Source organism: Pelobates fuscus, chromosome 1, assembly GCF_036172605.1.
Source record: "Pelobates fuscus isolate aPelFus1 chromosome 1, aPelFus1.pri, whole genome shotgun sequence".
In the NCBI taxonomy this organism is placed as follows: Eukaryota; Metazoa; Chordata; class Amphibia; order Anura; family Pelobatidae; genus Pelobates; species Pelobates fuscus.
Window position 1 is genome coordinate 81182553 of NC_086317.1, and position 57688 is coordinate 81240240.

Below are 57688 nucleotides of genomic sequence, written 5' to 3' on the forward strand. Positions count from 1 at the left end.
CCAGGAGCTAAAGAATAAGTACTATACCTTGATTATAGAACAAGAAACAGGGTTTTCCAATATGGAAGGAGCAGATGGTTGGTGCTATTGTAGAATGGCAACCAGGATTTTTTAAGGCGAAGAACCCCAGTTTTGCAATTATTTGACGAAATATATGACAAAAGTATAATCTGTGGAGATCAAAGGAACATGTTTTAACAGGACTGAGATTGACTTGTACGTAAAGGCATGGTATAATATTGTGCTAGTAGCTGCTGCTGTAGTTTAGTGCAGGGAAGCTACATTTTTTACAGAATAGGACAGAGAATACCATAAACAACCACTAGGTGGTGATAACAGGCCAAAACTAGGTATGTGAACAGATACAGGAAAATGCAATGAAAAGTATGAATGAAAGTTTTCCCAATCTATAAATGTCTTGCATTATAGTAAACTTTACTGGCATCATCCCTTTCCCACATATTTATATAATTTATAGCTTTATAACCGGAAGAGAAAATCCCCAAATGTATGTATGTATGTATATTTAATTTTTACAGATTAAAGTTTGTACCGAAGTTTTAAGTTTGTGAGGGGGTGAGGGGGGGGGGTAGGACCCCCCAGACGGGTGGCCGCATAGATGCTGACATGAGGGGACCGTGGGTGGTCCCTGGTAAGATTTCCGACATGGGGGGGGGGGGTGTAGGACCCCCGAGACGGGTGGCCGCATGGATGCTGACATGAGGGGACCGTGGGTGGTCCCTGGTAAGATTTCCGACATGTGCGTTCCGGCCCCCCGGTGAGACCACAGTGCGGTGTGGTGGGGACCGGAATGTAATGCATTATTAAACTCACGGTTAGCTAAAAAGCCGGAACGCCGAAACCGGAGGAGTTTTAGCCATGCAGCCAACACACCAGACGCCCGAACCGGAAGTGACGCGAACCAGGAAACCCGCGAACCGGAAGTAGATCAAGGAACACTTGAACTCGAACGTCAGAGGTGAGTAGGGGCTAGTGGTTTAAGTAGGGGACTTACTCCTCCCACAAATTCAGGCCTAATGGCCTTTCTACATATATATTTTATTTCCTGTCTCATCATGGCATCATATACAATTTGGTTAACTCCGCCCCATACAGCCGATAGGACAGGAAAAACACAGAAGGTTTTAAAAGGAGGCTCCATTCCTAAGGTCCTCAGTCTTTTTCCTGTCCTACAGCCCTTAGGATGTGAGCATTTTGTTCCTTTTACTTATGGTCATGTATGATTTATTTTTATTTTTTCTTCTCTATATCACTTTCGCTGTATTTGCTATTTTATGGTGCCTTTACAGGTGATACTCGAAAAATGAGAATATCGTTAATTTATTTCAGTAATGCAACGTAAAAGGGGAAACTAATATATGAGATAGACGCATTAGATGCAAAGGAACATGGTTCAAGCCGTGATTTGTCAGAAGTGCGATGATTATGGCTTACAGCTCATGAAAACCCCAAATCCACAATTTCAGTAAATTAGAATATTACATGCAATCAATAAAACAAAGAGTGTACATAGAACAATATCGGACCTCTGAAAAGTATAAGCATGCATATGGACTCAGTACTTGGTTTGGGCCCCTTTTGCAGCAATTACTGCCTCAATGCGGCGTGGCATGGAAGCCATCAGCCTGTGGCACTGCAGAGGTGTTATGGAAGACCAGGATGCTTCAATAGCGGCCTTCAGCTCTTCTGCATTGTTCGGTCTCATCTTTCTCTTGGCAATGCCCCATAGATTCTCTATGGGGTTCAGGTAAGGCGAGTTTGCTGGCCAATCAAGCACAGTAATCCCATGGTCATTGAACCAGGCTTTGGTGCTTTTGGCAGTGTGGGCAGGTGCCAAGTCCTGCTGGAAAACGAAGTCAGCATCCCCATAAAGCTCGTCTGCGGAAGGAAGCATGAAGTGCTCCAAAATCTCCTGGTAGATGGCTGCGTTGACCCTGGACTTAATGAAGCACAGTGAACCAACACCAGCAGATGACATGGCTCCCCGAATCAACACAGACTGTGGAAACTTTACACTGGACTTCAAGCATCTTGCAGTGCTTGGCTCTCTATTCTTCCTCCAGATTCTTGGTCCTTGGTTTCCAAATGAGATGCAAAAGTTGCTCTCATCAGAAGACTTTGGACCACTGAGCAACAGACCAGGTCTGTTTTTCTTTAGCCCAGGTAAGATGCTTCTGACGTTGTTTGTTGTTCAGGAGTGGCTTAACAACAGGAATACGATATCTGAAGCCCATGTCCAGGAACCATCTGTGTGTGGTGGCTCTTGATGCACTGACTTCAGCCTCAATCCACTGAGAAAAGCCTTGTGAAAGTCCCAAACACTTTTGAATGGCCTTTTCATGACAATCCTCTCCAGGCTGCGGTCATCCCTGCTGCTTGTGCGCCTTTTTCTTCCACATAAACTTTCTATTATTGTGCTTTGATACAGCTCTTTGGGAACATCCAACTTCCTTCGCAATTACCTTTTGAAGCTTTCCCTCCTTATGGAGGGTGTCAATGATGGTTTTCTGCACAACTGTCAGGTCAGCAGTCTTCCCCATGATTGTGATTCCTACTGAACCAGACTGAGAGACCATTTACAGTCTCAGAAACCCTTTGCAGGTGTTATGGCTTACTTAGCTGATTAAAGTGGGACACTGTGAGCCTAGAATATTGCACCTTTTCACAATATTCTAATTTACTGAGATTGTGGATTTGGGGTTTTCATGAGCTGTAAGCCATAATCATCGCACTTATGACAAATCACGGCTTGAACTATCTTGCTTTGCATCTAATGCGTCTATTTCATATATTAGTTTCCCCTTTTACGTTGCATTACTGAAATAAAATGAACTTTCGCACGATATTCTAATTTTTCGAGTATCACCTGTATTTTGTGGTGTTTTAATACTGTGGTGCATTATGCTGTGATGCCTTTATACTGTAAAGTGTCTTTAACCAAATAATTCAACCAAAAAAAAAATAACCACATTTACCCCCCCCCCCCCCCTTTTAACTTTGCAGGGGGAGAGGGAGCATTCAGATACCTGGTGGTCCAGTGAGAGGGGCCACACCACACACCAATACCTGGTGGTACAGCTGGCAGGTAATTTAGTCTGTACCCCACAGGCTACAGACCATGTCTCTCTCTCTCTGTCCCTCTTGCGAGCGCCGCTGCGGGTTACCATGGCAATGCTCTGATAATCACAGAGCTCGCGAGAGGGAGAGAAGGAAGCTGCTCGGCATGCACCGAGGGTGACCGGCTCACTGCCCGATCTCCCCTCTGCCTCATGATGGGACAGAACCGGTGCTGCCCTGCAGGAGAGATCTCGCAAGCATTTGCCCGGTTTGCCCAATGGCCAGTCCGGGCCTGGCTGTAGGTCAAGACAGTGGAGATTTTTGCGAGATTGATGATCTGCGGGTGGTGTAATATGATACTTATGTAACTATAGGGTGTTCTAACATCTCCATCATGCACCCATCAGCCATGCCTTGGCTTTAGGTATATAGTTACATAAAACAGTGAGCAGCTAGACAAGTCTTATGAGAGATGAGACATGCCTGCCAAAGCACTCTGGTTGAATGGCCTGGACACCAACTAATCAGAACTTTCTGAATCACAATTCAAAGTGTAAAATGTGGTAAAACCCTTATAAATGCTTTTCAGACCTTGAATTATCAGTCAGTGTGGATCCCACAATGGGCAAAAATGTGTTTAATTTGTAATATTTATTTTTAATAGAAGCCCATGGTTGTTGGGTGCTGGACTATTTATGAGCCCCAGCTGGCATTGGCATGTACATTCCCCCCACCCACTGATGGTGACAGTAGTGGTGGTGGGAGAAATGAGAAACCAGGCAAGTCACCCCAGATTTGAGTTGGGCGGCACTCTCAAGGGGGTGGCGCCAAAAATTAATTAAAAAAAGTAAATGAAAAGGCCGCCCCTCCGATACCTTGTCAGTCTCTTGTCCTGCTGGGCCCAAGAGCTGGCTGACTAAGCCGCTGCCAGCCTCAGGGTGGCCAGTTTGTAGGTGGGCAGCGAGGGAGCGCTTTCCTCTGAGCTATTTCTGCTCAGCTACCTCGCGTGCACCTCACTGATGCCAGAATATGACGTTACTCTGGCCTCAGCATCACCAAGTATATCGCGAGGGAGCTGAGCGGGAAGAATTCAAAGCTCCCTAGCCGCCTGTAGTGACCGGCCGCCCAGGCACCACAGGAGTCAGCCCAGCAGTCCCACTGGACTCCAGGGAAATAAGGTAGGGAGGCTGGGTGCAGTGAAATTAAAAATAAATAGTGTGTATGTGTATATATATATATATATATATATATATATATATATATATATATATATATATATATATATATCTCTCTCTATCTCTGTGTGTCAGTGAGTGTGAATGTATGTGTGTGCGTCAGTGATTGTATGCATCAGTGTCGACATGCCTAGGGCAGCACAAAACCAAAATACACCACTGGCTGGGGGGTAAGCGGAGGGTTTAAACAGGCATAACCTCCCCCACCCCCCCCTTCCATATTTATAATATTGCTTCAACAGGCTACCCATACCTTTATTATTTTTTTAAAACATTGGCCACTACCCATTGCCTATCCAGAGGAGGGAAAAAACAAAACAAAAAACAACCACACGCACAGACAGACAGCTCTCCTTAAAGGAATCCTATAGTGCCAGAAAAACAAAGCCGTTTTCCTGGAACTATAGTTTTCTAAGGAGTCCCCTTCCCTTGCACCCTCCTCCTGAGGTTAAAAGACAGGTCTCATTTATAAATATTAATGATTAGATTGACAAAAGTAAATTAATAAGTTTGAATTTTCAATATTTATTTCTGGTGTTTCAATACCACATATCAATATACTAGAAATTATATAAAATTTTATATATATTACAACAAATACATCTGTATAAATATTCAGCATACATTAACTTATTAAAAAAAAAAAAAAATTTATATATCTATATATCTATATATAATCACTTTCCATTATAAAAAGGATAGCGATCACATAAAAATAGGTTAGAAAAATATATTTTCATTCTCTCGAGGAGTAATTAGATGTACATTTTCACAGACTGCGGTACAAGACTTCATAATGTATCCACTCACTGTGGAGAGGAAAATTATTATATATATTATATACAATATATTTATTATGAAGTACTTTGCAAGATTAGATTTAATCAAATTCAGTGGCAGATAAAATCTCAGCACCAGGAAACAAAACATTGCAAGTTATTCTGGCACTGTGCTGGTCATAATCTGCAACATTCCATCAGCGCATCATAAAGTTCAATCATTTTCAGAATTGGTTCCCCCTTTCTCTACCAATTTAAGTTCCTTCCGGTTAATAATTTCCCATGTTCCTGCATCTGTTGAGGGTCTTCTGTACCACATGCCAAATCTAGAAGATAAAAAGTGAAGAAAAAAAAACCCACAAATGAAAAGGCTTATTCTACAAGACACAGAAGTCAACAACTTGAAGTTACCCAACACTTTTAGACAGCATGACCACCAAGTTCAGCCATCATTGACTAGAAAACCATGGGAAATGGAGTCCATACAAATATGCAGTACCAAGGCCCACACACCTACAGAAAAGCAAAATCTTTATTGTAACCAGGACTCAAAATGTCGAGTCATCCACCAATTACAACTGCAAATCTGAAAAGGTCTAGGACACAGGAAAGATTGAGCCCAGTTGTAAGTATAGATTGGCTAATTAATGCCTTGACCAATGAAAGGATGCAGTGATTGTCCCATTGCAGTTAAAAGACAGAGGTTCGGATTGACTACACTGTGTTTCGATGTTTCTAAGTGGTTAGCAATAATTACTTTATATCAGTCATATTACAGTTGAAGAATGGGCTTCAATGTTAAATTTTCAAATATGTAAGTGTTTCGCCAGCCAATGCAATGTACATATGACGAGTCCCAGATCAGTTTATTAAATTAACTCAATGATAAACTTACAGGCTCTTTATTTTAGAGTCTGGTGGCTTTGAGTCAACACAGTCAGTGTCTGCTGGCTGTGTCCATGAATTATCTTCATCATCACTGCAAAGAGAGATAACAGAAACATGTAATAGTACATACAGAGTGAGGAGATAACCGTAAGCATTTCTGAGCAGAAACAAAAGTGTTGAAAAGGCAAGCGCATGCATGAAATTTAAGAGGACAATCCAGGTACATCCCTGGGATCTAATTCTTCTTTCGGAACATGTCAACATGGAGTTCTTTCTATCAAGCCTGTCCCTCTCAGAAGTTTTAATTGGACTTGCAGGAGCGGTTTTCATTCATTCATTCATTTATTCGTGGAATGAGGCCCTGCTAGAAACACTACAGAAGTCTTGAAAAGCTGCATTTTTTGCATATGAGCTGTGGCACATTTCATAGAACCAGTTACTTTAATGAAAAAACTTTGAGAAATGTACAGTTGCATTTTTCATAGTGACAAGTCTTTAAAGTGGAAAATAGGATGGAGCTTTACTGGAAAATTAAATAGACCATGGACTGGACTATGCCTTCTGGGCACACAGGCCCCAATTTAAAAAAAAAAAAAAAAAAAAAAAAAAAAAAATTATATATATTTCATACAAAATACACAATCCAGCACACTCTTATTCACTAAACAGCGATTTCAAATCTCACAAATTGTAATAGTTTTATTTAAAAAACACCTCGCCTAGGCAAAAAAAATAATGGGGGTTTAGTTACATTATAGGATTATATATTGCATAAGCCTGCTACAGCGTCAATGTACCCCATTCTTGGCAGGTCCTATCCTATCCCAGCTGGAATCTTAAAGGACCACTATAGTCACCCAGACCACTTCAGCTCAATGAAATGGTCTGGGTGCCATGTCCCCCAGGTTTTAACCCTTCAGATGTAAAACATAGTTTCAGAGAAACTGCTATGTTTATATTGCAGGGTTAATCCAGCCTCTAGTGGCTGTCCTCCTGACAGCCACTAGAGGCGCTTCTGCGACGCTCAATGTGAATATCGCATTGAGCACGTAGAAGGTCCATAGGAAATCATTGAGAAATGCTTTCCTATGGGTGTTTTTTTATTTATTTTTTTTAAATAATTCTTTATTTTTGTAAGACATGTGCAAATGCATAAGAATATCACCGCAATGTGTTTACATGACATTCAGTTATTTGCATGCATACCCAAACAAGTCGAATATTTTTTGCATATTAATTTATTATATTGCCAAGGAACAATAAAGTATAACATTTTATGCACCATATAATAAATAATATATATATATATATACACACACACACATTTTTTTTTAAGTTTGTGTATAATATAACAAGCAAACAGCATGACAAACAGGACATTTTAAAAAAAAGTTATATACTAGCACACTTATTAACCTGCTTATTGGAGACTCTACAATTCCAAGCATCTTCGCTTTTATCTTCTTTCGTTGCTTCCGTATTGCAGACTTCATACCACATAACAGGAGGCTTGGGATTCTATCATCAGACAGAAGTTCCCTGAAGAAGACAAAAAGCAGATTGAAAAGCCGAGACCGGATAAAAAAAAAAAAAAACCAAAAAAAAATTAAAAAATATATAAATAAAATTGTCTGAAATGACATCAATGATAAAATATGAAATTCTTAGGGATTTGGGAAAGCGACAATATTATGGTGACCCAGACAGGTTTACTGAGAGATTGCTTTGCGTATTGGGACTCTTATCACCTAAACACCCAATGGGAATGGGGAATCCGTTCTATAATATTCTGCATTACTCATTGAATTTCCTGTGGATATTGTGACAGCATAGATTTGATCCAAAGGATTTGCACCTTTTGTGATCACCCATAGTACCTTTTGCCCTTGAAGTGTTGACCAATAGATGAAGCTGTAGAGAGTGAGGGCTGTTTATACAGAATGGAGACCGTTACTGGGGTCTGTTACAAGATCAAGATCTTAAGACTTTGATTTTGTTTGCACGTTATTTGAAATCTATATAGGTTTCCTGCCAAGCTTACACGGGTCATTATGTATTGCGACATTACCATCAGCTGCAATACTTGAACTTGATTACCTCTGATAATACTGCAGCTCTTCATTTACAAGAAATAGGTTTGTCTTCAGCTCATTCCTCTCTAGCACAATCTGCTTCAAATATTCCATGGTGAAACCGGGATGGCTTGATGAGGCTTCTTCCGCTGTGTTCTGTAATGCAACGTCTGCGGTGTTCTGTATTGTTTACAAGAGAAAAACCACTGAAAACAGGTAAAGAGAAATTAATATGACAACAAGCAATACATACAGCCTGTGGTTGCCCAATACCAATTTTTCCCCAAACATGTGCAGATCATGGCTAGAAGTGAACTGGTCTGTGCATACATGGATAGCAGCTGCCGCCAGTTTCATTGCTCATACAAGATGAGTGGAACTGCAGTCGCAGGAAAAAAAAACAAAAAAAAAACTATTCAATAAATACCTGCTGTACAGGAGCTTATGGTTAAAGAAATAGATTCCTCCCATACAAAGGAGACGTTCCAATCCAATCAAGGGCATCTCATTGTGGTCTAATGGGTTTGATGTAAGGGCAGGCAGATCAACTAGACTGCATCTGCATTGAATATTAAATTTCTTTAGTTGACCCTCTACCCCAATGTTTAATGCATGGGCTATATAATGCAATCAATCATAGGGGGTCATTTTCCCCTTTAGTTTCCCTTCAACGAAGCATAAAAAGGATTTATTTACGAAAGTGAGAATTAAGAGTGAATTTCAAATGTAAGTCCACAGTAGCCAAACTGGAAGCATAGCAGAGTTAGAGAATTTTTCCAGTTCAGCTATTTTGATCTTAAGATTGAAATTCACTTTGAATGATCATTTTAGTAAATAAACTATAAACACTTTTTTTCTATCCAGCAGTGGTCACTAGAGAGCAATTCCTTTTAGTACAGCGCTTACGAACATTTCTGGAGTATCTGGCCCAAATGTACATCAAGTTTATTAACCCCATGGGCTTATTTAGTCCCCTGGAATTTTAACTTCAACCCACGTCATTTACCTTAGTCTTCACAGTACCCTTGCCTTAACATTTAGGCCAGAAAAGATCAAGGGACTGTGCAGACGGGGACAACACAATAAATAATCCCACACACCCTATGATTATACGTTGAGGTAACGGTTGTACTAATTTTTGCTTATAAATGGCTATAAAACAAAAGAAGTGAATGGCGCTTACACAGAAAAAATCAAAACACAGTACTGGAGTGAGAAAGGTGTTCCCCAACACCCTAAAGTCAAAATGCACAGAAGGTATTAAAAGCAACAAGTGCCAAAATACACACAGCACTCCCTGTGTATAGAGATATAAAACAATACTTATGCGTATGCAGGTATATGTAAGGGATGTCCCATGTAGTCAGTACCTACAATAATAGAAAAGGTACATAGTATAGACTGTACATACAATGAACGGAATACAGAGGTAATTAGATACACTCACGGATTCCAGAGCCGTGCCAGGCTCTGTATTTAGTGCCCAAGGGTGCCTCAGAAGGCTTTACTGGAGAGTCCTGAAAGGTATCCCCCAGGGGTAGAAGGAACAGCAGCAGAGTGATGGTACAAAAGTAGATTTATTGTAAATATAAATTAAAATAATAACTGTGCAGGTCCCATATGGTGACTCACGAAATCACAGTCATGCAGACGCGTTTCAACTCAGTCCGAGTTTTCATCAGTGCATAAAGTCATCTGGTTGCTGTTCCGTTTTAAATACACCGCTATTTTTGATTGTCGGTCACATGGGCGGAAGTTCGGGTGGCCGGCGTCTGACATCACTTCCGGTATTTCGGCGCTCATTTTCCAGCTTGATTGTGTTTAGTGTGGTTGCCCATTTGAGGCCGGAGACCTCCATTTTGTGAAAGGGCATCTCTTATAGTTCTTAGCATACTCACATAGGAAAAAACTTGCGATATTGGAAGTGGCACAGTAACATACAAAATAGCGGTACCAATGCAATGTTGTACATGAAAGGACATTATGAATACATAATGTGAATACACAAAGTGCAATATCAGTATGAGATTAGTTAATACATTTGTTCCGCTAGAAACATATCCTATTAAGGATGGACATCTATCATATCCTAAGAAAAGTATCTATATAGACAATGATTGCTGAAATACAATAAAATAGAAAATGTTAAAGCAACAGCAGTAGTATGGTAGTATATATACAAAAAGAAAATATGTATATACATTAAGCAGCATATGGGTATATGATACAGAATAATCCCATCTAGGTGGTATGAATATAGCCCATATAGAATAGGATTGGTGGGTGGAAAAAGGAGACTACAAGAAGAGTCTTTTTAGAAAACTTAAAAATATACGTATAAAAATATGAATATATGCATATGAAAAATAGAACATATGAAAAATAAAACAAGTAAAAATGTTTTATAAAAAATGTACCAACTCAAAATCTAAATTTAGACCGTAGGGGGATAGAGTATTCAATTCAAAAATCCACCTACTTTTAATTTTACAGAGTTCTTTAAAATTATCTTCACCCCTCCAATCTTTTTTCTTTTGGGCAATAGCAGTGAAATTGACACATGAAGGGTCACTGTTGTGACATTGTGCGAAATGTGCAGAGACACTGTGTTTGATATACCCCCTCTGTATATTGCCCAAGTGTTCCAGCATGCGGGTTTTTAAAGTCCTCGTGGTCATTCCCACATACTGGAGTCCACAGGGGCACCAGAGGAGGTATATCACATTACTAGAATGACAAGTGAGAATAGAATTGATCTTATACTCCTTTTTGGATGTATTGGAGATAAATTTGGTTTGTGTGTCTTTCTTAAATTTAGTTCTTTTACAGGCTGTGCACATTTTGCATGGGTAAAAACCATGTTTTTGGTTAAAAATGTTGGTATTAGCAGTATATGTTTTTATATGGTTTCTAACCAGCAACGTTTGTAGATTTTTAGTCCCCCTATATATAATTTTTGGTTTTTCACCAATGATGTTATTGAGGCCCTCATCAGTTCTCAGAATGTGCCAGTACTTCTGGATAATAGATTTTATGTGTTTAGCGTCACCGCTATAGTCTAAGATTAGAAGAGGCTCCTCTGTTTGTTTAATTATTTGTTTATCCTTATATTCCAACAGGGACTCTCTATTTAACTGTCCGGTTTCTTGAATTTGTTGGTCCAAAATACTTGGATCATATTTCTTTTCAATGAAGAAATTTTTCAAACGTCCCGCCTGTTCTTCATATTCTTTGATGTCACTACAATTTTTAAAAATACGGTTAAATTGGCTCTTGGGTACATTGCGCAACCACGGATCATGGTGACAACTCGTGGTGTCAATGTACCCATTGACATCCACTGGTTTGAAATAAGTTCTGGTGGAAATATGATTGTGTGAGACATAGATGTCCAAATCCAAGAACTGGACTGATGTTTGGCTGATTTGACTAGTCAGAATGATATTGTTCTGATTGTCATTAAGACCCTCCAGGAAGAGATCCAAGGACACTCTGGACCCCTTCCATATAAAGAAGATGTCGTCGATATATCTGCGATAGAGGACCAGACCCGCTCCCATAATGTCTCGAGCTGGGAGGAAGGTCCCCTCCCAGTGAGACATAAAGAGATTAGCATAGCTGGGAGCGAATCTGGTCCCCATCGCAGTACCGACTAACTGTAAAAAAAAGGAACCATCGAACCAAAAAAAATTGTTGGTCAGAATCAAGTAGATGCTATCTATGATGAAATTGATCTGACTCTCAGCGAACTTATTGCTATGTGTCAAAAAATGCTTGACAGCCGTACAACCCAACTCGTGGGAAATGATGGTATATAAACTGGTCACATCACATGTGACCAGATAATAGTCCTCCTCCCATTGGATATTCTGTAAGGTCTTTATTAGTTGTGTAGAGTCCCTGAGATAGGATGGTTGGGATATCACCAAAGGTTGAAGTAGTTTATCTACATATTCAGATAGCCTACTTAGTAGGGAGCCTATCCCGGATACTATGGGCCTTCCAGGGGGGTTTTTTGTATCCTTGTGGATTTTTGGGAGGATGTAGAGAACTGGTATACGGCATACCGAGACATTTAGGTATTTATATTCCTGCTTATTGAGGATTCCATCTTCCATACCCTTACTTAGCAATGATGTATATTTCTTTCTTATTTCTGGGGTAGGGTCCACTTTAAGTTTGGTATAGGTGGAGGCATCGTTGAGCTGTCTGTATACCTCCTCCATGTAGTCCGCAACGTTCAGCACAACGATGCCTCCACCCTTGTCTGCTGGCTTAATAACAATATTGTGATCTTGTTGGAGATCTCTCAGTGCTTTGGTTTGGGAATAGTTTAAGTTATTTCTTTTCTTTTTGGATATCCGTCTCACATCATTAGTGACCAATTTCTCAAAAACCTTCATTTCACCGCTAATGTGGTTCTTGGGAAAAAACTGAGATTTATCTTTCAAATTTGTGTGTATAAAATTGTCACTGTTGGTCTCTCTTGATTCGTTAATGGGGAATTTTTTAAAGTGTTTCTTTAAACAAAGTTTCCGAATGAACTTGTGGATGTCTATGAAAGTATTAAATGGTTTATTGGAGTTAGTTGGTGCGAATTTTAGGCCCTTATCGAGGACTTCTAATTCTTTATTCGTTAATACTTTATTGGAAAGGTTGAAGATACCTAGTGGTGGTTTTTCCCTCTTTTTTTCAATGTCCAAATGTCTTCCTGCTCGGCATCCCCTTCTCCCTGATCCCACGGTCTTTTGGACCTTTGTGGGCGGGGGGGTTGGTCTTGGACTAAAAAAGAATGGGATGACTGGTGGGCATGGGGTTTACTTCTAGTGGGATAATCGTTAGTAGTCTCATCTGTTAAGGATCTGTATCTACTTCCATAATTAGGGGTATATTGTTGGTTTCGCTTAGGGGGTTGGATCCTATTTGTACCGCTAGTCTTGGGAGAATCTCTAAGGGTTGGTTTGTTACCTTCCTTATAGTAGGGTTTTTTATATGTATTTACATTTGTTTTATGGTTGTCTACATTGGGATTCCTATTATACCCATTGGATTTAAATCTAGGGTTGGACTGATTTCTTTTATGCCTAGCGAATGAGCGAACTCTGTTGTAAGCATAATCATGCTTATCCCTAATATATTTACTTTTTTTGATGGCAACCACCTCTTCTTCTTGTTTGTCTATATTTTCTTGGACTTTTTTAAGGGAGGTATTAACCTCTTCGGTGCCTAGTATTGGTTGGAGTTTTTCTTTAATCTCATTGATTTCCCTATCCAATTTGACAAGATTACGTTTTCTTTGTTGGACGATGATGGACATCATACGAGCGGAGAATGATTCCAATGCTGAATTCCAAATCTCCATGAATTCATCATCGTCCTGATCAAAAGGTAGGTTTCTTAAAAAACCTTAAACCCCTTGGTGTGATGTTCTCTGTTAGGTATTTTTCCATGGTGAAAATTTCCCATTTGATTTTTGTTTCTTTAATTAGTAATTTTTGCAATGAATCACAAGTATAATCAAAATCATATTCACGAAACTTGATTGGTTCCGATTCACAGTGAAATTTCCTGGCCAATTTATCCTGCCAATTATTTCTCTTTTCAAATAATTCCATCTTTTGATGGGCTGGAGCAGCCTACACTTTGTGGGGAATAGTAAGTAAACACAATAAAACAAAAGAAGTGAATGGCGCTTACACAGAAAAAATCAAAACACAGTACTGGAGTGAGAAAGGTGTTCCCCAACACCCTAAAGTCAAAATGTACAGAAGGTATTAAAAGCAACAAGTGCCAAAATACACACAGCACTCCCTGTGTATAGAGATATAAAACAATACTTATGCGTATGCAGGTATATGTAAGGGATGTCCCATGTAGTCAGTACCTACAATAATAGAAAAGGTACATAGTATAGACTGTACATACAATGAACGTGAGTGTATCTAATTACCTCTGTATTCCGTTCATTGTATGTACAGTCTATACTATGTACCTTTTCTATTATTGTAGGTACTGACTACATGGGACATCCCTTACATATACCTGCATACGCATAAGTATTGTTTTATATCTCTATACACAGGGAGTGCTGTGTGTATTTTGGCACTTGTTGCTTTTAATACCTTCTGTGCATTTTGACTTTAGGGTGTTGGGGAACACCTTTCTCACTCCAGTACTGTGTTTTGATTTTTTCTGTGTAAGCGCCATTCACTTCTTTTGTTTTATTGTGTTTACTTACTATTCCCCACAAAGTGTAGGCTGCTCCAGCCCATCAAAAGATGGAATTATTTGAAAAGAGAAATAATTGGCAGGATAAATTGGCCAGGAAATTTCACTGTGAATCAGAACCAATCAAGTTTCGTGAATATGATTTTGATTATACTTGTGATTCATTGCAAAAATTACTAATTAAAGAAACAAAAATCAAATGGGAAATTTTCACCATGGAAAAATACCTAACAGAGAACATCACACCAAGGGGTTTAAGGTTTTTTAAGAAACCTACCTTTTGATCAGGACGATGATGAATTCATGGAGATTTGGAATTCAGCATTGGAATCATTCTCCGCTCGTATGATGTCCATCATCGTCCAACAAAGAAAACGTAATCTTGTCAAATTGGATAGGGAAATCAATGAGATTAAAGAAAAACTCCAACCAATACTAGGCACCGAAGAGGTTAATACCTCCCTTAAAAAAGTCCAAGAAAATATAGACAAACAAGAAGAAGAGGTGGTTGCCATCAAAAAAAGTAAATATATTCGGGATAAGCATGATTATGCTTACAACAGAGTTCGCTCATTCGCTAGGCATAAAAGAAATCAGTCCAACCCTAGATTTAAATCCAATGGGTATAATAGGAATCCCAATGTAGACAACCATAAAACAAATGTAAATACATATAAAAAACCCTACTATAAGGAAGGTAACAAACCAACCCTTAGAGATTCTCCCAAGACTAGCGGTACAAATAGGATCCAACCCCCTAAGCGAAACCAACAATATACCCCTAATTATGGAAGTAGATACAGATCCTTAACAGATGAGACTACTAACGATTATCCCACTAGAAGTAAACCCCATGCCCACCAGTCATCCCATTCTTTTTTAGTCCAAGACCAACCCCCCCGCTCACAAAGGTCCAAAAGACCGTGGGATCAGGGAGAAGGGGATGCCGAGCAGGAAGACATTTGGACATTGAAAAAAAGAGGGAAAAACCACCACTAGGTATCTTCAACCTTTCCAATAAAGTATTAACGAATAAAGAATTAGAAGTCCTCGATAAGGGCCTAAAATTCGCACCAACTAACTCCAATAAACCATTTAATACTTTCATAGACATCCACAAGTTCATTCGGAAACTTTGTTTAAAGAAACACTTTAAAAAATTCCCCATTAACGAATCAAGAGAGACCAACAGTGACAATTTTATACACACAAATTTGAAAGATAAATCTCAGTTTTTTCCCAAGAACCACATTAGCGGTGAAATGAAGGTTTTTGAGAAATTGGTCACTAATGATGTGAGACGGATATCCAAAAAGAAAAGAAATAACTTAAACTATTCCCAAACCAAAGCACTGAGAGATCTCCAACAAGATCACAATATTGTTATTAAGCCAGCAGACAAGGGTGGAGGCATCGTTGTGCTGAACGTTGCGGACTACATGGAGGAGGTATACAGACAGCTCAACGATGCCTCCACCTATACCAAACTTAAAGTGGACCCTACCCCAGAAATAAGAAAGAAATATACATCATTGCTAAGTAAGGGTATGGAAGATGGAATCCTCAATAAGCAGGAATATAAATACCTAAATGTCTCGGTATGCCGTATACCAGTTCTCTACATCCTCCCAAAAATCCACAAGGATACAAAAAAAAAAACCCTGGAAGGCCCATAGTATCCGGGATAGGCTCCCTACTAAGTAGGCTATCTGAATATGTAGATAAACTACTTCAACCTTTGGTGATATCCCAACCATCCTATCTCAGGGACTCTACACAACTAATAAAGACCTTACAGAATATCCAATGGGAGGAGGACTATTATCTGGTCACATGTGATGTGACCAGTTTATATACCATCATTTCCCACGAGTTGGGTTGTACGGCTGTCAAGCATTTTTTGACACATAGCAATAAGTTCGCTGAGAGTCAGATCAATTTCATCATAGATAGCATCTACTTCATTCTGACCAACAATTTTTTTTGGTTCGATGGTTCCTTTTTTTACAGTTAGTCGGTACTGCGATGGGGACCAGATTCGCTCCCAGCTATGCTAATCTCTTTATGTCTCACTGGGAGGGGACCTTCCTCCCAGCTCGAGACATTATGGGAGCGGGTCTGGTCCTCTATCGCAGATATATCGACGACATCTTCTTTATATGGAAGGGGTCCAGAGTGTCCTTGGATCTCTTCCTGGAGGGTCTTAATGACAATCAGAACAATATCATTCTGACTAGTCAAATCAGCCAAACATCAGTCCAGTTCTTGGATTTGGACATCTATGTCTCACACAATCATATTTCCACCAGAACTTATTTCAAACCAGTGGATGTCAATGGGTACATTGACACCACGAGTTGTCACCATGATCCGTGGTTGCGCAATGTACCCAAGAGCCAATTTAACCGTATTTTTAAAAATTGTAGTGACATCAAAGAATATGAAGAACAGGCGGGACGTTTGAAAAATTTCTTCATTGAAAAGAAATATGATCCAAGTATTTTGGACCAACAAATTCAAGAAACCGGACAGTTAAATAGAGAGTCCCTGTTGGAATATAAGGATAAACAAATAATTAAACAAACAGAGGAGCCTCTTCTAATCTTAGACTATAGCGGTGACGCTAAACACATAAAATCTATTATCCAGAAGTACTGGCACATTCTGAGAACTGATGAGGGCCTCAATAACATCATTGGTGAAAAACCAAAAATTATATATAGGGGGACTAAAAATCTACAAACGTTGCTGGTTAGAAACCATATAAAAACATATACTGCTAATACCAACATTTTTAACCAAAAACATGGTTTTTACCCATGCAAAATGTGCACAGCCTGTAAAAGAACTAAATTTAAGAAAGACACACAAACCAAATTTATCTCCAATACATCCAAAAAGGAGTATAAGATCAATTCTATTCTCACTTGTCATTCTAGTAATGTGATATACCTCCTCTGGTGCCCCTGTGGACTCCAGTATGTGGGAATGACCACGAGGACTTTAAAAACCCGCATGCTGGAACACTTGGGCAATATACAGAGGGGGTATATCAAACACAGTGTCTCTGCACATTTCGCACAATGTCACAACAGTGACCCTTCATGTGTCAATTTCACTGCTATTGCCCAAAAGAAAAAAGATTGGAGGGGTGAAGATAATTTTAAAGAACTCTGTAAAATTAAAAGTAGGTGGATTTTTGAATTGAATACTCTATCCCCCTACGGTCTAAATTTAGATTTTGAGTTGGTACATTTTTTATAAAACATTTTTACTTGTTTTATTTTTCATATGTTCTATTTTTCATATGCATATATTCATATTTTTATACGTATATTTTTAAGTTTTCTAAAAAGACTCTTCTTGTAGTCTCCTTTTTCCACCCACCAATCCTATTCTATATGGGCTATATTCATACCACCTAGATGGGATTATTCTGTATCATATACCCATATGCTGCTTAATGTATATACATATTTTCTTTTTGTATATATACTACCATACTACTGCTGTTGCTTTAACATTTTCTATTTTATTGTATTTCAGCAAAAAATTTTTATAATTTTTTATTGTATCTCAGCAATCATTGTCTATATAGATACTTTTCTTAGGATATGATAGATGTCCATCCTTAATAGGATATGTTTCTAGCGGAACAAATGTATTAACTAATCTCATACTGATATTGCACTTTGTGTATTCACATTATGTATTCATAATGTCCTTTCATGTACAACATTGCATTGGTACCGCTATTTTGTATGTTACTGTGCCACTTCCAATATCGCAAGTTTTTTCCTATGTGAGTATGCTAAGAACTATAAGAGATGCCCTTTCACAAAATGGAGGTCTCCGGCCTCAAATGGGCAACCACACTAAACACAATCAAGCTGGAAAATGAGCGCCGAAATACCGGAAGTGATGTCAGACGCCGGCCACCCGAACTTCCGCCCATGTGACCGACAATCAAAAATAGCGGTGTATTTAAAACGGAACAGCAACCAGATGACTTTATGCACTGATGAAAACTCGGACTGAGTTGAAACGCGTCTGCATGACTGATTTCGTGAGTCACCATATGGGACCTGCACAGTTATTATTTTAATTTATATTTACAATAAATCTACTTTTGTACCATCACTCTGCTGCTGTTCCTTCTACCCCTGGGGGATACCTTTCAGGACTCTCCAGTAAAGCCTTCTGAGGCACCCTTGGGCACTAAATACAGAGCCTGGCACGGCTCTGGAATCCGTGAGTGTATCTAATTACCTCTGTATTCCGTTCATTGTATGTACAGTCTATACTATGTACCTTTTCTATTATTGTAGGTACTGACTACATGGGACATCCCTTACATATACCTGCATACGCATAAGTATTGTTTTATATCTCTATACACAGGGAGTGCTGTGTGTATTTTGGCACTTGTTGCTTTTAATACCTTCTGTACATTATAAATGGCTATACTCTGTATTATATGTTGCTTATGTAAACATTTCACATTTAATTTTTGATATGTAAAGATGGAACCCTCCTCCCCCCCCCCCCCCCCCTTTAAAGGGACACTATAGGCACCCAGACCACTTCAGCCCACAGTCCCCGATCCCCTAACCCTGGAAAGCCATTTATTGCAGAAAAGAGAAGGAGGTGCACTGGAGGGGAAAGCTACAGTGCCAGGAAAACAGCTTTGTTTTCCAAGCACTATAGTGGCCCTTTAAGATTGTGTTGAAATTATTTTAAAAAGTTTTTTTGAGAGGAAAATAATGAGCTGATGGTATCCACAGAATATATGGCAATAATGTCCAAGACTTAGGAGTGAAACAATACAAAGGAGAGTTTTGGTTGGAAAGTCAGGATGCTTTTAGGCTGTGTGTATATATATATATATATATATATATATATATATATATATATATATATATATATATATATATCACACACAGTTCTCCATTGTGGCTTTCTCTGCAGATCTGACCCCCATACTCTTTGCCCTTTCGACCAGTCCTTGGTGCAACCTATTCTATTTTAATAACCTCTCTCCATTCTCTATTTTTTTTCCTGTTGCATTCCTCTCTTTCATGCATTCAGCAATACTTCCAGATCGTTCTGCTTCATGTTATTAACAGTTCTATTCCTTTTCTAATGCTTTTCCATATTTTTCTTCATTTCACCACATTTCCAATATTCTCTGCATTCCTCACAGACTTATTTCCCATCAATGTAATACCCTGGCTTTCCAACAAACCCTCACCTTTACTTTTTAAAATTGTATTTTGTTGTATCCCATCTACTTTTTTTGCATTATTGCCATATATTCTATGGAAGTCATCAACCTCTAGACTGCAAGCTCGTTTGAGCAGGGTCCTCAACTACCTATTGTTCCTGTTCCATTTTGTTATGGTCTCATTTGGTAAATTCACCTCTTATTGTAAAGCGCTGCGGAATAAGATGGCGCTATATTAATAAGAACAAAAAAATAAAAAAATTCTTAGTGCTATGGGGTTGTATAGGATCTCATTATCGGAGCTTGTTTAACAGATATGGCCCAGCAGAGGTCACTGCAGAGTAATTCCTTATAGTACAGAGTTGAATCTTTTAGTATTTGGCCCACGTTTAAATCTCAGAAAGTTAATTGAAGCATGTGCATATGTCTGGTATATTAACCCCAATATTTACACACAAAATATACCAGGGAGGACGGATTTTGTTCATTTTCTGTAGAATTTCATACATTGTATAGTCTTTGGTACACTGAACAGGATACATAGAGAACAAAAACAATTCATACATTTTCTACAGAAGAAAGTAGAAATGTTGTTTATTTGAAGCAGTTTCTCTGAAACTGCTATGTTTATATATATATATTAAAAAAAAAAAAAAAAAAAAAAAAAGTTAATCCTAGAGGGACCTGGCACCCAGACCACCTCATTAGGCTGAAGTGGCCTAGAGTGGTCCTTTAAGGAGTTAAATCACTTTTGTTTCAGTTTATGCAGCCCTGAGCACAACTCCCCTGGCTGTGACTCACTTTGACTAGGGCTGCATAAACAAAGTGTTTTAACTCCTAAATGGCAGAGAATTGAGTTTTTTGGAAGGGGGTGGGGGTCTTTAAGCCAAAAGAAACCAATCCCTACTTTAAATTTAATTTATATTTCTAATTGCAGTGGAATTTAAATATACATTTGTTTTAAATTAAAAACTACAAAGTGGTAGATTAAAAAAAAAAAAAAAAAAAAAGCTACATCTCACAACAGTTGCATACCATACTTTCCATATTTTTGTCAGGGATTTCAGGAGGTACTGCACTCATATGTGAGAATTTCTCAATTTCTTTCAGTTTTTCCTGCAGTACATTTTCCAAATCTGTTTTTGTTCGTAGAGAGCTCTTAAGCTGAACCTGGAGGACAGACATTTTGTGTCGCAGGTCTTCATTCATTTTCATGAAACGGTTCAATTGTTCCTGCAGCTGATATGAAGAGACAAAAAGGAAAAATATATAACCAGTTTTCTACAGCTATATGTAGCGATCATAAGAGCTGTAACTTAAAAGTAGTACACAAATCTGTTTTAGTGTGCTGAAACAAACTTATAAGCAGGCCTGAAAATAAAGATGGCAAAAAGTTTAAATGCAAATACACAATTTATTATGGAAAAAAAAAAAAATAAAAAATATATATATATATATATATATATATATATATATATATATATATATATATATATATATATATAAAAATAAAAGAAAATATACAATAATACTTCGTAGTCTTCAGCCAGTAAAACAAACCCTAACCTAGGACGTAAGAGTCGAAGCGTGCCTCTTATTAAATATAGAGGCACTTTAGTGAAATTTAATCTGGTGTAACAAGACGTAGAGACTGAGGCTTAATACAAGGGGAAATATGTCAACAAAAGCCTAAGTAGAGGTGCATATGCAATAGGTTTAAAAAAAAAAAAAAAAAGGAAAAGGACCTAATCTGGTATATAACCTTTGCCAGTAAATAGCAGTCTTAAACATAACAGAAGAGGTTTCAATAAGGAAACACAATGTAGCAGCTGGAGAGGAGGAGAGTCCGGTAAATAGCCATAGTAGTCCCTCACACAACTACATAAATACCATACGGAGGTAGGGTCCCTTCAGATTTTTAGTAGTCATACACTTTTCCTACCAAAAGAGAAACATAGAAATGTAAGGCCATATTAGCCATACTGGAAGCACAGACTACTTGAAGATTTTTACAAGTTTTGGCTACTTTGACATTAAATTTTAAATGCTGAATTTCAGACCTTGTGAGATTTCCCCTGGAGTAGAATAAGTGAAGAGGAAAAAAAAATACAAAAAAACAAAACGAAGATGCCATGGCAGCATTGCTTGATAAACTCTCTTAACAGAATGAGGATCACACATGGCTGATTGTATGGAACCGTGCAATACCTCGAACTGGTATATCATCACTGCTTATTTCTTTAAATCTGTGTATCTTGCTAATGAATATTTTAAAAAAATAAATACAATAAAAAAAAACAAAAAAACAGCATAAAGATCAACATGATGTGATACAAGTGACACCTGCTGCTTTGTTTTAGGAGCATGGACTAGAAATCGGAGATTCTAAAAGGTGCTGGAAAGTCTCTGCTTTTGTTCTCACAGCAGACAATCTGATTGGTGTATAGTAAAATGCAAATACAGAACAGTAAAAGTGACAAAGATTTCAGGCTCCATATAGAAAGGTCAAACTCCAACAATAAAATCCATGTTAACCAGGGAGACTACCAACCCCTTGGAGAAGAATATCCAATGTAGAGAAAAGATATCCGGGCACACACAGGTTATGTCCAACAAACAGACTTTGATTGGAGTGAAATGGCTCACACACAAGCCTCTCTCAAGACGCCTCAAACAACAAGGCTTCTAATTATAAGGCGACCTGTTTCCAGCCATTGAGAGGTGGCTCATAGATGGGCTCCCAGGCTTGGAAGAGTTGGGACCACAGGAATGGAAAGGTCAAGCCTCCAAAAAAGGACCCACAGTGTGACAATTTTTAATTAGAAACAGAAAACATGGAAGGATAGCAGCAAAGAGGAAGAGGAGTCTGAATAAAATGTAGAAAATTCTTAGTGCTGCAACCTGCGGAACTATTCATTTAGACTAGTTAGACAGAACTATGGGTTACTATAGAAGAAGCAAAGAAGTGGCAGAATAAAAAAATAAAAAAAAGTTGATGAATGTGTCCACATTAATATTTGTTAAAAATAGTAATAAAATAAAAATTATATTGCCCAAGCATGCCTTGCTCAATTTTCAGAAAAAAAAAACAAAACACACTTATACCTCCTTTATTGTTGAGGTTACCAGTCTAGATTTAAAACATATACACCACATTTCTGAGCCAAAGTCTTTCTGCTACAATTATCAAAAATCTGCCATAAAGCTACCAGCCTATATGAACGTAAAAAATAAAAAAAACACACACACACACACACACACGCACCGAACACGCACTAAACTTATTTTTGTGGGGGATATTTTTCATTGTGCTCAACATCTCCTTGTCACTCATCATCCCAGTGAAAGTGCTTTATGAGTGAACATAGAGCAAGGAATGGTACTCCCTGCCCCATAGCTTTAACATGTATATAGCAACAGCAATTTATATATAAACCTTGGAATGTAAATCGTCACAAGGTTTTCAAAAGGAAGGAAGTACTTTAAATAAAAAAAATCCAAAAGTAAGGAAATCATTTTAGCAGCAGGAGTCCTTTCTTTTTCTCAGGGAATGTCCAGCTTTGCAAGTCTGGTAAATACCTCATCAACCAGTAGACACACAAATAGCAGAAACAAACAAGAGAAGTATGGTAAAAAGAAAAGAGAACTGCGATTGGCTGTGGTGAGATCAGTGGTTTGAATTCTACATGTACTTTTTGTACTCCTTAAAGAGACACTTATCAAACCAATGCTTGCATGAAAATAGGATTTAATTCCACATTCATGTTTTTACAGTGCAGGCATCCCCTGACAAGCAGACATCCTCATTGGGTAGTATTTAATCCAATAGACACCTAGAGAAAGAAGACAATACTTTGTCACTGGTCCAAGCAATGAACGGTTTTTTGATCACGGACCTTTTGATATTTAGCATCATGGCTGCAGACAGGAGCTGCCTTGCAAAAAAAAAAAAAAAAAAAAAAGTGTAGTTTGAGACAGATAGCCACTTAGGGCTCTCGACTGAAAACGGGTTCATTCAGTGAATCGATTTAGATTTTGCTTTTAAATTACACAGATGCTAGATGTGTGTCCAATGCACACGGACTGACAGATTGCAATGATTCCTGTGCATACTCTGTGTCCACAATTCTCCTCCAACAACATATCACATTAGAATATCCATACAAGTGCATCTTTGATGTTTTGTATAATCACATTTTCAATGTTTGGTTGACAGGCCTGCTTTACATACATTTGTGTCTCTCATTACTGGAGACTATGTAAACCAGGGGTAGTCAACCCTTTTCTACCTACCGCCCACTAATGCCTCTTTCTTGATGGAAAATTTCCTTACGCCCACTAGCTTTCGCGCAAGTGCAGAATATTTTTTTAGAAAGGAGGGTGTTTTTAAAAAATAAATGTACGTACATTTATCTTTTTATTTCTACTTTATCCATGTTTATAATGTTTTTAACTTTATAAAGTTTAATGAGAAAACAATAAAGTAAATAGAAATTACCTTTACTAGTGATTAATGAGGTCCTTGAGGTTGATGCTGCAAGACTAAATATTATCTGGTTAGATTTTTTGTAAGGTGGATGGGGGGGCTGTGAGGTGGGGCTCTATGAGCTGGGTAGGGGGGCTGTATAGTGGAGTGGGTAGGGGGGGCAGTATAGGAGTGGGTAGGGGGGGCAGTATAGGAGTGGGTAGGGGGGGCAGTATAGGAGTGGGTAGGGGGGGCAGTATAGGAGTGGGTAGGGGGGGCAGTATAGGAGTGGGTAGGGGGGGCAGTATAGGAGTGGGTAGGGGGGGCAGTATAGGAGTGGGTAGGGGGGGCAGTATAGGAGTGGGTAGGGGGGGCAGTATAGGAGTGGGTAGGGGGGGCAGTATAGGAGTGGGTAGGGGGGGCAGTATAGGAGTGGGTAGGGGGGGCAGTATAGGAGTGGGTAGGGGGGGCAGTATAGGAGTGGGTAGGGGGGGCAGTATAGGAGTGGGTAGGGGGGGCAGTATAGGAGTGGGTAGGGGGGGCAGTATAGGAGTGGGTAGGGGGGGCAGTATAGGAGTGGGTAGGGGGGGCAGTATAGGAGTGGGTAGGGGGGGCAGTATAGGAGTGGGTAGGGGGGGCAGTATAGGAGTGGGTAGGGGGGGCAGTATAGGAGTGGGTAGGGGGGGCAGTATAGGAGTGGGTAGGGGGGGCAGTATAGGAGTGGGTAGGGGGGGCAGTATAGGAGTGGGTAGGGGGGGCAGTATAGGAGTGGGTAGGGGGGGCAGTATAGGAGTGGGTAGGGGGGGCAGTATAGGAGTGGGTAGGGGGGGCAGTATAGGAGTGGGTAGGGGGGGCAGTATAGGAGTGGGTAGGGGGGGCAGTATAGGAGTGGGTAGGGGGGGCAGTATAGGAGTGGGTAGGGGGGGCAGTATAGGAGTGGGTAGGGGGGGCAGTATAGGAGTGGGTAGGGGGGGCAGTATAGGAGTGGGTAGGGGGGGCAGTATAGGAGTGGGTAGGGGGGGCAGTATAGGAGTGGGTAGGGGGGGCAGTATAGGAGTGGGTAGGGGGGGCAGTATAGGAGTGGGTAGGGGGGGCAGTATAGGAGTGGGTAGGGGGGGCAGTATAGGAGTGGGTAGGGGGGGCAGTATAGGAGTGGGTAGGGGGGGCAGTATAGGAGTGGGTAGGGGGGGCAGTATAGGAGTGGGTAGGGGGGGCAGTATAGGAGTGGGTAGGGGGGGCAGTATAGGAGTGGGTAGGGGGGGCAGTATAGGAGTGGGTAGGGGGGGCAGTATAGGAGTGGGTAGGGGGGGCAGTATAGGAGTGGGTAGGGGGGGCAGTATAGGAGTGGGTAGGGGGGGCAGTATAGGAGTGGGTAGGGGGGGCAGTATAGGAGTGGGTAGGGGGGGCAGTATAGGAGTGGGTAGGGGGGGCAGTATAGGAGTGGGTAGGGGGGGCAGTATAGGAGTGGGTAGGGGGGGCAGTATAGGAGTGGGTAGGGGGGGCAGTATAGGAGTGGGTAGGGGGGGCAGTATAGGAGTGGGTAGGGGGGGCAGTATAGGAGTGGGTAGGGGGGGCAGTATAGGAGTGGGTAGGGGGGGCAGTATAGGAGTGGGTAGGGGGGGCAGTATAGGAGTGGGTAGGGGGGGCAGTATAGGAGTGGGTAGGGGGGGCAGTATAGGAGTGGGTAGGGGGGGCAGTATAGGAGTGGGTAGGGGGGGCAGTATAGGAGTGGGTAGGGGGGGCAGTATAGGAGTGGGTAGGGGGGGCAGTATAGGAGTGGGTAGGGGGGGCAGTATAGGAGTGGGTAGGGGGGGCAGTATAGGAGTGGGTAGGGGGGGCAGTATAGGAGTGGGTAGGGGGGGCAGTATAGGAGTGGGTAGGGGGGGCAGTATAGGAGTGGGTAGGGGGGGCAGTATAGGAGTGGGTAGGGGGGGCAGTATAGGAGTGGGTAGGGGGGGCAGTATAGGAGTGGGTAGGGGGGGCAGTATAGGAGTGGGTAGGGGGGGCAGTATAGGAGTGGGTAGGGGGGGCAGTATAGGAGTGGGTAGGGGGGGCAGTATAGGAGTGGGTAGGGGGGGCAGTATAGGAGTGGGTAGGGGGGGCAGTATAGGAGTGGGTAGGGGGGGCAGTATAGGAGTGGGTAGGGGGGGCAGTATAGGAGTGGGTAGGGGGGGCAGTATAGGAGTGGGTAGGGGGGGCAGTATAGGAGTGGGTAGGGGGGCAGTATAGGAGTGGGTAGGGGGGACAGTATAGGAGTGGGTAGGGGGGACAGTATAGGAGTGGGTAGGGGGGACAGTATAGGAGTGGGTAGGGGGACAGTATAGGAGTGGGTAGAGGGACAGTATAGGAGTGGGTAGAGGGACAGTATAGGAGTGGGTAGAGGGACAGTATAGGAGTGGGTAGAGGGACAGTATAGGAGTGGGTAGAGGGACAGTATAGGAGTGGGTAGAGGGACAGTATAGGAGTGGGTAGAGGGACAGTATAGGAGTGGGTAGAGGGACAGTATAGGAGTGGGTAGAGGGACAGTATAGGAGTGGGTAGAGGGACAGTATAGGAGTGGGTAGAGGGACAGTATAGGAGTGGGTAGAGGGACAGTATAGGAGTGGGTAGAGGGACAGTATAGGAGTGGGTAGAGGGACAGTATAGGAGTGGGTAGAGGGACAGTATAGGAGTGGGTAGAGGGACAGTATAGGAGTGGGTAGAGGGACAGTATAGGAGTGGGTAGAGGGACAGTATAGGAGTGGGTAGAGGGACAGTATAGGAGTGGGTAGAGGGACAGTATAGTGGGTAGAGGGACAGTATAGTGGGTAGAGGGACAGTATAGTGGGTAGAGGGACAGTATAGTGGGTAGAGGGACAGTATACTGGGTAGAGGGACAGTATAGTGGGTAGAGGGACAGTATACTGGGTAGAGGGACAGTATACTGGGTAGAGGGACAGTATACTGGGTAGAGGGACAGTATACTGGGTAGAGGGACAGTATACTGGGTAGAGGGACAGTATACTGGGTGGCATTTGAATGGTGGGTAGGGGGTTGAAAAAGGTTAATACCTTTCAGTGTCCTCTTGGTCCAGTGGCAGCTCTCCAAAAACGTGCGTGGGGCGGAGCTTGTGGGCAGGAGGCGGAGCTTCCATTTGGGGGCAGGGCATGCGGCCGGAATGATTTTAGAGTGTGCAGGAGCCACACCAGCCCCCAGTTCCTCCCTCTGCCCGCCCCTCGGACAGACAGGCTGGCACAGTCCGAGGGGAGAATTTATCAGAACGATTAGGGCGGTCAGCCCAGCCACACCAGCCCAGCCACCCACTCTCTCAAACAGAGGATTTAGCTGCCGAAATCCCTACCGCCCACCTGGAATCCTGAAACACCCACTAGTGGGCGGTAGGGACCAGGTTGACGACCCACGATGTAAACAGAGTGGATTCCTTCCTTTAACGTGTAAAGAGATTCAATTTGTACAAAGATTCTTATTAAAGGTTTGCGTTTGTAATTAAGGGGAAGTGCAGAATCTTAAGCAAACAATGTATGTGTGCTGGCAACAAAAATAAATGAAGCTTGTTTGAGCAACATTGAAAGTGAATGTAATTTACCGCTTCAGTGTCCTTGTTCTTCTGACAATTGTCATGGGTCAAAGCTCGGATCTCATCTCTCTGTGTATCTACCACCTTCTTCAGTTTCAGCATTAAGTCACGCTCCTCTCTTGCGGCACATTCTGAGCAAAAAAGACAGTCTGGGCATTAGTGACCACTTTTAAACCATGGCTAAATCACACACAGCAAAATAACGTGATAGCCAATCAATGATAACCTACAGGGGTAAGGGGACACAAAGGTAACTGGTTCTTTGGCATTGTAGCTCAGAGATCATATTTTGAGACCCAATCCAAGTTACTATAGCATATACACAAACACAGAGGAAAATTTTATAAAAAATGTGACACAAATGTCATAGCATGGCTGTTAATTTTGTTTGAATCAAGAAGGGATAGTCCATTTTGGAAAGAAAAATAATAAATCTTAAATTTGTAGCCAAGACAAACACACCAACTACTTATTCAAATCGTTTTGCTAATAGGTTACGGCTTACCAACCATTTTTTCTTGAAAGAAGAAGCAAAATCTCTTATGAACACAGCCATCTACAAAATAGTTTGTACAGAAACACAACGGCATTATGTATTTCCTGCCTCTACCACACGCCTCATGAAGACCAGTATCAAAACTGGACACTTAGGCCTAAATGTAAGTCAGGGAATAGGGCTGAGCACGTTTTAGTCCATAGCTCAATAAATCTTGATGCTGTAAGATCTTAAATATTGACTCCTGGTAGCATGGGGATACTCTGCAAACAAGGAAATTCCACTCCTGCATTGCCAGATTCTCCCCCACCCCCAAATGACTGCATGCCTAGGGTGTATGATTGTATCCACTATTCCTCTATTCACAAGAATTTTGGGGATATGTAGCTGGGTGCTTGTTGTAGTCCCACACTCCTAACAAGACCTACACAAATGAAATTGCTGCCATCAGCCTCTTGATAATTATGTGCTCAAACGACAGGTTTATGGACAGCTATGGCTCGTGAGTTGTTCAAAAGCAGGAGGAGAGGTAGGGACTTTGCTAGCATACAAACAAGTTGGACAGCAAAGGTGGAAAAAAAAAAAAAAGTCTAAAAGAAACAATATGGCACATTACAAAAGTAGACAGCCAACATTCTAAAAGATAAATAATAAAAAAAAAAATAAAAAATAAATATATATATATATATATATATATAAAAAATTTTTTATTAAAAACCACCACACACTAAATCCTGTGTTATTTATACAGTGCCAACAAATTCCGCAGCGCTTTACAGTGGGTGGAACATGTAGTTGTAACCAGACACTTTGGACACACAGGAACAGAGGGGTTGAGGGCCCTGCTCAATGAGCTTACATGCTAGAGGGAGTGGGGTAAAAGGGACACAACAGCAATGTAAGGATAGTATTTAGTCTAATGACAGTTGCAAGAGAGGAATCAGTCGGGAGCTATTAACAGTTTGATATGTTTTTATGAAGAAGTGGGTTTTTAAAGGATCACTATAGTGTCAGGAAAACAAAGCGGTTTTCCTGACACTATAGTGCCCTGATGGTGCCCCCACCCTCAGGGTCCCCCTCCAGTGGCGCTGAAAAAAAAAAAACCTTCAGCAGCTTACCTTAATCCAGCACCGGGCTCCCTCTGCGCTGGTGACCTCTCCTCCCCGTCGTCACTGGAGCTGAATGCGCATGTGCGGCGAGTGACGCACCTGCATTAAAAAAGTGTCCATAGGAAACCATTTCTCAATGCTTTCCTATGGTCACTCTGCACAATGGAGGAGAAATTCCTCCAGCATCGCAGATGCGCCTCTAGTGGCTGTCCGGAAGACGGCCACTAGAGGCTGGATTACCCCAAATGTAAACCTAGCAGTTTCTCTGAAACTGCTAGGTTTACATATGAAGGGTTAAAACCTGAGGGACCTGGCACCCAGACCACTTCATTGAGCTGAAGTGGTCTGGGTGACTATAGTGTCCCTTTAATGATTTTTTTGGAGTGGAGACTGGGTGAGCAACTAATGAAGGAGGGAACGGAGTTCCACAGAAACGGTGCAGCCCTCAAGAAGTCTTGAAGGCGAGAATCAGAGGTGGGAGTACAGACAGAAAATAGACGCAAGTCTTCAGCAGAGCTTAAGGGCCTAGACGGGACATACAAGTACATGGCTTTAACTTTGTTTATATTTGACTAGACCAACAGCAAGCACCCATAACCCAAACCCAAACCCAAACCAGGAACTCGGGAATAGGCAATAATGCACCTTAAATTGGCTTTTCACTGCCTTTTAATATGGCTACATCTAAAAACCATCTTGCAAAAGCTGCAGATCTCTCCTAATCCATCCCAGACTATGTGGCTCTCCAATCACAGACTTCCCAATGCAGCTCAACGAGGAGTTAAAACAAACCAGGAAGTAACAGGACCAGTTATCCAATTGACAACCAGGGGGTGTAACATGGTTAATTTTTAAAAAGTTCCAATTTCAATTGAAATCTGCCCTTTTTTGTGAAATGAAAAAAAAGAGGACACATTCTTCACACATAAACCATTTCAGCAAGTTAAAGTGCTTTACGTGTGAGGAGTGGTAAATGAAGGAGAGAAATCTACATGAAGAAACACTGATTACACTCCCTCTTTTGAAACACGTGAGATGATAGATTATAGATGCACTTTGAAAACAAGCAGCCATATATTAAGATGCAACACTGATACCAATGTCACGCTTTCCAAAGCAGAGCTTACCTTCCTGGGACTTGGACTCTGCCAATTGTCCCAATAATTTCTGATTCTCCTCTGTGAGCTGGGAGAGTTGGTTCTGCAAATCATGCTCCTTCCTCTGGGCTTCAAGCAGCTTCTGCTCCAGGTCCTACATAGAACATATAGAACTACAGATTAGAAAGGCGGCTATATTTTGCCTGAACTGAATGTTTCTCAGAATGGATAGCTTTTAGCATGTTGTGATTGATACAGATGTAATAGTGTCCATTCATCAGTACTGAAGGGAAAGCATTTTTTTCTCCCTACTCAGCAACTCTTATTGTACAATTATTTGTCTTACACTAAAATACATATTATTATTATTATTATTATGTGCTGCTTGGAGACCTCTACACATTCTCACTGTTCCTGCCCTCTTACTTATTTAGGCTTCACAAAGTGCGTTTTATGTTGGGTATTTTTACTTTTAAGTTGATTTAAAAAAATAAAAAAAAATAAAAAAAAAATAAGTTTAATAAGTACGTATGGTATAAAAATAAAGATTGAATTCTTGAAGCAATCTCCTTTTTGGTGTTCCCCTGATGGGTGATGCACTTTATGCTGGGAGAGCAAAAAAAAAAAAAACAAGTCGCAAGAGAGTGCTGAGGACGGACAACAGCTCAATTAACCTGCCCTTCGGTAGATCCCCGCTCAGTTCTCAAGCTGGTTTTAGCTCATCTTGTGCCGTTACAAAGAAAACCAGACCATGCATCTTAGACTGATTCCACCCAACAGGCTGAAACGATCGTCTGGGGTTGCTGTGTCTCTCGTGCAGAGGGAACTTGCTGGCATTTCGGATCTGGACTGCCCGTATGGGTGGGACCAGTCTGATATGTTTCAGAGAAGTTCTCTCTGTAATGGCACAAGATGAGCAAAAAACAGCTTGAGAACTGAGCGGGGACCGACCGAAGGGCAGGCCATTTCAGCTGCTGCCCGTTCTCAGTATTCTCTTGCGACCCATTTTTTGCTGGGACGTCTCTGCACATGCGAGAGATACACACACACACACACACACACACTCAAATGCCAACACCTGTATTCAAACATGTATACAAACACACCCCTGCATCCAAATACAGACACTACACACAAGTGGGGAAGAAAGACAATTCAGCACAGATATACTGGTTAAAAAAAAAAATAAAAAAAAATATATATATCTTAATCTTATGATGGCAGAACTGCGGGTCGGGTCTAGAGGAATGACCCATCATATGTGGGGGCTCTGTCCAGGTTTACAGCCATTTTGGTCCTGTATCAGGAACATAGCTAGTCAAAACAGACTCCTGTCACTGGATGTTCATTCTTTCCTACCCTGTTGACACTAGACAGACCAGAAAACGATAGCCAATAATGGCATTCACCCCCTTTTGAATTTCTGATCTATAAAACAAGATAGCATGCGAATGGATGAGCTGTGCACCACAGCTAATCTCTCTCTCCTATTTTTCCATAAATCCTGGGACCCCTAGATTACATTCTATCACTCTGGTTGCCAAGATACCTCCTGGTGAGAACACCTCCACAAATTGCCCTCCCCACCCATTTCCCTCCACCCTCACATGTTCTTGGTTCTCTGACTCTCCCTACTCTCTCTTTTTCTTAACGCTTTATTTACTTGATATACAATTGTAGGTGACTATTTACAATGTATTTACAATTTACAAGGTGACTATTTACAATGCTTGTGTATTCCTGTCAGTGTACTTTCATGTATATTTTTCCGCTATTCGCAGACAAAAGAAAAAATAAAGTATTCTGTTTGTGTTGGGTAGTGGACTTCTCATGTTTCAACTACAATGACGAGATTTAAATAGAGAGTTTGTTATAATTTATAACAGCGTACCAGAGAGATTAAATGTCACAACAACATGGAACAACTCCGATTCCTGAAGCAGGCTCTACCTTCTAATGCTATATAGTTTAACTGAGCAGTCATTGGTTTACTTTAAAATTCCCTAGATTTGGAATATGCAATACATGTAGCGGTTTTGTAGTGTGAAATCTTGTCACAATCATTAGGCTCAAACAATATAAGATAGCACAAAGAATTCTATATTATATATATATATATATATATATATATATCTATCCCACATCTGGATACTGTAGAACACCAATTACAAACATGTTGGCACGGTGAGGATGCAAAATAGATGGGTGTGTTACAAGAAGATACACAGTGGTCACTGAGCAAAAGAGAACTTCTAAAGCAGTAATGTCCAAATTGCGGCCCGCGTTTCTGTTTAATACGGCCCCACAGGTAATTTGTAAAATCTATATGTTGTGACCCCCAGTGAATCCCTGAGCGCTGCGGCGTTGGAACGACGCAGGACTGCATGTCCTCAGTCTACGTTCTCGCGATCTCTTGGTCTCGCGGGATCTCATTGATGTTGCAGGATTTGGCACGTTCTTTCTCCCCGTTGGGACAGAGAGAGAAGAGAAAGAATAAAGAGAAAAGAGATCTCTAGCGAATTCTTGTTGGGCAGTGTATTAGTGCTCAGGCGAACACACAGAACAAAACCTCTGGCACTGCGCTTCCCTTCCCCTTCTGGTCAATTTCTAAAATGGCGACTGTAAATAAGAGAAGGAAAGTGGACAGTGAGTGCTGCTGCTCACAGGACAGGTGGAAAGTGGAATATTTGTTCACTGAAATACGGAATAACAGTTTGTCTGATATGACAAGAGACTGTGGCTGTTTATGAGGAGTTTAAGGTCAAGAGACACTACCAGTCGAGACATCGCACATACGACAAGCTAACAGGGCACGACTGCAGTGAAAAGTGTAAGCAACTTGAAGCTGTTTTAATGTCACAACAGCAATTTTTCACAAGAGCCCGTGAGTCAAATGAGGTGGCAATGTTAATATATATATATAAATATATTATATATATATATATATATATAAAAAAGCAAATCTTTTGCCGACTGAACTTATCAAAGAATGCATTATGAAAATGGTTGAGAATATCTGTCCCAAGAATAAGCAAGAGTTTGCCAACATTTGCCTGGCTCGTAACAATATAGCATGGAGAATTGAAGCCATTGCATTAGATATTAAGAGACAGTTGACGTCCAAGAGTAGATCTTGACTTCAATAGCCTGTGATGAAAGCACGAACCTATCTGACACAGCTCAGTTGCTGATTTTTATGAGGGGTGGACGATGAAATGAATTTGACGGAAGAATTACTTGACCTCCAGAGCCTTACGGAGCAAATCAAGAGGAAGAGAGTTATTCGCTTCTGTTAGTTCTGCCATAGATGCCTTGGAAGAAAGTTACTGGGATTATTACTGATGAGGAACCTGCCATGGCTGGTGAACGAAGTGGATTATCAACCCTAATCTGTAAAAAGGTGATCGAAGAAGAAGACAAAGCTATTAAACTCCATTGTATCATTCATCAACAAGTTCTCTGTGCTAAACATCTCAAATATGATCATGTTATGAAACCGGTGCAAAAGATTATTAATTTTATTCGCTCTAAAGCCCTGTGCCACCGACAGTTTAAACATGGATATCCAGGCTGAATATGAAGAGGTTTTATATCACAACAATGTAAGATGGCAGCTGAGCACTGCAGCGCTTCTACTCTCTCAGAAAGGAAATCGGAGAATTCGTGGAAACAAAAGGTACAACCGATGTGAGAACTATCGGATCCTATTTCAACCTAAATCTGGCTGATTTGGTGTTTTTAGTTGACATAAAGCATCTGAATGTTGTGAACACAAGTCTTCAGGAGAAAGATACAGCGGTGAACCAGCTTTATTCACACCTCAAAAGCCTTTGGAACAAAGCTGCAACTTTTCCAGAGGCAATTGTCACAAACACAGCCCAATACCATACATTTTTCAGCGTTGCAGGAAATAATGAAACGTTTTCCACCGGACAATATCAGTGCACAAACGAGCAGGTATGCAGCAGACATCGCATCTCTGGCTGGGGAGTTTAAACGGCACTTTCGGGATTTTGCCGCTACTGAAAAGGAGATCAGCCTTTTCTCCTCTCCATTCTCTGTTGACCCCAGTGATGCTCCAGCTCATTGAGCTGCATTGTGACAGCGAGTTACGCAGTCGTCACCAACAGCTCTCTCTTGTGAACTTTTACCGCCAACTGGATAATAGCCGTTTTCAAGAGATTTGAACATTGGCTAAGAAAATGCTGAGCTTGTTTGGCTCATTTGTGTGAGAAGACATTCTCTGCTATGAACGTTAACAAGAACCGCGTGAGGACAAGACCAAGTGACTCTCACCTGTGTGACATTTTGCGAATTAAAACTACTGCCTTTGAACCAGACCTAGCCTATGTGCTGCAGTCCAGAGCTCAGTTTCACCCTTCACATTAGTGCAGGCAAGTTTGTTTTTCTTCAATTGAGATGAAAACATTGTAAACTCTCAGGTACTATCAGTTGGTCTAAATCAGGTATAAATATATTTAGACACAACATGTATACATGGTGTTCTGTTCCTGTTCATAATTTTTTTCACTTGAACGTTGTAAACTACACTACATATTATTGGTAACAAAGGTTCTCTCAACTTTTCAGGTTTTTTTTTTTTCCCCCCCAATCTGGCCTTCAGATATGAAAGGCAGAGTGATTTAACACCGGTTTAGATTTGCCATCCATGCAGTAAACTTTGCATAAAATAGTTAATTTGCATTTAATTTTAATGGTTCAAAGAATGTCAGGCAAAATGGTTGGCCCTCAAGCATGTTCACTTCATCAAATCAGGCCCTCTGAAAAAAAAAGCTTGGACACCCCTGTTTTAACCCCTTAAGGACACATGACATGTGTGGCATGTCACGATTCCCTTTTATTCCAGAAGTTTGGTCCTTAAGGGGTTAAAGGAAAGTAATATCTGATTGAAAAATGAAACTATTTATTTCATGCAGGCTGTGAGAGGCACTGAAGCCAGCAAACTGTCAGAAGGGTGTGCCATGCATGACTCATGGCAGCAGTGGAACAGTTTGAGAGGAGGAAACTATCATTTTAAAATAAACTACAGGTTCCCTTTAACATTGAGGTAAGGTAGCATACAATTTTTAATGTATTTATTATCAGTGGTTTTATAGCAAATTAATTTCATGCTGATCAAGTTTGTTATATTCACCTTGTGACGACTTACCGTACTTAACTTGTTACTATGTGTCTTGGATTGTCTGCTTGCCAATAAAAAAAAAAAAAAAAAAAAAAAAAAAAAATTTAGACACACACACACCTCTCTTTCTCCCAGTCTGGTGCTAAAGGACATGTATTTGTATCTGAAGGACACCAACCAACATTTAAGTTCCGGTGAATGTTGCATACAGCACGCACAAACTCACTTCTTGTATGGAACTCATTGATAACCGGGGAGATCTTCGCTTCCTACTTTAAATTTGTGGGAAAGCTGGTTTTCAACATAGGAGTATCTGTACAAGGAGTAACAGCAAAATGTTTACACATTAGTTTTAGTGGTTGCTGCAATAGAAGCTTGGACTATGCCAAATGATGAATAGACAGGCTTCCTGACAGCAAAGAGTACCAGTATCAATAATTGCATTACTTTACTTAAAGGGAAATTCCACAACCAGATGAAGAAAAAAATAAAAAAACCCTAGTGAGGCAAACCAGTCATATGAACGATTGACCTTGACAGTCGAACACAAGATTTTAGAAGGAAGTTGAACATGTTACATGCTCTTGTTGTCCCAAGGAACGGCTGAAATGCCAAGTGTTACAGAGCACAATAAAGGGAAATTGCAACATGGTAAGCCTAAACCCAGGGTTACATAGTGCTATTGGGACAAGCTGCTGAAATTCCCTGGAGTCCTTTATTTAGTGACATAGTGACCACAAAAAAATAAAAAATAAATAAAAATAAACTGCTAGTAGGAATGACAATAGCAGAGCTTAGCAGGAGCTGAGTATAGAACCGAAGGAATCAAGTAGATTTAGCAAAAAACACCCACATGCAAGAGTACTTCCCCAGTCCTACAATAGCAATTTCACTTTATTAAAGAGGAACATTCCAAATGCCACATCCATGCGCTCCAGGAGTTCTTTCTGCGTTCAGGGCTAGCCTATTGGCCGAGAGCATCAGATGATCTCAGACAACTTTGCTCAGGCAGAGAGTTTCTGCCTGGAGACTAATCATTATGGAAGTAGGCAGCGGTACCTGTTGGATCCCAATTAAGAAGTCAAACTACTATAAAAACAGTTGACAACTCTTTGGGGGAAGGGTGGAAAGGCACTCCTGGCTCCAAATTTACTACAGCACACTGTGCTGGTAAGGGGGGGGGGGGGCCTGGGGACGCACACTGTGCTGATAAGGGGGGGGGGGGGCCTGGGGACGCACACTGTGCTGATAAGGGGGGGGGGGGCCTGGGGACGCACACCTAAGTAATAAATGCTACAGCAGTACCTGCAGTTGTAGAACGTGCAGCAGAAGAGAACGCACACACAAACAAATAAGTCACCATACCTGCATTATTTTATTTACTGGTCAGTAATGTCACAGCAAACATGGGAAAATGAGCCAAAGGAATTAGTTTAATAGGAAATGAATAATGTGTTTTATGTGACTTTAAATATACGTTAGTGTGAAGTAGCGAAGTTTTTATATGTATGGTTGTCACTTTTATCATTTGTAAAAACGTGATTGATCATAAGTAAGTACTACTAGAAAAGGAGACAGAGAGGGATGGAAAATAAATAATTACACAATCAAAATCATAAAAACATATTGCCCCTTCATTGGCTTCCTGTGGGCAAGTCATGAATCTGTAGATACAGGCTGAAAGAAGAAGAGGCAGGGAGGAGGATCATACACAGATACAATTAGCATGGGGAACACAACACGATTAAAGTGAAGTACTCTCCGGCATTATAAAGACACATATTTAGAATGCGGAGAGTTGGAGAGTCTCCTGGACCTTCTTGCTAGATTAAATTAACTTGCCTTGCCAGTAATCAAATGGTGAGACAGATGCTTTGCCCGGGGAGAGGGCGGAGGGGAATGTCTCATAGGGAAGCATTAGGATGCAGAATCTGCCAAATTTACAATGCTTCCCATTTTCCTTTAATAATCAGGAATATACTTAGTATTTGCTCAATATTCAGGCACTCCCATATTGTTCTCCTCTGTCCCCCTGATGTCAAGTTTGACCTTCTAGGGGACTCATAACTGATGCATTGGGGGTAAATAAGCTTAGCAACTGAAATGCTTAAAGGCATACTAAAGGCATCAAAATAACTTTAATAGCTTAATGAAGCAGTTTTGGTATATAGAGCATGCCCCTGCAGACTCACTGCTCAATTCTCTGCCATTTAGGAGTTCACTTTGTTTCTGTTTATGCAGCCATAGCCACACCACTTCTGGCTTTGACCAACACAGCCTGCATAAAAAAAAAATTAAAAATAAAAAGTTTCAATCATATGTTAACTTGCTTTATAAGTTTTTAATCCACTGCACTGTAATTTGTACTTTAAGTACACACAGGGGGCTCCTGCAGGGTTTAGAAGTCCATTAACAAAGCATTAGATCTCGCTTTACATGAAGTATTTAGGAAAGCTGTGTAAGTTACATGCAGGGAGGTGTGATTTAACTCCTTAATGGCAGAGAATTGAGCAGTGAGACTGCAGGGGCATAATCAACACATCAAAACTGCTTCAATTAAGCAAAAGCTGTTTTGGTGCCTATAGTATTCTTTAAGCGCCACCCTCTGCAACAAAAAAAAAAGTAAATAAATCTCAGTAAATAAATCTGCAAAGTGACTGTGCGGCTTGAAGAATTACATATGGTCTTTGAATTATTTATTCAGTGATCAAAACAAACCCCTTTCTGTAGTTTAATGCATTAAGAAAGGGTTACAATGTCAAGATCATAATCAGGCCATTACCACCAATGATCAAATTTCACTTTCGTTTCTTGTGCAGTGACTAAACCTGCATTGGAAAAGGAAAGGGAACCATTTAAGTACCAGGGTGGTTATATGATGCATTAAATTCTTAAACTGTTTAACACATGAATCTTAAAGTGGAAAAACATTCTCTGAATCAAGAAGCAGCGCTGTATGATGTCAGACACTTTGTTCTGGCTGGCAGAAGCGATATTTGGATGCGATTTCAAAATTTTGTGTTGCCATAATTTGCTAGGCCCTAGAGTCTAGGGCCTAGCAAATTATGGCAACACAAAATCTTGAAATAGCACCCACATATTGCTTCTGCCAGCCAGAACAAAGTGTCTCCCATGATAGACACAAACTCAGTTGAACCATTGTTCCTCTGCCAGGAGTAGACAAACCATTCTACACTAGCGGGGATTGCTGCAGGCCCGTGCCAATTACATTGCAGTGCAGCCCCCTTGTCAATTCAAGTCATGTGATCGTGGTGATCACAAAACTAATTTTATAATTAACATTAAAGTTATTATAACTGTTGTACTCGTGAAACACAACTGCAAATGAGAGTTTTAGTGCAGTAAAACATACTGTAACGATATCAGTAAAAGCAGTTTGTGTGTGAAAAAAAAAAAAAAAAAAACCCAAAGCAAATACGAACACTAACTTTTCTGACTAAGTGGCTACTAAAGACTGGACATACCCCATTTTAATTACCCTGGATTGTCTAATTTTGCAAATGGTATGCCATAATGTCTCAAAGTCAACATAGGCCCAGCAAACCAATCCGTGAAATATCAATGTGTCAAAACTGAAATGGGCAAGCCCTAAATCTGACCCTGTAACCTTCCAAAACACCATGTACCTGTACACGAGGGGGGCATCGTTACACTAGTGGTTCATCACAGCTTACAAATCTGTATGTATTTTAATGCAGTAAGAGCCAACTGTATGATGACAATTAGAATTAAAAATTCTTAAAGGAGCATAGCAGGCACCATAACAACTTCATCTACACAAAGTTGTTATAATGCCCAGAGGCCCCAGAGCGCACTCGTACCACAAGGTATTAAAGGATCACTACAGTGTCAGGAAAACAAGCCCGTTTTCCTGACACTATAGTGCCCTAAGAGTGCACCCACCCTCAGGGTTGCCCTCCCGTGGCGCTGAAGGGGTAAAAACACCTTTAGCTACTTTAATCCAGCGCCGGGCTCCCTCGGTGCTGGTGATCTCTGCTCCCCCGCCGACGCCAGCTTCCGAGTGGAGCGGAATGTGCATGCGCGGCAAGAGCCGTGCGCGCATTCAAACAGTCCATAGGAAAGCATTTTTCAATGCTTTTCTATGGGCGCTGGATACGAGAAAATAAATAAATAAATAAAAATCGCACCCAGCGCCACAGAAGCGCCTCTAGCGGCTGTCAGGAAGACAGCCACTAGAGGTTGGATTAACCCTGCAATGTAAACATAGCACTTTCTCTGAAACTGCTATGTTTACAGGTGTAGGGTTAAAACCTGAGGGACCTGGCACCCAGACCACTTCATTGAGCTGAAGTGGTCTGGGTGACTATAGTGTCCCTTTAAATAGTTCGAGCAGTGCAGAACCTCAGGTCCATCTGGCAGCATCCACCGTCTGAATCTCAGTAGCAGAAAGTGAGGGTGCTGCTGATTGGCTGAGAGCGGTCAACTGATGTTTATTAAAAACATGTCATAAATATACATAGTTGATATGAGGTCAACGCCCTATTTATCCTGAACAATAATATACAGTAAATTTGGGTGCACTCAATATCAGAAGTAAATTAAGGTTGAACCGAGACATATAGCTGATTAGGTTTATTTTTGATTTAGAACTTGGACAATTGCCTCTGTCCTTAAGGGGTTAAGGAAGAAACTTCAAGTGTGGAAAGGTGTGTGGATATTTAAAAACTGTTGAGCGCGTGCGTTAATGTTATATTTAAAGGTTTATTGGCTTGTTATGTGTATCCGTTTACATCAGTAAGTATATTTTACTTATTTACTGTGTATGAGAATGTGGGTTAGCCTGAGGAGTGTGACATTTACAGCTGTGAAGATTGTGAGTGTGGTTAATTAGGAGTGTGTGAATAAGCGTGGCTTAAAGCAGCTCTGTCACCCTATACTTACCTTACATCAATCTGCTCCACTTCTCTTCATTAATCAAACTGTTCTTTTACAATCAATTTCTCCTCAAATGCACAAAGCTATATAGGGACTACTTTGCCATATGTATTTATCCTCAGCTTGACACAATGTAAAAGCAAAGCTACTTTAGTCACTTCCCTCATCCACCATGAGAGACTCTCTACGTACAGTACAGTATTGATGTTGGATAGTGGTAGAGGAAGGGCCAGCAACTGAAGAGGACCCACCGGATGCCATTCCAGCAGTCACAAGGGACAGGTCTAAGGGAGTAAAATCCCCTTCCACTGCACCAACATGACACAAGTGGTGAAGTCACCATCAGGGGTCTTTGCAAATACCTCACAAGTGACAAAGAAGTTTTAAAGCACGTTTGACTATGAGCACTGACAATTATGCCAGCAAAAAAAAAAAAATAAAAAAAAAAAAGAAACATTTTTTACCATGGTGTAAGTTCCTGAGACACACATAAACCACTTTATGTCATCTATAGAACTCCTCTGTGGTGTTCTGTAAAATATTTTTATGTTACTTAAAATATTCAGATATTATCGACAGTTGGCTTTTATTTAATATTCTGTTTTTTTTTTTCCTTCTTCTTCCTCCCCAGAGCAACTTATTATGCTTGTTTGCTGTTAAAGTTAACAGTAGACTCCCTGGGTAATAGCGATCCTTTCATTTATTAATGCCCCTTCTCTACTTCTGTGTGTGCATGGCATTTAAGTCGAAGTTCTTTCTATTATTAGTTCACCAAGTCCTTTCACTGCCGCCAAGTTACAGTTAAATGTCATAGGTGAACAGAAGTGAGACTTTTCATTCTGAATGTGCATTGGGTGATCTGCAAGTCATGACAAGCACTCGATTATATAATGCATTTACAGCAGGTGCTTAATACTGTGTTTTCAATCTACGGGAGAAATTAGTCTCTTTCTCTAATGTTTGACATGTAAACAACGTTCAGCTTGCGAGCACCACTGAGTTTGGTCTGTCAATCTGGAATATATACAATGTATAGCCATCATTACACAAACTTGCCATGTACACATTTAAATAAATACATAAAATAGATTTTTATTTTATGTAGCTCCATTAGAATAATCCTGAGAGATTTCTCTTCCATAGCTTATACTGGTTAAATGCTGTATTCATATACATCTACAGCATAAAGTAATAGACTGTATAGAAGACATATTTTAGCACACACTTTGAAACTAGCACACGTTAATTGGATCTCAAAGAATGCCAGCAAAGGATTACAAGTTGACCTTGAATCTTCGTGCTATGTTATTCAGCATGATTATTTAAAATAAAAGCACCATAATGTAACATTGATTTGGTTATAATGGTTTGAGTTACCTGGCACTGTCCCTCCATTCAGTGTTCATTCTCAAGCAGCTTAACACTGAATGAGGGTCCCTAGCTTTTCATAGCCCAGCCACCACTGGAGGTGTGGCTAAGACAGAGACTACACACCATTTTAGCTGTACCAATTCATACCGGCAATAGCACGGTTCTACGTGGAACTCTCTTCCAATGACCGCTGTGCATTGCTACTCAGGTTAATGCTTCCTCATTGGGTTGAGCAGCATAGAGTATGGGTTGCTGTGCACTCGTGTTTAGCAGTAAAATAAAAAACTTAACTGCTGTATAGAACAACAGCACTGGGTGACTTTAGTCACTAATCACTTCAATTAGCTGAAGTAGGCACCATAACTGCTTCATCTCGTTGAAGTAGTCTGGGTGCTGTGACCCTTTTGCACTCACTATTCCAACATGTAAAATCTGAAACTGAAGTCATTCTCAAAATCAGTTAAATGTCTGAGTTGGTTATTTTGTCTCAAATGTACATTGCAGCTCTAAGTCTGCCCCAGTGGTTGTCTGCCAGGCAGCCACCAGGGGCGATTCCGGAATCCTAATGGACTTTTGGTCCGTTATCTGACGCTGGACGTCCAGCGTCAGATTTTCCCCATAGGAAAGCATTGAATAATGCTTTCCTATGGGGAAGTCTAGCGCGCATTTGGTGTCCCCCGCCGGCTGATGGCAGGAAGGAGCCTGATCCAGCACCGAGTGACATCGGTGCTAGATTCAGGTAAGTGACTGAAGGGGGGGGACCTCTTATCCAAACAGTGCCAAGAAAACTGCTCTCTTTTCCTGGCACTATAGGATTCCTTTAAGGTAAATGCTCATGTGCTCCATATTCAGCTATTGGAAGATTCTGCAGCCTTTCATTGATGTACTGTGTGTTACAGGATGCTACTCTAACATTTCCAAATAATTCAGGAGCCAAGGTCACAAATTAAGTGGCTGGCATAATTGTCAGTGCTCATGGTCAAATGTGCTTTTAAATGTCTTTGTCACTTGTGAGGTTTTTGCAAAGACCCCTGATGGTGATTTCACCACTTGTGTCAGGTCTCACTTGAACCTGTCCCTTGTGACTGCTGTCATCGGCATCCGGTGGGTCCTCTTCAATTGCTGGCCCTTCCTCTACCACTATCCAACATCGATGCTGTACTCTACATAGAGAATGTCTCATGGTGGATGAGGGAAGTGACAAAATGTGACTAAAGTTGCTTTGCCTTTTACACTGTATGATGTCGGTTGTTTTTTTTTAATCTTATAATTAAGGCTAGGATTTCTTTAATCTTATACTGGCACAAAAAGGTATGTCAAACGCAAGACTGGTGGAAGTTACACATCTAGGCAGCAGTCCACGATTCAAACCATCTCCTATGAATGATCAACCTGGAGAGAAATAAAATAAAAAACATGCACCGTCCATCTCCCACTATATCAGTGTAGATGGGGGAACGGATAATGCAAGACGCTACTCTAAAATGCAAGTCCTGTTAAATTTATGGAAGGATGACAGAATAAGGTCTGAATTGTCTACGGTGTCTTTGCTCACGAAGCAGGAAACTGCTGAGAACGGACATGGGAAAATACATTTTACAAAACTGATAGTTTGAAAACATTGTAAAGATACAAATCATAAGACAAGGCAAGGAGTTTATTCTATTGCTAAAACGTGTGACTGAAAATGCAAGATTTGGCAAGCATCCAAAAACTCTCCCACAGTGGAAATTGCCAGGAAATCAATGTAAATTTCAAATTTTAGACTAAACTTAAAACAGAATTGACTTGGAGAATTCAAATTTTTTCTACTTTTGCTGTTTTGGACTAACTTTTTAAATAATTTTGCATTCCAGTCAAACCTTAGTAAATTATTGATAATTTTCAAATGAGACAATGCAAGCGTTCAACTTGGGGGAAACTTATAAACCCAATTGCTGGGAAGTGTTTGAAAGTTCAGCAACATTTAGTAAAACATTTAACTCACTATTGTGAGGGTGTCCGGTGCGTTCTGTCACTGACATAGGACAAACTGATTCTGTTCCAACATTTAAAATCTGTAAACTGTGAATTGTTGCAGATTTTACATTAAATATGTGAAATTCTCAAAAATCAGCTAAATGTCCGAGTTGGTTATTTTGTCTCAAATATACAACTGGGGATTTCCTGAAAATTCACATTTTAGTGAATACTCCTTTGGTGTTTAAATTAACTGATACAATTAGGGGGGAAAAGTGCTCCTTTTACCTAGATGTGTTTCTCAGGATGTTGGACATCTGTAGTGTGGAGCTTACAAAGAATTGTACATTAAATATTTAGCTGAAAAGGACAATAAATAAATAGATAGTTATTGGACTTTGTTCTGGAACATTTACAAATCTAGTTTTAAGGAGAATGTAGCAATAATTCAATTCTTACAATCACGGACTTTAAAACGCATTTATCCACTCAATTATTACTTATATCATCACCAACATTTTCCCCAGCACATTACACTTTTACAATGACAGCAGACTACCACATTATCACATGCTGGCTGTTTATGACAACATGTACAGCACTGCAGAAAATGGAGACTTGTGAATAATAATAGTAATAAGTTTGAAGATTTCGTATGCCCTAATCACAGATGAATACTAAAAGAAACAAATACACACACACACACACACACACTTTTACATAATATACAATGTAGCTTAAACCATTTCTGCACTTTTGGTTTGAGATGGTGATGGAGGGGGGATAGGAAGATGAGAAAATGATGGTTAATAAGAAACAGAGTCCCTTTGCTCATGACACCCACAATCTATGGGGGAAATTATCAGACATCGAAACTGAGCATAGGATCTGGAATAAAAGTAAATCCCTACTTATGTAATAAAAGGCATTATATAAGTGAGGACTGCACCTCACAGCATGCTCAGCCACGCACCAGGCTGCCTGGGAGTCATGAGACACAGTGCACAGCAGGTTGCAGGATGTAAAATGACTGGGGACCAGAAGGCTGAGCACCGGCTGTGATGGGAACTACAACTCTCACGATGCTGGCTAGGGATGGAGGGAGTTGTAGTCCTCCGCCAGCCGTGGCTATTTCCCGCGTGTTCTCACCGGGTCCGGCCGCTGCTCCCTCCCGAGCTGCATGCTCTCCACCGCCCGGATCAGCAGCTCTCTCTCCGGGAAGCTCCGCTCTCTGCCGGACTCCACGTAGGACTCGAGCAGCTCCAGCACCCGCACCACCTGGGGGACCAGCCCGGACACCGAGTCCAGCCCGTGGCGGTCCGCCAGAGCCTGCAGCTCGGAGCCCAGGCACACGGCCATGCTGTACACGTTCCTCACAGTCAGGGTCCCGGGGGCTTTATCCCAGATGGGCTCCAGGTCCTCCATCTTGTCGTAGCCGCTGTCACTAATAACGGGAGCCTGCCAGCTGTCATGCGAAGGCAGACATAGACCACGCCCCCCAATCGGCCCACGCGAGCAGGAATTCCAAGGAACGCCCACAAACAATGTCCTGGCCCCGCCCAATCAGAGGGTTCGGCGGAGACAGGTTCGATCACGTGACCCGCGCTTGCACGTTGGCTGATGTTATTGTCGCATTGAAAAACACCCACGCGGCTGTACACGCAAAGGGAGAGATTTAGGCCAGAGTAGTCAAACTTGAAGTATCAGTGTCTTGGAGAATTTTTCTAACGCGGCTACTTTGGCCTAAAATTTGAAATTCACTTTAGTGAATATCCCTGTTAGTGTTATTTACTAAAGTGAGAATTCAAAGTGTATTTTAAATTTAAAGAGACACTGCAGGCACCCAGACCACTTCAGTTAATTGAAGTGGTCTGGGTGCTGTGTCCCTTTTGCACTTAATGCTGCAATGTAAAACACAGCAGGTCCCGAGATACTGTAATGTTTGCCCTCTGTGGCTGTCTAACAGACAATAAATCTACCAGACAGCCACTGGGGGGCGCTTCCAGAATCCAAACAGACTTTTGGTCCGTTACCTGACGCTGGACGTCCTCACGAACCTCCAGCGTCAGAGTTTCCTCATAGGAAAGCTTTGAATAATGCTTTCCTATGGGGAGGTATAAGGCGCGCGAGGCCATTGCCATGCATGCGCATTAGGTCTCCCCGCTGGCTGACGTCTGTGGGGGAGGAGCGTGGGCGGAGTCTGACCCAGCGCTGAGGGATATCGGCGCAGGATTCAGGTAAGTGGCTGAAGAGGTTTTAACCCCTTCAGCCCCACGGGAGTGGGGTCGCGACAGAGAGGGGCATTCCAGGATCCTATAGTGTCAGGAAAACATGTTTGTTTTCCTGGCACTATAGGATCCCTTTAAGTCTGATGTAGCCGGCCTGGAAACATTGTGTAAGACATCTATGTTACCAGTTTCACTACTTTGGTCTTAAAATTAAAATTCACTCTGAATTCTCATTTTAGCGATTAATCCTGGGAATTAAATACTAAACTCCAAACAGTAGGCAATAGGAATCCAAATGGCAATATTTAGACAAACATAGGTAATCTAGAAAAATGTTTCAATTCAGCTATGACAGCTTGCTCTTTTAGCAGTCATTTGCCATTTTTCATTCAAACCTCAATTTGAAATTCAGCATCTTTATACCCTTAAATGCAAAGATATTCTTCCAAAAAACAAACAAACAAAAGACAAAGGCTGTTGGATTCCCTGCTTTCCCATGAGGAAGCTTACTCACCGCGCATGTGCTGAAAGAGGCCATATCTCCTCCATGACATTGTGGGAGAGCAGAGATAAGCAGCACAGAGGGAGCCTTGACTCTGGAAAAAGGTTAATCAAATGTAACTATTCCTAATTGCTACTGCAAGGGGGCTCTTGAATATACATAAGGGCAGGGACACTAAAGCTTTTGTGTTCCTTTAAGGCTTTCACTATTGTATAAGTGCTGTTTTGTAAGCATGACTGAAATTGTGTATTTTTCAATTATGTTTATAACAGTGGTGGACATGTGAGAAATGACAGATAAATGAAAATAAAAACTAGATTGCATAAAATATGAACACGCCAAATACACAGCTGGGATTATATTAACAACCCGCCACGGCCAAAGCCTTGAAGAAAACTTTAAAGACATTTGATTTTGTAAATCAAGTGGTTCCATAACTATGAAATCATAATTTTATGTATACATGTTTAATAACAAGAGACACAAAAAAATCCTTTCTGAAAAAGTACAATTGTGTACTTGCCAGAGATGTTGTCAGGAAATTTAGCAGAACAGGTCTGTGGAAATAAAATCATTAAAATAACCAATCTGGGAAAATTATTATTGAATAAGCTATCTGAACCAGGCAGACGGTAGCTGTATGCATATTTTATATTAAAAGACTCCTCTGTAAGAAAAAAAAAAAACTATTTTATACATAATTACTCACAAGGCGGTGATCTCTGGTAAATTGATAGAGATAGCACTTCAAAGAAAGAAATTACAAAACCAATCCTTGCTTAAATAAGAACAAGAATGAGGCGTTTTTGACTCTCTCCATTAGAGGAATTGGCAAAAGAATTTGTAGAAATTAGAATGGTGATACAAGAGATACAACTACAAACAAAATGGAGTTTAATGCCATAGCTTGAAACCGTGTTAATTTTGGCAGCACATTTTTATTTAGTTTTAGTCATAGTCTTTTAACTAAAAAGCCATTTTAGTTTTAGTCATATTTTAGTCATCTTAATTGTTTTAGTCGATTAAATCTCCAATAGATTTTAGTTGACACAACTAAAATCTAATGGGTTTAGTTAAAGCTTCTGTCTCTTTTGCCCCTTCCCCAGCCCCTTCATGTGTCTTATTTCCCCAGCTCTTCTATGTGTCTCAATCAGTCAGCCCCTCCTGTTTCTTACTCGCCAGTGTTAATTTTGGAGGCAAATTTCAATTTTATTAAAGGAGGCTCATATTATGCTTTATCTCTTTCTTCATTTCTCAGCAGCAAAGAAAGGATATATTATGCTTTAGCTCTTTCTTTATCGCAGCAGCCATATTGGGTGTGTTTCAAAGAGTTTGCCGCGCTTTTATCCCGGCTTGCGCTACCCGTTTAGGGACGGGAGCGAGCTGATTGGGTGCTTAGCATGCTGGTCAGCCTGCCAGTGCTTCCCTGGGGCTATTCCTGAGGGAACACCCGGTAAGCTGCCAGCATTTTGTATTGTGCTTTGTCCTGTTAGTTTTTTTTATGCCTTGGTTTAACTGCCTCTCGACCAACACCCCTTCTGTGACAAATAGTACACTTTCCCTGCAGTTTTATTGTTAGTGTGATATCCCTTATTCTTATTATGCAGACCCCTAAGGAGTTCGAATTGAAGGACAGGTAAAATCCTGTTACCACTGAGGTCAAGGGGCCCCCACGAAAAAGAGCCACCCGCTGGGCAAAAGCGGTGCGGACATGGAAGAGGGCAAAAAGCCCTACCAGATTATTCCGACTCTGATTCGGATTCTGAGGAGGTTTCGAAAGAGTCAGATGAGATCGGCTCTATTGACTTGGAGACGTCATCTCTGGACTGCAGTTTGGCTATAGAAACAGCCATGTGTGCTAAAGAGATCGCGGACGCTTCCGCCATTCTTGACCCACAGTGTGAACCCCTGTTTGAATCCAACGTCTTACAGAACCCTGGGTTGGCCGAATAGTACCCGACCGATCACGTGGCATAAACTTAGGGCATAGTGCCTGTGCCCTACGGTCCCCGATATGGCCTGTGCCACAGCGGAAGTAGACCCTAAAGTAGCCCAATTCCTGGGGAAATCAGGCTGGAAAGCCAAAAAGGGGCTTGATTACTCATTACGTCATTGCCAAGACAAGGTGCTTGACACAGGCCCTAGTGCCAAAAATTTTTACATGATCGAAGCAGCCTTAACTGAGGACGCACCAGTTGATCTCTTGGCCTTTAGGGGTTGGGTCCAACGCTCTATTTGCTTAATTGGCAACGCTAACAATGCATTGGCCACTGAGAGGCGTAAAGCAATTCATATGAAGATAGACCCTAAACTTGTTAACATGGCAATATCTGAGCCTGGACCACAGGCAAAAGGCCTCCTATTCAAAGACAATTTCGTGAAGGAATTGGGTACTTATGTTAGTACCTTTACAGCACTGGACAGGGCACAAACAAACATGAGGAGAGTGTTCTCTCCAAAGGTTTTTGGTGGGATTGGCAGACATCTGGCCGTCTGTCCGGCCGTTCCTCCCAGAGTTCCTACTGGGGCTACCGAGGCTCTGCCACGCCTAGGTTCCAACATACAGAGACCACGTTCCCTTCAGAATTCCAGACATTTGCGATTGGCGATGCCTTCCTACACCTGCAAACGCTCTGGGGATCGATGTATCTCGACCTGTTCTCGTCTCGATTGAATTCCCAACTCCTGATGTTCTTCAGTTGGAGGCCAGACCCGGACGCTCTAGTGACAGATGCCTTCCTCCATTCGTGGCCGGACCAAGGACTTTATGCATTTCCTCCTTTCTCCCTACAGGCTCGGACATTAGTACACCTCAGCCGCTCACGGACGTCTTTGGTTCTCGTAGCCCCATTCTGGACTGCACAGCCTCGGTTCCCTTCTCTCAATGAAGTCTTCCCAGACTGCTCCCCAAATTAACGCATCTCCTACTGGATCCCGATGGGAACCCACTGTACTGTGGTGACATGGACCATATGTCTCTGGGACATATTTTATCATTTCTTTTCTCTGTCCCTGCCAGCTTGACACTTTGCTGATTACTACCATCAAGATCAGTTTCCCTCACAGTTTCCAGCGGATGTCTTCCTAAAGATCCGTTAACGCGGAGGATATCGGCGACTAAGCGGTCTGATGTGTTGATCCAGTTTTTTTCGTTGATGGTTGACTTCGGCATCACCAAGAAAGAGGAGTAGCTAAGGGTCACATGGGATGATATTGCTATGTGGACTGCTCTCATTGGCTAGGTTGCTATGATGCTATGGGGTTAACCCTTTAGAGTATTTGTTTCAGTTTTTTTCCATGAATATCTTATATCCTTTCTCTGCTGCTGAGGAATAAAGAAAGAGAAAGCACAATATTCGCCTCCGCGTCCTTTATAAAATCATGACTTTACGTCATGTAATTAGTAAAATCTGGTAATTTAGTTTTAGTTTAGTTTTTGACTAAAAAGCTATTTTAGTTTAAGTCGTATTTTAGTAATCTGAATTGTTTTAGTTGATTAAAATTAACACTAGTTGAAACAAGTATTTTATGCCCACTCAAATAAAATAGTAAAATTACTGCCAAGAAATTTGAGAGATTGAATGGAGGCTATAACCACATCTCATTTGTACTCTCCCGCAGGCTAAACATTTTGAACCCAGCCAGGATAACAGAAGAATTTGCTTCATTTTATGAGTCATTATACATCCAACATTAGTATCATTCAATTAGATGTTATACATTTTTGAATAAACTAACAATTCCACAACATAAAATCCGGGACACACTTTGCAGTATACCAGTGAATGTGAAGAATTCATGGAGCTTCACTGACTATCCCACATCATGAGAGTAATGCCCAGCAATGCAGGGGTTCATTTATTTAACAAGTAGCATTGACTATTGCATTTAGTTTACTTTTATTACATGCTAGTCCCTGGGATTGCCCTTTAACCCCTTAAGGACACATGACATGTGTGACATGTCATGATTCCCTTTTATTCCAGAAGTTTGGTCCTTGAGGGGTTAAAGGGCAGCGGAGGTGGTTTACGTCATTTCTGGCAGTTTGACAAACAGACTTCTGATTGGCTGCAGATGTTCCATTGAGAGTTGAGTGGTAATGTTTTGCTTTTCTACACTTGATTGGTCAGTGACATCCGGGCTCTTCGTTGATTGGTCAGAACTGCTGCCCGCCACGGCTTGGCCTGTTTGTCTCGCCAGATGATCCTCTCTGATTAGCTGGCTGTGTTGGGTTTCTATGTTGCAGGGTGATGCGGAAGTTGTGGAAGACACTGACAGTGGAGTCACGAGGAGGAGAAGCGGAACCGGGTGCTTTATCCAGCTGCGCGTGTTGCTGTCCGGAGAGTGAGGTAAGACCATGTGTGAGGGAGCGGCTAGTATACCGGGACGGTGTGCCATGGCAGGGTGTCCGGGGTGAGCTTTGCCCGGGTGTGTCCAGCTTACAGGAGGGTTCGGAAGTAGTCTAAAGTCCCTGGGCCCTGTGTGTGGGATGTATTGGGCTGGTAAGATTTATTCTCTGGAAATCCATCTCGATGTGTCTGGAGAGGTCAGAATATATTTTATAGGAGGCAGGGGATGTACCAGTTTTGGCTGACCTCAGTCCATGTCAGACAGGGGATTGATTGTACTAGAGCAGGCTTCCCCAAACTCAGGACCGGATAGTGCTGAATGAATGAAATAGGCTGAGACTAATGGAGTTGTAGTTCAGCAACATCTGGAGGGTTGGAGTTGGGAAGCCTGTACTAGAGTGTAGAGGGAGACTTATCCTCACTTGGCCTTTTGAACTCTGGATTAATGGTCACACCTTTGAAATTCCCTCTCCTTTCAGATGTTTGCCAGGCATGTCTTTCATTTTTATCAACTGCATGAACTGAACGATTAATCAGCTGATAGGCTCGTGGAAGTGTGATGTCAGCTCTTTGTACAGCTTCAGATAACACACCCATTTCCTGAACAGCATCCGCAACCCCTGCAAGGTTTAACAAATAATCTTCTGATGTCAAGACCTTTTTAAGGCCACTAAATAGAGATTTCTGCTTACGGTTATGAGCTGAGCTGAGCTTAAGCTTGCATGCAAGAAATGACTTCCAAACTGCTCGTATAGCTCTCTGGCTTTAAGCAACCCATCGAACTAAAAAAAAACTTTTCCAATTTTAAGAATTTGTACTCAGTTTTGCACATTCAGAGAGCTCTACCATTATTGCATGTGAATTTTGGGATGTCTTTGTAAACTGGCACTTTACAAGAAATGTTGCACTGTATTTTCTTGGAAATAGATATGCATATAATTTCTTTTTTTTTAGGGTGGTGTATCTTGGATGAGTTCCCACACTTTTTTCCCCAGGACATGACCCCTGATACCATATATTATGAGTGGAGGAAAGATTATTTAATGTATTTCAGAGTAAAAATTCCAATAGTGTCTTAGCATTTACGCAAAATGGAAAGAGAGGATTTGTTCCAGGGGAGCAAGTTCAAGCTATCATGGCTGAATACAATCGCTGCTGTAAAAAACAGAAATTTTTACTTACCGTAAATTCTTTTTTTCTTAATATGGTGGCAGTAACCTCTGGGTTTTGCTCCTCCCTGTGGACAAGACCTTTAACAAGCTTTTTTAAAAGGATCCTCCCCCTTTAGGTATAAATACTGAACCCGCAAAACCTACCCCAGTACGTAACAAGTAAAGAAAACCAGAACAAGCAAACATCCAATGCAAAAAATTCTTTAATAAAGAGGGAGGGTAATAATACTGCCACCATATTAAGAAAAAAAGAATTTACGGTAAGTAAAAATTTCTGTTTTTTCTGTCATATGGTGGCAGTAACCTCTGGGATATAGCAAGAATCCCTCTGGGCGGGACCTATGCCACGACGGCTTGTAACACCTTACGCCCAAAAGCAGCTTCAGAGGCAGAGAATATGTCTAGCCGGTAGTGCTTGATAAAGGTGTTGAAGGACGACCAGCATGCCGCCTTGCAAATGACTTCTGGAGATGCAAGTGCTCTTTCTGCCCACGAGGTAGCCATTGCTCGAGTAGAATGGGCCTTGATTGTAGCAGGAGACTGAAGACCTGAGGAAGAATATGCCAAATCGATAGCCTGAATAAGCCAACGAGATAAGGTCCCACGGGAAGCCACCTTGCCCTTTTGGTGACCCTGAAAATTAACAAACAGGTGATCCGAAACTCTGAACTCCTTTGTTCTGTTTAAATATATACATAACGCTCTTCTGACGTCCAACTTTTGCCATTTGTGCTCTTGAAGGGATGAGGGCGCACTAAAAAAGGAAGGTAAAATAATAGGCTGATTAACATTTTTTGAAGATAAAACCTTTGGAAGAAAAGATGGTCTCGGGTAGAGAAACACTTTGTCCTCATGAAAAATGGTGAATTCATCTGAGGAGGATAGGGCGTGAAGTTCTCCCACTCTTTTGGCAGACGTGATGGCTACCAAAAACAATACCTTAAGAGATAAAATTTTCAAAGGAACTTCCTCCAAAGGTTCAAACGGGTTAGTACTAAGGGCCTGAAGGACTAGGGACAAGTCCCACGTCGGAAACACCGATCGTTTAGGAGGTCTCTTGAGGCTGATGGACCTAAAAAATCTTCTGACGAAAACATTGGCTGCCAAATCCTTAATAAGAAAAAAATTCAAAGCTGAGATTTGAACCTTGAGAGTGGAGACTCCCAGGCCTGCGTCAAAGCCGTCTTGCAAAAACTGAAGAATGTTATCTATAGACGGTTGTAATATCGAGACCCGGTGATCCCTACCCCAGTGAAGAAATTTGGACCAAATTCTGAAGTATATCCTAGAAGTTGATCTTCTAGTTGCGTGTAGTAAGACTGTTATTCTCTCATCTTGCAAGCCCTTGTTTCGAAGGATCAGCCTTGCAGTAGCCAAGCCGTCAACCTGAACATTTCCAGTACTTGCAAGGGTAGGTTCCTGTTCACAATGAGATGAACTGAAATGGGAAGCTCCCAATAGTTGATAGTCATCTTCTTTAGGGCCGCAAACCAGACTCTGTTTGGCCAATAAGGGATTATCGCCAATATCCTCGCCTTGTCCGTACGTGTCTTGAGGAGGACCTTTGGGATCAGGGGCAGAGGAGGGAAGATGTAAGCCAGCTGAAAATCCCACTTTATCGATAGAGCGTCTATCCAATTGGGTTGATCCGTTCTGAAAAGGGAGGCGAAGTGGGAAACCTTTTTGTTTGATTCTCTTGCCATCAAATCTACTTCTGGGACTCCGAATTTTCCAGTCAAGATTCTGAATACGTCTGGGTTTAGAGACCATTCCTTTTGGTCCCACTTCCCTCTGCTCAAATCGTCGGCTATTACATTTTCGCTGCCTCTTATGTAAACCGCTGCGATGTCTTCTAGATTTCTCTGCGCCCATTCCATAACTTCTGTACAAAGACTGTAAAGCCTTCTTGCTCTGGTTCCTCCCTGTCGATTGATATAAGAGACTACCGTGCGATTGTCTGAATGTATCCTGACCGCTCTTTGCAGTAGCCAAGGTCTGAGGTGATGAAGAGCATACAGAACCGCCAATAATTCTTTGAAATTTGTAGATTCCTTTGCTTCCTTGGAAGACCATTTTCCTTGGAACATGGTGGAGCCTAAGTGGGCTCCCCAACCTGAGTTTGAAGCGTCTGTGGTGACTATTAGCCAGACCTTTGGTAGAAAGGATAACCCTTTTAAAAGGCACTCTGAGGTTTTCCACCAATCTAGTTGCGTCTTCACCTGAGGGGACAGCAGGAATATTTTGTCCAGATCTTCCTCCTTCTTTGACCAGGAAGTCAGGATGTTCCATTGTAAGGGTCTGACCTTTGATCTTGCCCATTTGACCGCCGGGAAGGTGGCCGTAAGAAGGCCTAACACACTCATGGCCTCTCTGAAGGAACAAGTTTTCATCCTTTGGAGGTTGGAAATCGTTTTTCGGATCTTTTTTCTCTTTCGTTTGGGAAGGAAAATTGACATGGAGTCTGAATTGATCTCGAAACCGAGAAACTCTATAACTCTTGTTGGAATGCAAACTGATTTCTTTAGATTCAAGATCCAGCCATGGTCCTGAAGAAACCTTATAGTGACCTGCAGATCCTCGTGTAGTTGATCCTCGGTATGTGCCACTAGAAGCCAGTCGTCTAAATATGGGATAATTGAAATACCCCTTTCCCTCAAATGAGCAGTTAGAGGAGACAGGATCTTTGTAAAGATTCTTGGAGCGGACGACAGACCAAAAGGCAGGGCCCTGAATTGGAAATGAAGGATGTGACCTCTTCTTCTTCTTATTGCAAATCTTAAATATTTCCTTGAAGCGGTGGCTATCGGAACATGAAGATACGCATCCTTTAAGTCTATCTTTACCATCACGTCGTCTTTTTGTAATAGAGGAAAAATCGATGCGATTGATTCCATACGGAATCTGTGATAGGGGATAAACTGATTTATTTTCTTCAAATCCAGAATGGGCCGAAACGAGTTGTCCGGTTTTGGAACCAGAAATAGTCTCGAATAGACTCCCCGAAATTCCTGTTTTTTTGGAACTCTTTCTATAACCTCTTTGTGTAGAAGCAGCCTGGACTGATAATCTAGAGCTCGAGATTTTTTTGCAGACTGGTAAGTCGAAAGTAGGAACCTTGATCTTGGTTTTTCCAGAAAAATAATCTTGTGTCCCTTTCGGATAATCTTTAGAACCCAGGGATCCTCCGTGGTCTGTTCCCACACCGGAAAAAAATATTGGAGCCGTCCTCCCACACCTCTGGCGTCAAAAACGTCTCCCCTTGTCTCTGAAGGATCTTTTGACCTCATTACTTTCAAATTTCCGGTTTTTATCCTTTCTTTGAAAAAAATTTGGTCTCTCTTGAAAGGATCTCCTACCCTTAGATTGGTAATTTCTGTACCCCGGTCTCCAGGAGGACTTTCTATCTTGCGGAAGTGCCTTCTTGGTTTCAGACATCTGTCTTATGATTTCCTCTAAGGGGGCACCGAATAATTTAGATTTTTCCAAAGGAAGTTCACAAAGGACTGCCTTTGACGCTGTATCTGCTGACCAAGACCTCAACCATAGGGCACGTCTTGCTACAGAAGACAAACCCATGATCCTGGAGGCCAATTTCAGCACCTCAGTCGACATATCCAAAAGGAATTCATTCGCCAAATGCATGTTCTGAAACATGTGACTTAGATCCTCAATATGACCAGACGATAAATTTTCCTGTACAAAATTTAGCCACACTTCATTTGCTCTGGCTACTGCTGCTCCTGCCAGTAAGGCTTTGCATTGGAAACCAGCTGTCTGATAAGCCCGCCTACACGAGGTTTCGGCTCTTTTATCCATAGGATTCTTTAATGCTGCAGTTTCTCCTATAGGGATAGTGGTTCTCTTGGCAATCTGTGCCACCTGAACATCAACCTTTGGGAGATCTTCCCACATAACGTCGCTAGCCAGCCTGAAGACATCCTTGAAGTGTCTGGAAATAAAGGCACGTTTTTCCGGGTTTTTCCATTCCCTAAATACAAATTCAACTAGGCTCTGTTGGACAGAAAAGCCCTTCTTTGGATTTTCCGATCCCTGAGGTAGGATTGTAAGATTTACTTCTTTAATAAATTTACGGATTGCCTCAGAGGGAAACCCCACTGGTTCACTCGACGAGGAACCTGAATCCACTGATTCGCAAGAAGAAGAACATTCTCCCGAAGATGATTCAGATGAAGAAATTCTCTTTCTTTTATTAATCTTTTGATGAATGGGGGCTTCTACCCTTTTAGATTCTTTAATCGTGTCCAAGGTCTGGGACAAATTCTCCTGGAACCAGGATAGGAAAGATTGCATATCCTTTTGCTTTTCTCTTTCCAAAGAGTTTGCAGTACACTGACTGCATATTTTCTTCCTAGACCCGTCTGGGAGAGGAGTTGCACATTCGCTGCAAACAATATGTTTGGACTTCACCGTAGCCTTTCTAGGCGTGGGGGTTAGCTTTTCCTTATCCATCTCAGGTGGACTAGACATATCTGGAAAAAAATAAATGGAGGCTCTTAGAATCTAAACTCTTCTTCAGAAAGTATTTCAAAGTAAAGATTTCTTTATCAATCTTACCTCAAAATACCTCTGAGCCGTGTGGGGGGGCAGGTGACACGGCGTACCACTTCTGACCTGCATCCATGCTGTCAGTGGGTACCAGCACAGCTTTTAAATTCAAATTTCGCGGGTTTTTTTTTTGTGTGAGTATATCTTTAAGCTTCCGTTTGCGCATGCGTCATTGCGCACCCGGAAGCTTAGGTGGAACGCAATCACCACCAGGGCGTGCGTTCCACCGCTGTGCGCTTGCTCAGAGCGAGCTCCGCCTCCCGGAAGCATTCTGCCGGAAACCTTCTCGGCATAAATCCAACAGCCTCTGTTCACTCCGTAACGGCGAGACAACGGAGCATGGGCCACTCAGCCTACCACCCGGGCAGCTCTCGGACCGGATCCCCCAGACAACAACCCGTGTGCCTCACCATCAACGAAAGTCCTGTCCATCCCTATCGGGACAAGAAAGAAGACTGGGGTAGGTTTTGCGGGTTCAGTATTTATACCTAAAGGGGGAGGATCCTTTTAAAAAAGCTTGTTAAAGGTCTTGTCCACAGGGAGGAGCAAAACCCAGAGGTTACTGCCACCATATGACAGAAAAAGTAACATTCCAAACCTATTGTACTGTTTCAATACCCGCTCACATCTTGGATTCTTGTTTACAAAACATTCAAATCTGGCATAGAAAGATTTATAATAGCCAAATAACCAAAGCACATCGCTAAAGAAACAGTAGTCACCTAAACAACTTTAGCTAAATAAAGCAGTTTTAGTGTGTAGATCATCCCCCTGCAATTTCACTGCTCAATTCACTGTCACATATAGGAGTTAAATCACGTTGTTCCTGTTTATGCAGCCCTAGCCACACCTCCCCTGGCTAAGATTGACAGAGCCTGCATTAAAAATAAAATTAAAAAAAACTGGTTTCACTTTCAAACAGATGTCATTTACCTTAAATAAGTATCTCAATCTCTAAATTGAACTTTAATCACATACAGGAGGCTCTTGCAGGGTCTAGCAAGCTATTAACATAGCAGGGGATAAGAAAATCTTAAACAGAACTTGCAATAAAGGAAGGATAAACTGTAGATGACTCTTTACATGAAGAGTTTAGGGAGGCTGTGCAAGTCACATGCAGGGAGGTGAGACTAGGGTTCATAAAAGGGATTTAACTCCTAAATGGCAGAGGATTGAGCAGTGAGACTGCAGGGACATGATTTGTACACCAAAACTACTTCATTAAGCTAAAGT

At 41.4% G+C, this 57688-nt stretch overlaps 1 protein-coding gene across 1 annotated transcript; it reads right to left on the reverse strand.

Annotated features, from left to right (window-relative positions):
• Positions 1–4990: 4990 nt before the first annotated feature.
• Positions 4991–45130, reverse strand: RILP (Rab interacting lysosomal protein). Its single transcript, XM_063444207.1, has 8 exons — positions 44788–45130; positions 30279–30402; positions 27556–27677; positions 20540–20743; positions 8078–8232; positions 7397–7519; positions 5988–6071; positions 4991–5418 (listed from the first exon to the last, which is right to left on the reverse strand). The coding sequence occupies exons 1-8, from the start codon at positions 45061–45063 to the stop codon at positions 5307–5309; spliced, it is 1200 nt and encodes a 399-aa protein (XP_063300277.1). The 5' UTR covers positions 45064–45130; the 3' UTR covers positions 4991–5306.
• Between the last annotated feature and the right edge of the window lie 12558 nt (positions 45131–57688).

What these genes read in the sequence shown, in the direction of transcription:
- RILP (XM_063444207.1), bottom strand. Translation starts at nt 45,063, where the DNA reads ATGGAGGACCTGGAGCCCATCTGGGATAAAGCCCCCGGGACCCTGACT. An exon ending in GGGAGCAGCGGCCGGACCCG is followed by an intron (nt 30,403 to 44,787) that starts GTGAGAACACGC and finishes TGTTCTATGTAG; the next exon opens with GACCTGGAGCAGAAGCTGCT. An exon ending in ACAAAAATATGGAAAGTATG is followed by an intron (nt 8,233 to 20,539) that starts GTATGCAACTGT and finishes TAAACAATACAG; the next exon opens with AACACCGCAGACGTTGCATT.